At 36.2% G+C, this 72,089-nt stretch overlaps 3 long non-coding RNA genes across 4 annotated transcripts; all 3 read right to left on the bottom strand.

The window, feature by feature from the left end:
• Positions 1 to 26,023: 26,023 nt before the first annotated feature.
• On the bottom strand, positions 26,024 to 36,225 carry LOC133515853 (uncharacterized). The gene is made up of 2 exons (XR_009799096.1): positions 32,107 to 36,225; positions 26,024 to 30,448 (listed from the first exon to the last, which is right to left on the bottom strand). It is a non-coding gene; the product is annotated as an uncharacterized LOC133515853 (long non-coding RNA).
• A 15,265-nt stretch (positions 36,226 to 51,490) lies between these two features.
• LOC133515837 (uncharacterized) lies at positions 51,491 to 57,547 on the bottom strand. 2 transcript variants are annotated; one of them, XR_009799085.1, is made up of 3 exons: positions 55,817 to 57,547; positions 55,492 to 55,731; positions 51,491 to 54,798 (listed from the first exon to the last, which is right to left on the bottom strand). It is a non-coding gene; the product is annotated as an uncharacterized LOC133515837 (long non-coding RNA). The 2 variants fall into 2 exon arrangements; XR_009799084.1 differs by lacking the exon at positions 51,491 to 54,798 and having other exon boundaries at positions 55,225 to 55,731.
• A 2,570-nt stretch (positions 57,548 to 60,117) lies between these two features.
• LOC133515836 (uncharacterized) lies at positions 60,118 to 67,564 on the bottom strand. The gene is made up of 2 exons (XR_009799083.1): positions 64,599 to 67,564; positions 60,118 to 64,006 (listed from the first exon to the last, which is right to left on the bottom strand). It is a non-coding gene; the product is annotated as an uncharacterized LOC133515836 (long non-coding RNA).
• Positions 67,565 to 72,089: the final 4,525 nt, after the last annotated feature.

Here is a 72,089-nt window from a genome sequence, read left to right as displayed (position 1 = left end):
CCACTGCATTTGGAAAACGTGTAGTTCTGGTACATCATCACAGTACCGATGTTCGTATCAAGGAATTGGATACCTGTAAAAATAATTTGAGGTCCTTATATTATAGGTAGGCATTAATTGCTTTATTTTCTATGTCTATTTAATGTCATATTTTATATTACATTATTAAATGTGTTCTAACCACTATAAAATAAGGAAGTAATACGCAGTGTTGGCCGAACGTTAATGAGAATTGACCAATAATCATTCCAAGTTGAACCGTAAATTGTAACCGTCCGTTACGCTTTACGGTTCAATTTATAATGGTTGATAGTCAATTCTAATTATCGTTCGGCAAACACTGGTAATATGGATGTATTTTCAGCTTTTTTCATCATGCTATATTGATGTGCTAATTAGAAATAATGATATTTGGTAGGTGATACTTGGTATTATACATTCAGACTTATTACAACATATGGAAGTAACATACATACATAAGGTACATTTGATAAATTCGAAAACAAATAAAATAAGAAACGTTACGTTGCAATGTTAGATTTATTTCTCAATAAAATACAAATGAATCGTTTAATGGATAGAACACACAATAAATGAATCCTTACTTACCTACATATTTACAATATGATTCACTTTTAAACACACAAACAGTATTTTACGACGAAATTAAGTGCCTATGATGCTTATACATTCTGTACATTAAAATAACGTAAAATAAAGTAAATAAACACGAGGCACTCAATTTTAAGTTTAAATATCATCCAGGTCTATAACTCACTCAATACGTTTGCAACACAGCACCGCAAACCATGGCGCACCTGATGGCATGCCCCGAGTGCCCGTACTCCTGCTCGGAATCTGACCTAAGGGACGCGACGGTCAGGACTGTCAGCACTGCTGCTTTCTGGGCATCCCCTGTTTAAGGGAACCTCGACACGAAAGAAGGTGTAAGTATAAGCTTGTTCAAAACAAACCATAACATTACAATAACTCTATACTGGCTTTATTCGATGTCCCTCACGCATGTGAAACAAAAAGGAAGAAATGGAATGCTTCGCACGCTTCTGGTACGCTTCGTTAGCTTAGTTGGTTAAGAGCGATCGGTCCGATGTTCTGACAATTTTCCCTTTAATCTACAATTTTGTAATATCGGTCGCACACGTATCTGCTTGATAAATAATAGTTTTTGTAATAGTATTTTACTATAGAGGCCGGGAAACGGACGGGTTGCAGGCGAAGTGATAAGTGTTTTTGTTGAATAAAGAATTTTGAATTATTGAATTTAATTTGATATGCGGCCGGCAACCCCGTTTCTCGCCGAGATTTGTATAATGCTTTCTCAAACTTGCGATGAAAAAGAAATTGTAGTCAACTTACGAATCTACTACTATTTGATGGTTGAATGCCAAGTCGTTTTGTCACAATTTGACGTTCAATAAAAACAAAAGAAGGTTGCTTTACAGGCCTAGGTGTGTAAGGCAGTATGAAATTCCTTTGCATATCATCTTCACTCATCGCACCGGATACGTAGTATTTCCGGACCTAATTTGAAGTAAGTCATGTCAACATTTCTGTTGCATGTTTGAGAAAAACGTAGTTACTTTAGTTTAGCTAATTTTAATGTATTTTCCTCCAATATTTTTATAAACTGGCGGTTCATGATTATGCTCCGTATGGGCTTGCGTGATCTGTCCAAATTTGTCCAAGGTAACTCGGGCCTTGCATTTGCTACCCAGGGTCCTTGAACAATAGTAGTACCTGCCGTTTTTGGGCCCCCTTTCTGAAAATGTGTATCCTTGGTATAGCATCAGTTTGGTTTTTCCTGTGTCAATAAATTCATACTCGTAGTCATATTGAACATCTGAAAATCAGAAACAACAAATGTTTGATCACTTTCTGTGTTAAAATTCCGATAATCAGAACTTGTTGCAAAAGATTTCATACCGAATGGGATTTTAAATACAATAAATAATAAGCACGTTTTCTGTAACTACACTTTACATCTATATTAAGAAACGAACAGAAAATATCCATATTGAAAGAACTATGATAGATTTATTTAGTTAATTTATGCCCCTTTCTTAAACGCTTAACACATATTATTTAATTGAGAAACTGTAGGCAGTGACACAGCAATACGTACAAGTGAGATGTAGGTATCTCTACCGTGTCTAAACGTATAGCTGCGTCCCTGTTGCCAGTTTCTGAATTAAGCAAGATCAGTGAAGCGCATTACAAATACTTTCTTAAGTAACATTGACAGATTAAGAAAAACGATTAGGGTAAGTAAGGCGCGTTTATAAAAACGCCATCGCGATTAGGGTCTGGCCAACCTGTAGGGCTAAGATGGTCGGCTCTTTATCACTTGTCACCATGCCTGTCACGTTCTCACGTTGTAAGCGCAAAAGTGACGGGCATAGTGACAAGTGATAAAAATGGAACCGTCATGCCACCGCTGAGTTCGTGATAAAATTTGACACAATTTGATTTCGTTAGCCATTCATGCAATTTTTACATGTATCCCGCCAACATCCGTATACACAGGCGGACCGTGGTTGTGGTCTGCCAAGTCGCGCGCGATACATCCAGATCTGTCCAAAATTAGTCGGGCCTTGCACTTGGTACTGAAAGACTTCGAACAATAGTAGTACCTGCCGTCTTTTGGCCCCTTTTCCGAAAACGTATAGTTTCGGTAGAGCAGTAGTTTTGATTTCTTCGTCTGTATAAATGTGTAGTCAACTGTAAACCCAATATAACAGAGGTTTTAGTAAAAAATATGTTACGATTACGAAGCCTCGCCAAATTCCAATGACAAGGTCGAGTGGAGAAAACGTTTTAATAAATATATGTAAATAATCATTTTTTTTTCTTGTTATTTCGTTATAAATAATTAAACATCAATCACTTGAATAAAAAGCAACATTGACAATTTTAAGTGTAACCGTATCTTTAATGTTAATTTATATACATACAAATTCTTCTTACAGGATACCAATAACTTTTTTTTTTTTTTATCTTATAAACGGGTTCCTTGTCATTATACTTCGTGTGGCATAGCTACACAAAGCATAGGTAATTGAAGTGTGAAATGAAGAGTATTTTATCTATCTTTACACCGTGGGCCAATTAAACCCGACAGATTTTAACCACGCATTCCTAGGTCGTAAGGAGCAAAAAAAATTTATGTGTTTTGGCCGGTCGCCAAACTAAACATTTTTTTGCCGAAAAAAGCGTTTTCTACACACGACACGCTATTTATTTTTACACCTTGGTGAAAAAAAAAAACATTAAACCAATAAGTAAAGTTATTTATTATTTACAGATAAAAAAGAATAAAACTTTAATGTCTGTGACTAGGTATGTCTAAACGAAAATCACATAGTGGTAGCGTCGCAGCCAAAAAAGCGTTTTCCACTAAGTTATTACAGGAACAAATTTTCACAAAAGTTGGCACTATCTCTTAAACAAGACCTATTTCAGAAAACTTTGTATAACATATTAGTATCTAAAAGGGGTGAAGAGTACACCTTTAAAATCTGTCAGGTTTAATTGGCCCACGGTGTATATGTAACAAAATTAGCAAATTTTTATGTACTGATCACCAATCTTCTTATAAACGGGTTGCTTGTGGTTATGCTCCGTGTATGCCCACACGATACAGCCACGTTCGTCCAAGTTAATACGCGCCGGACACCGCCCACTTATCATCTTAGAGCAATAGTAGTGTCTCCCGGTCTTCGGGCCTTTGCTTGAGAATGTATAGCCTTCGTATAGGAGTAGTCTTGCCTTCCCCACGGTTATGAATTCGTAAAATTGTCCTAAAATTTACGAAATAATATTCCTTGTATAAAATCAACACGATGTAAACTTAATTTGCTTTAAAACGATTAAGAACAATCTTACTCGTACATTCTGACATCAATACGATATCTATTAAAATTCGTGTATTATGGCATTCGTGCGTGCGTCTCTCTCGCGCTAATACATGTACGGATAAGTACGAGCGAAACGCATGCGCGAATAATTACCGAATTACATCATTTAGATATCAGAATGTAAGTTGGGCCTCGATGACTCGTGAAAACAAAAAAGCCGTATATTTCAAGCCTTTGTGTCCTTTTCCAAGAGGCAAAATATTATCTAAATTTGTACGTCTTTAGCGTCGGTTATGCGGTAGATAGCAGGTGTCGCAGAAAGCAAACCGGGACTGGAACCTCAGGTGGCATGAGCTTTCTCTGCCAAAAATATAGGAGGTCGTGCCGCTCACGCATCGGCCTCCACGTCAAACCCGTTGTCTAAACAGCAATGCTTAAATCGTCTGCAATAACCGCAAAGGTCTGTGATGATGAGTGTCGGCTTCCATACACAGAACAAATATAATAGCAATCTACATCACTAGAGTACCTAAGGATGATGAACCTATACAATTAAATGAACATAAAAACCACAGATAGGTATATTATATATAATTTACGATCGTCAAAATACTTACGAGAATAATCATCTTGTTAGTTGAACAGTGTAGCCACATAATGTTAAGTGGTTCAAATTATTTGCTTTCGTACTATTTTTTATTATTTTAGTAGTACTTTCTAACAAATCTACAATCTAATTAAAATCGCCTGTAATCTTTAATAGTACATTTATTAAAAGGTAAAAGCATTATTATATTAATGAATCAATGAATATAACCACGACAAGTTACGTATAGTTTCTTATTAGGTACTTACTAATCAAAAACGAATAATATCGTCCATACAGATTACAGATTTTAAATATTTTCAAGCCATTTTTAAACACCTTACCAATTTCTTATACAATATAAAACAGACTTCTCATGTTAATTGAGTGTCCCGAGCCCCTAGTGTAAATTTATTCGATTTCGTGACGTGACGTACGAATTTGCGTTAAGTCTCATTTAGTATGAGATTTAGAAACAGCGCGCCAAGCGGAACGTTTTGGAAACCCTCCTACAAAATGAGACTTTACGCAACCGCGTTCGTCACGTCATGCCATAGAATAAATGTACACTAGGGGTACAGATGATAAAGATAGTTTATTTTTCAAGCCAAACAAAGCTACACCGGCTCTTGCCCGAGAAGATTTAAATCCCTCCTCAATCCCAATAATTATGGTCCCAATATGGGACCGGCAAGAAACTCGGCGGGATACATCTTTTTAAAACATTATATCTTATGATTAACACGCATTAATTAGAAAAAACAATTTACGTTGAACTACCATTCCACACACTACATACACTATTTACCAGATTCGCAATTTGTAATTATGTCAATATTTCATTTGATTTTCACATACCACGGTCCGCATTTCTTGTAAATAGGTTTTTCGTGATTATGCTCAACACAAGCCTTCGTGATATGGCCCACAGCATCAAGAATAATGTGAGCTGGGCACAGATTGCGCCTTTTTCTGGAGCAAAAGTAACTTTTGCTATTTTTAGATCCCTGGGAATAAGAGTAGCCTTGGCACATTAATAGTGTGGACTTTTCCGTTTTTATGTATTGGTAGTGCAAACCTGTGAACAAATTATGTTTAAATTAGCACATACAAACATTGGAGGAAAATACATTAAAATTAGCTAAATTAAAGTGTCTACATTTTACAAGTAACTTGTATTCCTTTCTGTGTACCTAACCTACGACCACATCCAATATACGCAACACTCAGACAAAAGGCAAAGTAAAAGTGAAGTAATTTCGTTTAGTTTGTATGTGTCGGGTGTTTAGATGTGATCGTAGATGCTTTGGAGGAGCGCGTCGCTTATACATGGTTAATACCAATATAACGATTTTTCTCCAATACGCTCGCAAATGTTCACTTGATTGCAGCAAAATAGAGGAGGACGTTCTTCATTATAATCAATCTCAAATAAATAAAAAAATGTATTTTACAATTGTGTTTTTTTTAGCGGACGGAATCAACTAAAAAAAAACTCAACGCAAACAACACGACCACACACGACCCCGTACAGCGATCATTTCAAGATATATAATACAGTGAAATACATTGATAAATAATATTAAATATCGCTTTATTATTCGAACGCAGTGTATGATCGTCTGACTATCTACAGCTTAATAAACTCAAAGATAAAGAGAGAAAATTCATATTTTTAAGGATCTCAGGTGCGGTACGTAAGAACAGCTTGAAGGGTTCTACGGGTTCTACCTCTACCATACTGGCTTGGCTTGGATTTAGGCCACACCTAAATCGAAAACTTAAACTTGATAATGAGAACAGATTATGTAAATATATTATATTTATGCGATTTTCACATGCCACGGTCCGCATTTCTTATAAATAGGTTTTTCGTGATTATGTTGAACACAAGCCTTTTTGATATTGCCTTCAGTATCAAGAATAATTCGAGCTGGGCAAAGATTACGTTTTTTCCTGGAGCAATAGAAACTTTTGCTGCTTTTACATCCCTGGGAATAAGAGTAGCCTTGGCACATCAACAGTGTAGAATTTGCCGTTCTTATGTATTCGTAGTACAAACCTATAAACAAATTGTTATAATTTATATTTATCTATACATACTTGAAATGTCCTTAGACACCGGCGCGGAATCGGCGAAAGCCGATAGAAAATAGCTTAGCATACAATAACACTGTTTAGCATACAATAAGCAAGCAAGTATGATGAAAAATAGTAAGTATACCTTCGACGGTACTGCCTGTTTAGCTACTGTCTTTTCATTACTTAGAAAACACATAAAAATAAGTATTTTTATTTAGAACTTTACTTACAATTGTTTAAAATCTCAGCATGTCCTCAAATTTTAAATTGAACCAAAAGCACGAAAACCGATAATTTACATTGAAAACTTAGCCATGGGAGATACACATTTTTTTTTTTACGAAAAAAACAATCCAATTCTTTTTCGTGATTTCGGGGTTGGTCCCATAGTAAAAGTTGCTCAGTATGACCTATATATTCAGCCCGTAAATTATTGCAGGTGAATAAAACCTGTGGAGAAGGAACTAAATTACCAAACGGTAAAAAATTGTTTCAAGAAATTTTTATATACTGATCGTGGAACTTTTTGTACACTGGTTTATCATGGTTGTGATCCATTATACATTAGCAGTTGTGTCTTTCCCACGTCAATGTATTCGTAGGTCTATAAGGCAAAAAAAACTTACATTTCAGGTAGCTGAATAGTGTTGTCTTCCCCGGCTCACGTGCCATACATGAGGCGGGGATAAATGGGAATTTTTCATATGCAGCGCCCATTCCAATCTGGGCCCCGCGGGGACAAATGGGAATATACCCTTTCAAGCACATGGCTTTTTACCGTAGCATACAGCATTTAAATATGCGTCCACACTACATTTTAGCACACAAAAAGAATAGAAAAATATAAAATGCGAAAGGATTTTACTTAGGCAATTCTTATAAAATGACCACCGATTTTTTTATACACAGGCTTATCATGATTATGATCGGTAAACGCTTTTATAATATTGCCATCTAGACCTAAGGTCACGCGCGCCAAGCACTTGCTACTAAGCTTCCTCGAGCAGTGAAAATTTCTGCTGTGCTTGGGCCCTTGATGAGAAAATGTGTATCCTTTATGCATGAGCAGCTTTGTCTTTCCGACATCAATGAATTCGTAGTGACGGACTAAAAAAAATATTTACAAGTTATCACACACAATTTTAATTGCATATTCAGGTGAAGTATGAATAGGATGAAAACTAATTTATATAGGCATTGTAGTTACTCACGTGCTAGGTAAATTAAATGAAATACTTAAAAAAATGTATTTAATTTTATGAGGATCGTTTTATTACGCTGGCCTGATTGCTGCAAGTAGATATAGTCACGTTTTTAGGGTTCCGTAGCCAAATGGCAAAAAACGGAACCCTTATAGATTCGTCATGTCCGTCTGTCTGTCCGATGATGTCACCGCCACTTTTTTACAAAGCAATTCGAACATACACTGACATAAAACTATATCAGGCCATATGTATACTTCATTTATTTCAGAAAACAAAATGCACAGAAAAAAATATAAAAAGGATTTTAGGAAATTCTTATATAACTATCACCGATTTTTTTATAAACCGGTTTTTCGTGGTTATGATCAGTATCGTCTCTTATTATATATCCACTTTCATCCAAGATCAGCCGAGCTTGACATCTAATGCTCAGCTTTCTGGAGCAAAAGTAACTTCTACTGCGTATTGAGCCTTGGCGTGAAAATGTGTATCCTTTATACATGAGTAGTTTCGTCTTCCCCACATTAATAAATTCGTAGCCCAGGCCTATGAAAATATGTATTAATGTTTTAACACAATATTAACGGAAATTCCAGGTGAAATATGAATAGTGTAAATACTAAATAATACATGCATTGTACTCACTAAGTAAATAAAAAAAAAACTAAAAAAATGCGTGTTTAATTCGAAATATTTGCACTGGGTTTATTACTTCATTTAATATTTTTAGCTAAGATTTCTAGTATCACCTCAACCGGAGTCTTTCAGCAGAGCTATGAAGTTACTAAAAATCGTTCTTAGGTATATATTTGAGAAAAAAATGCATCGCAAAAAATACAAAATAATTTCAGGAAATTCTTATAAAGCTATCACCGACTTTTTTATAAACAGGTTTCTCGTGGTTATGATCAGTAAATTCTTTTATTATATATCCATTTACATCCAAGGTCAAACGAGCCTTGCACCTACTGCTAATTTTCCTGGAACAATAATAACTTCTACTGTGTTTTGGGCCCTGGCGTGAAAATGTGTATTCCTTATACATGAGTAGTACTGATTTTCCCGTGTTAATGTACTCGTAGTGAAAGCCTAAAACAAATCAACTGTAAATACACACGTTATTTTGCATAATTAAGCTAGTTTAATTAGTTCTATGTTAGTCTATGTTAGTCAGTTTTGCCAGAAATCGTAGTCGTACGAAATGGATCTTTTTTGTTCAAATCCGTATAATACCGATAAGAACAATGAATTATATTTAATAAAATCCTTTTCAAAGCAAATAAATATTTTATTGCTACTACTTACGCCTACCAAATACAGAAACAAAAATGTCGGAAACAATACAACCATTAATAAATACCTAAAAACTAAGAAATAATATAGCAATTAGGAAATCGCGTTAGTGTAATGTATATAAAAACACATGTTCTCTTAAATAGGTTTATATTTCTTACGTCATATAAAACGTTGATAAGAACGAGGAAATGAAAGGTAAATGATAGGTTATCGCATGGGCATTGTCAATAAGATTATCTTGCCTATTATTTAAATATCTAAGTGTAATAAAAAACAACACAGTATTCCTAAGTTGCATGCAATCGTCTCGTGTGTAAATAATTTATTAAAATATTCATGCAATCCTTATGTAACTATCGCGGAATTTCTTGTAGACAGGTTTTTCATGATTATGTTCAGTACAGGCTTTGGCGACGTTGCCATGTACGTCAAGTATTACGCTAGCTTGACACTTGGTAGTAGCTCTCCTAGAACAGTAGAATATTCTACTGTGTTTGGGCCCGCGATGAGAAAATGTGTATCCTCGAAACAGGAGCAGAGTAGATTTCCCCGTAGTTATATATTCGTAGCGCATGTCTGTACAAATCATTTCGTATTACCATTAAATATTATAATAGTCATACGTAGTTAATGTATTCAATCATATTATGAACATGTAAAGAATAATTCAACAAATTATAATAAGTTAGAAAATTGTATAAATTAACGAAATGATTCAATCAAACAAACTAATCATAGGTGTGTAATATTGAATGAGAATAGTGCTTAATCATGATTATGATAATAGTCAAAAGATGCTATACAATAAAAAGTTAACATGATAGTTTGATTATAATCATGAAAAGTGAAGGTCCCAAACATCGAGATATATCTAAGGAAGGAAGGAAGGAATGGGGCCAGTACAGCGGTGTCACGCACATTCGAGCCAATCGTGCAGTCGTCTTACAACGCGATAGGTTGATGAGTTCGCATCACGTTCGCGAACGGTCGCAACTAGTTGCGTTAGACTGCACGTCTCGAATTCGTGAGTGACACCACTGAACCAGCATTCTTAGTGCCCGAAAGGTCGTTAGATATATGTCAATGGTCCTAAAGTAGTGCCTTGTGCAATTCAAGCTTGTCGGAGTAAACGCTTTGAAAGCTAAAGACTTAAACGCGCTACAAGCCTCAATTAGCTATTAATCGTTTGTCTGTGATCTGTCGACTTATGTATTTGTAAGAAAGGGATAAAACATCAACCAATTAATTGAGGCCAGTAAAGTTTTACGAATAAGGGGATTAAAATAGGCCTAGTTATTGTTTCGTCTAGGAACGATTGTATTCAGTATATCACTGACGCGGCTGACAGGATTCTGTGGTCTGGCTGGCTCTGCTGTGGGTTCCGGTCTCACGAATTTATCCGGGTTCAAGTTCCGGTAACGTCTGTAGTAGCGAATAAAGTCGTCGTCGTCCAAATCTGAAAATAAGTAGTGGTTACAGTAAATGTAGTAATATGGTTTAAGATAGTTTTGTCTATATCGTTGAGACCGATTAGGTAGAATTTTTTGTTATTTTTACCCACCAAAAGTAGCATTCACATATTTAAAAGTCAAACCCTAAAAGGAACTCAAAAGATTTAATTTTGAAAATGAACTTTATTAAGATCAACTGAACATTGGAAAAAACATTTACCTATTCAAAATTACTTTTAAGGTGTTCGTGCAAAATACGATTTCTTTATAATCTTATAAGAAATGATAATCTTTGAAACAATTCCTTTTATCATTATAACATAAGAACACGTCACATTTTTCACATTTTGTAAAAGAACGGAATTTGCAATGATTTTGACACAACTGTCGATTCTTCATCCATCTCGGGAAGTGGCCTGTCGTATCTCTACGCACAGAGAGCAAAGGAGGTTCTTGATGTTTGACAGGACGTTTTCTGCTTATTTTGTGAGTTTTTATATGAGTCTTCGTGGAACGATCTGGGTTATTTGACAAAGATTTGCCAGTTCGGTGAAGGTGCTCGAAAACTGCTAATAAATGAATCGTATGAATTTCTTATCAATCAACATGTATTTTATATACCTGCAATGTTTCAAATTTCTTCCTGCCAAACAGGGCATCATTGCCCATGATAATATATTCTAGTGATATATTTGAACAGACAAATGCAGAAGAAAAGTTCACAGCTTTAATCATTCATTCACGAAATTGAAATTATTTAACACATATTAACTATTACTAATAACCTTTTACAAAAAAATTGAATTCACAGTATATATATTATACAGTAAAGATATCAGGTACATGTATAATATAGTACTTAATACACAATCCCAACAAAAACATGTAATGGTTAAGATAGTTTAGCCGATTTTAGACTATCCGTATTAACGCTAAGGTTGTCATTCCATTGCATCAATATACCATACTACGGGTGGTTGTAACTGATAATCAATTTACGCCACCTTGTTAAGTGTTACCGTGGCTCAGCGGTAGGAGCTTGGACTAGTAATCGGAACGACCGAGGTTCAAACCCCGGTGTGGATTAACTTTTTCCTTATTTCTTTGGTTTTTAAAAATATCAGGTTTATTTGTTTAGAATTGACGGTTGCATTCATAACGAAGAGATTTGAATTAGAAACCAAAGACGAAGCACGTATCCTCCACTCGTGTAGTGATTAAGATTGCCGAAATTGCATATCGAAATTTATGGAAAATAAATCTATCTGGACATCCCACTTGTGAGAGTGATATTTTTTGAAGATATAGTGCCATAAACTGTTCACCAAGGGCGTACCGTAATGCCCTTTTTTGGTGGACGCGCATCAGTGCGCGGCGCATAAAGACTGACCTAGCCGATCTGACAGTGGGTAGGCAGAGAACCCCGGTCGGACACCAGACCAAATCTCTCCTGGCGCCCTTCTAGTTTTAGTATAGTTTTAGTTAGGATTAGTATTTAATAAATCTCATTTGGATAATTGCATGCTCTTTATTTTACTCCCTCGACAACACATAACAAATAGCGCCCAACGATAAAATTTATGTCTAGTTGTCGAGCGGTAGACGGAGGGCAAAGGTCGTTGCAGTGAACTTTTTGTGTTGCATTTTGTTGCTTCGGCCGTTGTTGTTTTGCGAATACAATATTAGTTGCAATGTTGGTTGTTTTAGCATAGTTTTTAGAAATTTGATTTGTATCTTAGTTTTTTTTGTTATTACTTGCAGTGGTCTAGAGTTTAAAGATTAGTTAAGGAGTTTTAATTACTTAATTGTTTTTCCTTACGGGTGATTGTGCTAGATAGGTTACGTATTTTTATTTGCGGGTGGGTTTAATTTAGACAGTTTAAGAGTTATTGTTTGTTTAAGCGAGAAAGTTCGTTTTTATTGTGTTTAAATTTAAAGTTTTTAAAATTAGATCAGTTTCTGTTTATTTAGTGTGTATTTAGGATAAAGTTGAGGCCTATTTAATTTTGTTTCTAATTGTATTTATAACGGGTTCTCTTTTTGAAAATATGGATCCTAACTATTTGTTGAAGGATGAGTTGGAATTTGAACTGGCACGTCGAGGTGTACAATTAAGGTCAACGGTGCCAGTGCTTAAGAAATTATTGCAGCAGTTTGATTTTGAGATTGTTCATAGACCAGGAAAGTGTCACACAGTGCCTGATGCGTTATCTCGAGGGGCAGCACAGGCTGATTGTGTAATAAATGCAATCGAAGTTACCGATAAACATAAGGATGTGTGGTATAAGGAAAAAGTGGCAAAGGTTACAGCAGGGGGTTATAATCCGGATTGGAAAGTTTCGGATGGGCTTCTGTTCAGGAAGGTACCGATGAAGCAGTTTCCGAATAGGGAAGACGATTGGAAGTTGTTTGTGCCAGAATCCCTGCGCGAAAAGGTTCTCCAGGAATGCCATGACACTCCCACGTCTGGCCATTTGGGAATAAGAAAAACATTTTTTAGAATTAAACAGAAGTTTTACTGGCATAACATGTTAGAAGACATTAAACAATATGTAAATGAGTGTGAATGTTGTGCCAGTCGTAAAGTTTCACAGAAATTACCTTTAGGACATATGGGGCAACATAGGGAAATTACAGGCCCTTGGCAAGAAATAGCTATGGATTATATGGGCCCTTTTCCCAAAAGCAAAAAATGCAACACTATGTTACTAGTTATCACTTGCGTTTTTAGTAAGTTTACCTTATTATTTCCTCTTCGATCTGGGAAGGCTGATAAGTTGTGTGAGATTGTAGAGAAACAATTTTTGCTTTACGGTGCTCCGAAGACTATAGTGTGTGATAACGGAAAGCAATTTGTGTCTCAACTTTTTAAGGAATTGGCCATAAAATATAATGTGAAGATTTTGTACACTCCTAATTATCATCCACAGAGTAACCCGACAGAAAGAGTCAACCGCGTAATTGGAACTATGATCTCATCATATATGAATTCTAAAAAGCACAATGAATGGGACATGCATTTAGATGAGTTAGGTCATGCGATAAGAACCGCGGTGCACGAAACAACGGAGTATACCCCGTCTTATTTGTTCTTAGGTTGGGAGACCTCCGTCTCAAATTTAACAGTGCCTACACTAACGCCATCTGTGTCTGAATTAGGGGTAGTTGACGCAATAGATAGGACGTGTTATTTAGAGAGCCTTAAACAAAGACATAACATTTTTAAAGAGGTGCAAGAAAGATTAAGAAGGACTCAGTATAAGAGTAGTAATCATTACAATGCTAAAAGGCGATTAGGAACATTTCAGTTAGGGGATATAGTCTGGAGACGTACTAAATGTTTGTCGAATGCGAATGATAAGTTCATGGCTAAACTGGCGCCTAAATTCGAGAAAGCAATTATTGTTGCAAAATTGTCAGACATTGTTTACAGATTAAATAATAAATACGGTAAGAATATAGGGGTCTGGCACATTAAAGACCTTAAGCCCTATTTTGTAAAAAATAAATAAATGGAATTTATTTATTTTATTGAGGGACGGGGCATGTAATGGTTAAGATAGTTTAGCCGATTTTAGACTATCCGTATTAACGCTAAGGTTGTCATTCCATTGCATCAATATACCATACTACGGGTGGTTGTAACTGATAATCAATTTACGCCACCTTGTTAAGTGTTACCGTGGCTCAGCGGTAGGAGCTTGGACTAGTAATCGGAACGACCGAGGTTCAAACCCCGGTGTGGATTAACTTTTTCCTTATTTCTTTGGTTTTTAAAAATATCAGGTTTATTTGTTTAGAATTGACGGTTGCATTCATAACGAAGAGATTTGAATTAGAAACCAAAGACGAAGCACGTATCCTCCACTCGTGTAGTGATTAAGATTGCCGAAATTGCATATCGAAATTTATGGAAAATAAATCTATCTGGACATCCCACTTGTGAGAGTGATATTTTTTGAAGATATAGTGCCATAAACTGTTCACCAAGGGCGTACCGTAATGCCCTTTTTTGGTGGACGCGCATCAGTGCGCGGCGCATAAAGACTGACCTAGCCGATCTGACAGTGGGTAGGCAGAGAACCCCGGTCGGACACCAGACCAAATCTCTCCTGGCGCCCTTCTAGTTTTAGTATAGTTTTAGTTAGGATTAGTATTTAATAAATCTCATTTGGATAATTGCATGCTCTTTATTTTACTCCCTCGACAACACATAACAAACATTACATAAAAAATGCAAGTCTGGCAACGCACACCTACTGCAAAAAATATATTGCCTCCTAAAACACATATGAACGCTATATTGTCAAATACATACCATAGAGGAAAGATGCTTGGACTTTATCAAAAACATCATAGAAGGAGAGTTGAAGCAAAGAGGAAGGGAGACCAAGGAGAGCGTACATGGATCACGTAAAGGAAAACCTCAACGTCGTGTCGTATCAGGTTGTTAAGGAAAGGAAGAAAAGGAATTATCCATTGAAATCGCTCCTCCGACAAGAACCGCTCCACTCTTAAATATACGATGATGATGTCAAATTTATCATCGGGGTAAACTTATTTTTGACCACAAATATAATATCTACTTACAGATAGATATATAAGAACAATCAATTAAGGCTTAAACTCTTAACACATTCCCATCAGCAGCTCTGAACAACTTCGGAGGTGCGTGATTATGGTCGTTCATTATAGTATCAAACTTAAAATCGTCTTTCGTCCAACCGTATTACTCTGCAGCCAGCTTGCCATTTGGACCAATACCATCTAGTCTTGTTGTGCATCTGTGTGCACATGTAGCCCTGCCTTGTATATATCAAATATATTATCTAAGATAACTGACAACTTATAATTCAAATTTTTTTGCACGAATATAATATCTACAGCTAGATAGGCATAAAAGAACAATAAATCAAGACTTAAACTCTAAACACACTCCCATCAGCAGCTCTGAACAACTTCGGAGGCGCGTGATTATGGTCGTTCATTATCGTACCAAATTTAAAATCATCTTTCGTTGTCAACAGTATCACTTTGCAGCCGGCTCGCCATTTGGAGCAGTACCATCGAGTCTTGCTGTGCATTTGCGTGAATATGTATCCCTTATAGATGGCTGAGAACTTGCCACGTTTCGTGGGGATGATCTCTACTACGTGGTCTAGAAAGAAAATTTGTTGTTAGGTAAACACTATACATTATATGCCACGGTTTCGGCAAGTTTCAAGAAAACTTCTGGAAAGTTTCCGAAATTGTTGCAAGCAATAAATGATTCGCAATTTGGAAAACCTTTTGGCAGCCCATCAGTAAGTATTTTGTAAAGTCTGTTATATTTAACATACTTATCTCCATATCGTACCTTGTATAGCTTTATATTATTCTATTAATCATGTCAAAGGTAAAACTCTGCCTGGTCTATTTAAAATCGCAATAACAACAATTTGTTAAACTTTGTATTCAGTGCTTTTCACATTCATGCATGTGCATTCTGGTTCATGGTGGTTCTGGTTGGTGGTTCACGTAAGTTTGAAATAAATAAAAATGGAAAAAATACCGAGACTGCAAAACAATTGCGACTCCAAGATACCAGGTACGAGCCCGCCGCAATCCAAACATTGTAGTAACGTTAAACCTCCTTGAAACATTTTTGTCTAAAATTCTCACAAACGCCAACGTGTGTTCCCGATGATGTTTCTTGGTATGGAGTGGAACATGTCGAGCAATTTGCAACTTAAAATGCGTGAGTGACCCGTTTTAAGTATATTAAAAGCATCCGCTTGAACATTAATCTTCTGCTTGATATATTTTTGTAACAAATACTTGCCTCACATTCGAACAATTCTTCCATCTGTAGTTCTAAACAATTTCGGAGGTGTATGATTGTGATAGTTAATCGTCATATTGAATTTGCCATCTACCGTCATTACAAGTATGGCTTTGCACCCCGCAGCACATTTGGAACAATACCATCTTGTCTTGCTGGTCATCTGCTTAAACATAAAGCCCTTGTATATGGCGGAAAACTTGCCTCGTCCCGTTGGAATGAACTCTATAATGTCTTCTGAAATAAAATGCTTTCTATAATAAACGTATTTATATGTGGCTGAAGATTGATTATTGCTTGCTTCGTAGAAAAACAACCTGCTGTAAAGCAAAAATTGGCACGACCATTTTCGACTGTCAAATAATTCATGGGCGTCACTACGAGTACAATGCTATAAAAATAACTAGACCAGTTGTGTTGAAAATGGTGTATATAATACCATCTGAAGATAATTACTTAGGTATATTGTTTTGCATTCTAGTTTCCTTAAAAATAGCCATTCAAATATACTTGCCAAAAAGGTTTATCGTATACCGGTATATGTACTTATTTAAAAAAACACGTCTGTTAGGTATAGTAAATTCTATATTCAGAATACATTCTTCCTTATACTTTTGTTTCATATGAAGTATTTTTATAACAATAACAAAACACAAAAGAATAGATTGTTAACTAAAGGATGAAAGGCACTTATTTCTGCCAAGGTTAATAATAGTCCGAGGCTGAAATGATGCCTTTCACCCAAGTTAAGTATAAACTTTTATAGTAGTTTTTGAGGGTTTCAGGGTTTCAATGAAAAATATAGAATATTATTATTTATGGAATGGGGAGTTAAATATAAGAGTGAAAATTGTACAGTCAACTACAAAGAGATGTATCCACGTTAGTCTTACAAAATGAAGTAAATTTTCATTTGCCACAATGAATTACCCTTGGTTCGTGACATAACTAGTAGCAATCAAACCTTACATTATCATCGACTCGTTTAATATCCAACAATGATGTATCCCACTACGTTTCCTCTTAATTTACACTTACAAGCCTCTTTTATTATCTATCTATATGTGTTGACAAATTAAGGTAAACTCCTAATATTACAAAGAAATGTAACCAATATCTTTAAATTCAGAACAGAATCCAAACAAAACATTTTCAAATTTGAAAACAAAAAAGTCTTCTTTACGTCGTTTGATACTTCAATTCGCCAGTGCTTATCATATCTGATAGGTACTTCATCTATTATTATTATCAGAAAATAATAGTAAATACGTAATTGGTGCAATTGCAAGGGCATTTCTTGTCGATAAGTATGACATACCGTATCGATGACCACACAAAACATCGCATTGTGGCGATGTTAGAGACTGGAGCATCCGTGACGGACGTTTCTGAAGAGATAGGAGTTACGGTGAGTTTTACTTATTGAACCTAGATACACAAAAGTTTTATTTACTTTACTCGATATCAAGCAGGTAAAGCCTGACAAGATTCTATTTAGCCCTGAGAAAATTACAAACAGCATAGCTTACTTATTAGATTGGCAATAATTTAGTGTCTTCTTGCTTCATATTTGTAGAATATCAAAATGTAGTCTCGAATTAATCCAAGTTCCAATTTTTGTTTTTCAGAGGAAAACTGTAAGTTTATGGTGGAATCGTTGGCGTGGAGAAGGGACCGTTCAAAGCCATAAATCTACAGGACGTCACCGCGTGACCACGGCAAATGAAGACAGGCGATTAGTCGAGGATGTTCTTGTAAATCGTTTTGTGAGCGTACCTACTTATGCGGCTGACTTAAATGTGAGCCAAAATACAATACGTCGAAGATTGAAAAGTGCAGGACTACAACATAGAATACCAGCCAAAAAACCAATTTTGAATGATCGCCATAAAACACTCAGATTTAATTTCGCAAATAGATACAAAAACTACGATTTTGAAAAGGTAATTTTCGTAGACGAAAAAGTATTTTCTACCAATGAACAAGGGCGTGTATCACTTTGGAGGTTAGAAAATACCCGTTATGAGGAACCTAATATACTACCGACGCAACAAAGTGGCCGATTGACGTTAGGGTTTTGGGGTTGGATGTCATCGTCTGGACCGGGAGAACTAATTGAAATACCTACTCGCATGAATGCAATAAATTATAAAGAAATTTTAAAAGACGTGTTGATGCCTACCGCTAAAACTGTATTCGGAGACGAATTAATAACATTGATACAGGATAATTCGTCAGTGCACAATTCACGTATTGTCCAAACTTGGATTGAAGACCAGGACGACCTCCATCTAATTAAGCTTCCACCCAAAAGCCCAGACATGAACCCGATTGAAAACTTGTGGGGATTGATGGTGCAGAATTGGAACCCAACAGATATAAGAAATAAAGAAAATTTAAAAGAACACGTGTTCCAGTTATGGGATTACTATCGAGGGAACGATTTCTGCGAAAACTGTTCGTTCAATGCCCGATCGACTACAGTCGGTGATTGATGCTGGCGGTAGTTATACTAGATTTTGAGTTTTTAAATCGGAATTAAGAAGACATTATTTTAAGTATTTTTTTGTTAATTTAATGAATTGATTTTTTGTTGATTTGATTGTTAAAGAAACAATGTTGATATACATAAATAAATATCTTCCTCTTCTTGCAAGCTTTTCGTTGCATTTTTCTGTCATTTAAGAATAAACTTATAAAACGATATTAAGTAAAGTAATCATTACCTATTATAAAATAAGTTAAAAAATACGTTTAGACGAAGAACTAGCTACGGAAAAAGGTATGCAGTTTATAGAGCAATTTATCTGTTTAATTAGTGTAAGTATGTTCAGCGGTGGGTGTGAGAGCTAGCTACGAAAATAAGTTTGCAATTTATATAGTTAGTTTGTTGAATTGAAATTTTTGCAATTTAAATTGCAAACCTATTTTCCTAGCTAGCTTCCACACCCACCGCTGAACAGCTGCCAAAACGCCCGGATTTATTGATAATGATAGTAAGGTGTATTAACACACGGATTTCGTGCATGCCTTTTTCCGTAGCCAGCTCTTAGTCTAGTATCTCCCTTGGACTATGTGCCTAGGTAATCTGTTATAAAGAATATTTGAACCATATGCGATTACAAGGATCGCTTTGACGTCTGACTGACACTGACAACTCACGAAAGCAGTGCAGACTTCTCATTGCATACATCTATCTCAGGTTATTGAAGAAATAATACTTCTTAGTTGGCGTGTGGCAAACTATTCAAAATGGATACATTTCTATAGAATATTGAAATATTACTTATATTTGTAATAACATATTGATAGATAATAAATGAAAGATGCAGGACTACATTCATAGGAACTTTGGTTGAATACATAATAATATCACTTAAAATGAATCGATGATAGTATAAGATTTGGTGGATACTGAAAATGTCACGAAGCAAGGGTAAATAATTTTTGTATACTAAAAGTTCCTTCATTTTGTAAGACTAACATGGATACATCTCTTTGTAGTTGACTGTACAATAGATTCATTTAAAACTAGGGAATGCAAAAATCGGAGATTTTTCAAAACCGGTTTTTTCTTCGGTTTTACCACAAAAAAACCGAAACCGGTTAAAACCGGTTTCGGTTTTTAGAATCAACAATTCTTAAATTCATCGCCATGGAATAAAGAAAAGATTGCTTCACGTGTAAAAACGAATGCTAGTATAGTATGAGGGTTGCTACTTATATATCCGGAAACAAAAAACAAACGTACACGGCTGAAAATGGTTTTATTGTTTTTCAAAGTATTCCCCTTGATGATCTATGCACTTTTGAACCAATTTCTTATTCGTGTGAACCAATTTTTGAAGCACTTCTACCACTCCGCCTGAGGTACCTCCATAACGTGTTGTTTGAATGCGTCGACAGCATCTTCAGCGGTCGAAAATCGTTGACCGCGTAATTTATTTTTTATATTGGGAAATAAATAAAAATCATTGGGTGCCAAGTCAGGGCTGTACGGCGGATGACCCATTAATTCCACATTTTGACCTTCCAAAAATAGAGTTGTTTCGCGTGACGTATGACAGCTGGCATTGTCATGATGAAGAATGATTCTTCGTCGCTGGTTAGTTTTACGAATTTGTTCAAATACTTCCGGTAAGCAAATGGTCGTGTACCAATCTGAATTAACCGTTTTACGGTTTTCTAGTGGCACTGTAGCTACATGGCCATTAATACCGAAGAAGCAGGCCACCATTTGTTTCAATGTACTTTTTGCACGAGTAACTTTCGTAGGGTTCGGCTCATTTTGAAACACCCATACCGTTGATTGTTACTTCGTTTCGGGATCGCATGCAGATCCAGGATTCGTCACCTGTATAGATGTTATAAACGGCCTTTGAGTCACCACGGTTATATTTTTTAAACATTTTATTGCACCATTCAACGCGAGCATCTTTTTGCTCCTTAGTTAAGTTGTGCGGTATCCAACGCGAACAAATTTTTTTTACAGCTAAATGATCATGTAATATGCTATTAATGCTAGTCATAGAAATACCCAGAGTCGACTCTATCTCGCGGTACGTAACATGTCGGTCGTCCATTATAAGTTTTCGCACAGCCTCAATATTTTGTGGTACAACGACCGATTTCGGGCGACCTGCCTTAACTTCGTCCGTAAGCATACTACGTCCACGATTGAACTCACTAAACCAATGATACACAGTAGTTTTAGATGGAGCTTCATCCCCAAAAGTTGAAGTTAGTTGATCTATGCACTGTTGTTGCGTTAAACCACGCCGAAAATCATAATAAATCATAGCACGAATATTTTCACGAGTGAGTTCCATTCTTGCAGCGAGATGACATTTAAAACCCGTCAAAAACAAAACACTAGCGTTAATAAGAAAGAAAAAATATACCGGCCAGTACTTAAACAAGTTCAAATTTTACCATGGAGGTCAAATATACTATTTAAGAAGATTGTAATCCCGGTTTCCGGATATATAAATAGCAGCCCTCGTATATACACGATTTTATCACGAAATTAAAGACAGAATATCTGACTATTTTATTGTATTGTATGGGGATTGTCAAATGACTTAATGTTATTTGTAACTAGGAATAGGAACAAACCAATTATATAAAATTATTTTTTTGGTTTGTTGATCAAACTAACACAACACCACATTATTTGATTTGATGTCGATTCAACCGGTTTAGGACCGATTTACACCCTTATAATGAATAAAACATGCAACTTAGTTAAATAAAAAAAAACCGAATAAAACCGAAACCGGTTTTTTCAAATTCTAAAAACCCGGTTTTGGGTCTCCGTAAAAAAACCGGTTTTAACCTGTTTTTTCGGTTTCGGTTAAAACCGGTTTGCATTCCCTATTTAAAACCTAACTTTAAATACTTATCGTAAATAAAATAAAATAAACTATTTTTAAAGTAAAATGCTCTGCGCACTTCATACTTAGAAGAACAAAGACAGCTTGAGAGCAAGAGAAATGAAAAATAAATTCCGCCTTTTTCAAGCTTTTCCTCGCAGCGCTCGTAGTATAATTCGTTTAAATTTTTGTCTATACTACAAATTTTTCCACTTCTAATCGCGTCAAAAAATATACACATTTCTGTCTAATCAAAATCGTGTCTGTTAATTTTACCTACACTAGGAATACGTTGACATATTCCTCGCGTAGGTAAAATTATGTAGTACGTAATTAAGAACGAGTAAAGTATAGTACGTAATTAAGTACAGTACCCCTAGTGTAAATATTTTCGACAGCGAAACGTGACGTACGCGTTTGCGTTAAGTGTCATTTTGTATGAGATTTTTGACTTTCCAAAACGTCCCGCTTGGCGCGCTGTTCAAAAACCCATACAAAATGAGACTTAACGCAAACGCGTACGTGACGTTTCGAAATCGAAATTATTTACACTAGGGGTACTGTAATACTAATCCTAAACTCTTATAATACTTCCATCTGGTGTCCTAAACAATTTGGGAGGCGGATGATTATGCTCGTTCAAAATCTTTTCAAATCTACCATCAACAGTCATAACAAGTATGGCTTTACACCCAACGGCATACTTAGAGCAATAACGTCTGGTCTTGCTGTTTGTTTGTTTGTACGTGTATCCTTTGCATAATGCGGATTGTTTTCCACGTCCCGTTGGGATGAATTCTATAATATTCGCTGAAAATAAAAATAAAAGTAAACTTTGGGTTAAAGAATCTAGTATCGCCGTCCATGCTTACATATTTAAACGACTTGGTTTTCCACTTGTACTATTAACAGAGAAGAGAGAAGAACAAACGAATACTAAAATAGATTTTTTTTATATTTCTGAGAATATCTGAATAAAATGCGTTCAGTCCACAAACTCGTACACATTAATAACAAACTTTGTATAGCTATAACAAACACAGATCCGCAAAGGTTTGCTTTAACACATTCACTTTCTATATATTTTTACATTCACATACGCAGTAATTCTGCTGTCGCCGTCCTATAAAGATGCAGCGGTCGATGGTCGTGTTCATACAGTAGCTGCACGTTTCGCCTATTATGTGTAGTGACCAGCTAGACTTTGTAGTCCTGTAGGAGCAGTTCCAATGGGTCTTGGAACGAGTTGGGCCGAAGGTGTAGTTGTTGCCTACCTACCCTAACGACACCTACTCTGAGACACATACTTAAAGATCTGTACTCAAATACGAAGCAATTCTCCTTTCGCCGTCCTATAAAGATGCGGCGGCGGATGGTTATGTTCATTCAACAACTGCACGTATCGTCTATCATGTGTAGTGACCAGTTGGACCTTGCAGCCGCCGCGGAATTTCCTGGAGCAGTTCCAACGGGTCTTGGAACGAGTTGGGCCGAAGGTGTAGTTGTTGTAGACCAGAACGACACCTCCCCGGTTGGTTGTTATGCTCTCTATCACTGCGTCTGAAACTGTTACTTTATTTATTAAACGGTTCTGTAAAACACAAAGCCTAAAACAATTAAAGCGTTCGAAACATCTTCAAATCACAATTTTGTCGCCTAAGAGGTGAATTATGGCTAAACATTTTTAATAATTTTAACGCGTGCATTTTTTTGCTGTCGCAGATGTTAGTTTAAATTAGTCACAAAGAAGCTCATTTTCACTCCAATTTTGATTTTAGTTACTTATAAACGAAATATTTACTGTTAACAGTTTGTGACACTCAGTGGAGTAGGACAAAAGACTTATAATTAGAAATAAAGAAGAAAGAAAATACATTTATTTAACGCCAAAACTCATACGAAAGAACAAACATTTAAAAAAACACAAAATATAATAACATAAGAAAACAAAACAATTTTTACTTTATTAATACTGAAAATATAATGGAAATGAAAAAATAAAACTAACAAAAACAACTATTAATTACTTAATCACGCCAAAAAACTTTATTAAAATGACAAAAACCTGGATGATTTTAGTTTAAAATGGCAGATGAACGTAATCAAAATAACATTGTAACCGTTAAGCTAAACACGAATAATTTTCCCACTAGCCGTTCTATACAGATTTGGTGACGGATGATTATGATTTCCTTTCTGCACTTCAATAAGCCTCCTATCATTATTGGTAACGATCTTGGCGTTGCAGCCCGAGGTTCTTTTGACGCATGCCCACCGTATAGTCAGGGCGGTGGTGTGTCGTTCAATGAACAAAAACCCGTTGTAGATGAGCATTGGCTTGCCTCTAGGGAATGCAAAAACCGGAGGTTTTTCAAAACCGGTTTTTTCTTCGGTTTTACCACAAAAAAAACCGAAACCGGTTAAAACCGGTTTCGGTTTTTAGAATCAAAAATTCTTAAATTCATCGCCATGGAATAAAGAAAAGATTGCTTCACGTGTAAAAACGAATGCTAGTATAGTACGAGGGTTGCTACTTATATATCCGGAAACAAAAAAACAAACGTACACGGCTGAAAATGGTTTTATTGTTTTTCAAAGTATTCCCCTTGATGATCTATGCACTTTTGCATTCGTGTGAACCAATTTTTGAAGCACTTCTGACACTCCGCCTGAGGTACCTCCATAACGTGTTGTTTGAATGCGTCGACAGCATCTTCAGCGGTCGAAAATCGTTGACCGCGTAATTTATTTTTTATATTGGGAAATAAATAAAAATCATTGGGGGCCAAGTCAGGGCTGTGCGGCGGTTAATTCCACATTTTGACCTTCCAAAAATAGAGTTGTTTCGCGTGACGTATGACAGCTGGCAATGTCATGATGAAGAATGATTCTTCGTCGCTGGTTAGTTTTACGAATTTGTTCAAATACTTCCGGTAAGCAAATGGTCGTGTACCAATCTGAATTAACCGTTTTACGGTTTTCTAGTGGCACTGTAGCTACATGGCCATTAATACCGAAGAAGCAGGCCACCATTTGTTTCAATGTACTTTTTGCACGAGTAACTTTCGTAGGGTTCGACTAATTTTGAAACACCCATACCGTTGATTGTTGCTTCGTTTCGGGATCACATGCAGATCCAGGATTCGTCACCTGTATAGATGTTATAAACGGCCTTTGAGTCACCACGGTTATATTTTTTTAACATTTTATTGCACCATTCAATGCGAGTATCTTTTTGCTCCTTAGTTAAATTGTGCGGTATCCAACGCGAACAAATTTTTTTTACAGCTAAATGATCATGTAATATGCTATTAATGCTAGTCATAGAAATACCCAGAGTCGACTCTATCTCGCGGTACGTAACATGTCGGTCGTCCATTATAAGTTTTCGCACAGCCTCAATATTTTGTGGTACAACGACCGATTTCGGGCGACCTGCCTTAACTTCGTCCGTAAGCATACTACGTCCACGATTGAACTCACTAAACCAGTGATACACAGTAGTTTTAGATGGAGATTCATCCCCAAAAGTTGAAGTTAGTTGATCTATGCACTGTTGTTGCGTTAAACCACGCCGAAAATCATAATAAATCATAGCACGAATATTTTCACGAGTGAGTTCCATTCTTGCAGCGAGATGACATTTAAAACCCGTCAAAAACAAAACACTAGCGTTAATAAGAAAGAAAAAATATACCGGCCAGTACTTAAACAAGTTCAAATTTTACCATGGAAGTCAAATATACTATTTAAGAAGATTGTAATCCCGGTTTCCGGATATATATATAGCAGCCCTCGTATATACACGATTTTATCACGAAATTAAAGACAGAATATCTGACTATTTTATTGTATTGTATGGGAATTGTCAAATGACTTAATGTTATTTGTAACTAGGAATAGGAACAAACCAATTATATTAAATTATTTTTTTGGTTTGTTGATCAAACTAACACAACACCACATTATTTGATTTGATGTCGATTCAACCGGTTTAGGACCGATTTACACCCTTATAATGAATAAAACATGCAACTTAGTTAAATAAATAAAAAAACCGAAAAAAACCGAAACCGGTTTTTTTCAAATTCTAAAAACCCGGTTTTGGGTTTCCGTCAAAAAACCGGTTTTAACCGGTTTTTTCGGTTTCGGTTAAAACCGGTTTGCATTCTCTACTTGCCTCTTTGGCTTGACAGACAGGTTAATACGTCTCCCACTGAAGATAAAATTAAGAAATAAAAATTATACTATGTTATTACTTCAGTCTAAACGCCCTAGATGTTCATACTCAATCATCGGGGGAATGGTTTAGAGAGCAAAATAAAGTTCAACACCTAATTTACTTAAAGAGTATATTATTCCGTTGAGATTACAATAATTATAATTGATTACATTAAATTTATTCATAACAGATAAATGTATGGCATTGATTTTATTATCAACTTATGTACAGTCAGCATCAAAAGTAGCGGATCAAATAACGCTTCATAAGCATCTACCATTCTATAACAGCTTAACAAAAATTGATGTCTTTAATGTAGAAAAACTAAGACTGTAAAAGATGTATTTTTGAACGCGAATTTTAGAAAATTATCTACATTTGGAAAAGTTATACGGAATATCAGATATTTTTGGCGCGTTGTTTCATCCGCTACTTTCGATGCTGACTGTACTATGTACATCAATAATGAAAACAATAAGTATAAAAGTAATAAAAATTAATGAGCCTATAACATATATCCTACGAATATAATAAAAACAATAATTCAAAGACATACCAAAATAGTTATAAAGCTAGTTACACTAACTTAAATTTCACTAATTATAGTGAGTATATTAATCAGAGATATGTTTAACTTAAGGTGCAGTGGGTAAAATTTAATTAGCTATCTTAAACTTTCGGTTGAGTTATTAGAAAGCGCTCTTCATTACTACTGTGAGGAAATCACTTAATTATATGTTTTATAATCGTTTTGAAGGAGACAGCAATTTCACATTCTCCCTCAAAACAACCAACCTTACAGTGGTTTTAAATTCTGTAGCCATAAGCAATATTTCTTAAAAACACAAATTTTACTTCTATTATTCATTTTACAACAAATATCATAATTGTAACGGCATAACAACTAACAACATTTCAACCATCATCGTAACATTCCACTAATGAAAACTTTTTTTAATTAACACCACAGGCGTTATTAATAACGCCTAAAAGCGCTTTGCAAGATGAATTTACCTATTCTTTAGCTTTCTTATTTTTTATGTGATTAAAAGCCATGCGGTCCCTTAAATAAATGTCCTCATGAACTTGGTACGCTGAGATTCAGTCAGTGGAAAGTAAAAGTGTAGTAAAACCTAGTACAACTTGTGATTTATTTGCATTAGATTGTTAGACTTTACTAACAAATAATGATGATAATCAAAGATACAAAATGAAAATCTTAAAATCTACTTACAAAAAATCTTAACCTAAATTAAAAACAAACAAACACAAAAATTATTACCGAAATTCGCCCCGCGTTCCTCCAGATGCAAAGGAGCCCAACCTTTGCATAAAGAATGACCCGTAACGAGGGTCATGACCACTCTCTCTCAAACGTCTGCCCACTTCCCCAATAAACGTCTTGGCCTCAGAACACCAGCAGCCAGCGGTTTCCACGGCAAGAGGAACAAATAGGTAGTTCGTCCCCGCATACTTTTCCCGCTTTCGAGCCGCCGCTAGCTCAGCCGCTGCCCCCGCCGAACGCACAGTACGGCTGACATGCGAAGCAGCAAAAGTGCTGACGCACGTGGCGTCCCACATCTGCCCCTCTCCCACGGGACCAAGGTCAACCCGTCGGGCCTCTTCCCATCAGATCTACTAAGACCCGGTGGCTCCAGCATACAAGGCACATTCGCTGAGACCAACGCCCTTCGTACGACATCATTCAAGGCGTGGTGGCGTGGTAACCAGGAAGGTTACCACGCCACCAACGATACTTCATCATCATTATCGTCAGCCTGTTGCAGTCCACTGCTGGACATAGGCCTCCCCCAGATGCTCCACAAAGCACGTTTTTAACGGGTTTAAAGGTCCCTTTTTTCAGTTTTTCTTAAATAACTCGTAAACGGTGGCCCATAGCAAAAAAATTTCTGTAACGTAAATAATATATATAAAATTGCCTAATCGAAAGATTCAGTGCACTTTTTCGCTAGGATCAACATTTAAAAAATAATAAAGCGCGAAAGTTTATTAAAATCAATTTTATGGTCTATTTTACTATATTTTCGTGAATAACCCGTAAATAGCAAAAACCTTGTTAAACGTAAATAATTTACACATTTTTTTTACAAAAAAGATTCAGTAAACTTTTTGAAAGTATCAATATTTAAAAAGATATTAAAGGGAGAAAGTCAATTAAAATCAATTCTAAGGTTCCTTTTCTTTCGTTTTTCGTAAATAATTTGTAAATTATGATCCATAGCATGATGATGAAGTAACATTCACAACGACAACAACTCAACGCGTGATGGCCGTCCCTCTCCACTATAGAGCCGCAGATGCATACATGAGGTTCACACACAGTACAGCCCAGGCGAAGAGCCACGGCCACCCGCATCGAGTCATTGTCAAGAAGGGTAGCTAAATGCTGGGAAGGAAGCGCCTGAAGCCACGCCCCGGACTCAGGCCTCGACACAGCCTTGAGCTTCGCCCTATCCACACCCGCCGCATTCTCCAACAAGCCATTGAATACCCGCCTTACCCCTATATCGTCCCATGAGCGCTGACGGTCCAGTTCCTCCGGTACTAGCGTACCCGGATTGAGAGCCGACCATGCTGCCAAAGCATCCGCAGCATAAGGTATAGCTACCTCGTCACCATTCGAAGATAAAATTTGAGTGACAAGGCCACAAACCCCAGCCGGCCAAGAAGGCCAGCAGGCTCACATTCCACGCACGCCGAATACCCAGACCACCGGTCCGAATAGGGAGTGAGGCCAGATCCCATTGATTCGAATCAAGGGAAACATTTAATAGTAACATTCACCTAAAAGGAAGCTCCAACCACTTATGTCAAATTGTAAACCTTTACTTTATAAGGTAATAAATATTTTTTCATTTTCATTTTCATTTTTCAATGACTCCCTTAACACACAATCAAAGGATTCAATATGCACGGGGTAAAGCCAAGACGGTACGGTGCGCAAGAAGTAAGTCAATTTGGGATCGACAAAACAAACCCGCAACAACAAAAGAGCTACGTGCGCAGAAATGGCTTTCCTGGCGGTCAGGAGAAGCTGCTTTCGCACCTCAAAGGCCTCTGGAATAGCTTCAGGGAAAATGGGCGATCCAAGAAGAAAAAAGGTTCGAGGAGATAACTCCTTGAGCCCAGGGAGAAACACACAAAAAGACGGCGAAGAATCTAATGCAAATAAATCACATTAGTATATATTAAGTACAACTAGTTATATTAATAATTGTTGGACTGTTAGGTTCAGGTGTACAACTAAGTGCTACTTTCTAGTCAAGATTTAAACTATCTCCTGCCGGATTACCAAAGCTACAATTAAAATGACCACCATAAAATACTTTAGTACCCTTAATAAAAAATCACTCTTACCAAAAAAGTAAGGTCTAAAATTACATCCTTTACGACTAATCACGACTGCACTTCAATTTTTTTTCAAACACCAAATATAATGAATGATCACAAAATCTTGAAGAGTAAATAAAGCAGTTCGGTTCTGTGAGGATCATTTTACTTTATTTGGTAATATGTATACATTTTATAGTAAATGATTACTACAAAATGTATACGTAATTACATATTACCAAATAAAGTAAAATGATCCTCACAGAACCGAACTCCTGTCAGAAATCAAAACAAAAAATATTTCCTTTACATGCAATTAATACGCAAGTAATTATAACGGGTTAGCACTGATTGATTAGCACGTTATCTATTCGCGGATTAGCAAAGTAATATTGTTTGTTTTAATTAGTATGGTTTGCCGCAGAGTAACGCCTGAATCTATTCATTATTTTCTGTCAGAAAAGTGGGTTAGGTTAGAACTGCGACCCTTACAGAAACGAAATGCTACAGAAAAAGGCAACGAAGTATTTATAGGATTAATTTAATAGGATAACGAAATGTTAAATGTTTGCATGACATTATAAATTAAAATGTGGTTAATATTTTGGTGGTTATTGACTATTTTTGGGTTAACAACGATTCTTTTTGAGTTATTTGCTTTAACACGATAGTAAGATGAACATAAAAAGTTTGGTTATAATTTTACATTAAAATTGGGTTTTCATTTTAGTGATCAGTTACTATTTTTGGGTTAACAATGGTTAGTTTGATTAAAATGGAGCTTTGATTTTGGTTATCATTTACTATTTTTGGTGGTAAAAAAGGTTGTTTTGATGTTAAATTTTACTATATCTGGTGATCAGTTAAATACCAGCCCATTTCTGAGCATGACAATGCTTTTCCCACTGGTGAAGGTATAGTTAGAGGTTTTGGATTCCGTCCAAGAGCTCCTGGCCGAATATAATACCCGTCTTCAGTACGTTTCAACATATTCCTTTCATGATTGTGATCACCTGAACACCTCACAACTTCTATATTATTAGGACCAGGAGCAATGTGCACTTTTGCCCTGCATCCTTTAAACTTTTTTGAGCAATACCAGTTGCGTTTACCACCCTTGTTATAAGTGTAGCCATCTTTCAAGAATACCGTTGCCTTTTTTGGGCCCATTTGGATGAATGTGCCTCCTGAAAAAGATAAAAATATATGTAATACAAAAAAGAAAGTAATTGTATTCTATTATTATTCATTAAATACTTCAGGGTTGTTAAATGATAAATCACCTTGTACAATTTTACGCTACTTTATTAAGTAATATCTCGGAAGTAAATGCAAATGGCACGAAAACTTTGTTAGTTTTAAATTTTGTACCTAAACACTGTGCGCACAGATATTTGTATTAAAACTACGTATTTGTTCACATTTACAAGTCACACGAAAACATCCCAACATGTTTGTTTAGGCGACAATTAGTACCACTTTTATTACCTATAGACATAACGGCTTTAGAATAGCTACTTAGTCTTAGCCTACAGGCTGTGGTGACAAATAGGTGTTAAAGAGGTTCAGCTATAGCTTTAAGAACCACAATTGCTACTTTGGGCGCTATAATACATGTTAAGCAGCTAGTGTTATAGCTCAAAGTGAATTGTACAACCATAACATCTATACGAATAATAAGAAGCTGCAATTTGTAAAAGATAAGAGACCTTTTAAATTTTGTTAATAGTTTATACTTATAGTAATTAACAGTGTAAATTATTTCCCTGCTATGACATAAATCCGCCGAGAACGCCAGTATCAATGCACTATAATATTTAAATTTATTTATTTGCAATTAGATTTCCCTTCAAGTTGTTACAAGGTAAGCTGACAAGTAATAATACAAATATGGAAACATTTGCAACCAAAATAGATAGTGGCAAAGGCAAATAATGTACCTTTCTTGAGTGTTACAAATGTTGACCGGAAATGATGATATCTAAAGCTGAAAGTAACATATATATGAACCTACACTACTACTTAAATAGTTAATAGTCTCTTATTCGCCATCCTATTACTTACGTACTTAATAAACGCTATACTAGCATTACTATAGTGCCCTTCTACCTCTTATTTCAACCCTTAACCCTATTGTAGCGCCGTTTTACAACCTAAGGTAATGAAAATGTGCGCCCAATCTGTTGTTACTACGGGGTTATAGCCGGTTATAGCTCCTATTTTTAGGGCATTAATAGAACTTCCAGAGTTACCCAACGCTTATATAGGCCCAGAAAGCTTTTGTGTTAACTCAGAATGGACGAAGGGTAATATACTCAGTCACAAATTTCTATCGCCGATATGCACCCAACAAAAGAACTACCCGGGCTTGATGAGACACGAAAAATCTGGGTTACACTAAATAGAATCAGCAACCATAATCTCCATAAATGGGGCTATAAGCCCTCACCAAGATTTAAAAAAAAATCCGACCTCTACAATAATATACTAATATTAATTAATAAAATAGCTAAAGGCGTTTTTTCATTAACGCCTAAAAGCGCCTTATATATAAACAACCTTATTTTTAAAAGGATTAAAAGCCCTACCATAAATTACCTAATGAACTCACTGATATGTTGATACTAAAACAACTTAAACATTGACTGTTAGTTCAGGTTTAGAACTAAGCGCTACTTTCTAGTCAAGATTAAAACCATCTATTGCCATGTTTCCGAGCATGAAAATGCTTTTTCCACAGTTGAAGGTATAGTTAGAGGTTTTGGATTCCGTCCAAGAGCTCCTGGCCGAAAATAATACCCGTCTTCAGTAAGTTTCAAAATATTCCTTTCATGATTGTGATCACCTGTACACCTCGCAACTTCTGTATTATCAGGACCAGGAGCAATGTGCACTTTTGCCCTGCATCCTTTAAACTTTTTTGAGCAATACCAAGTGTGTTTACCACACTTGTTATAAGTGTAGCCATCTTTCAAAAATACCGTTGCCTTTTTTGGACCGATTTGGATGAATGTGCCTCCTGAAAGAGAAAAAATATAGTTTTAAAACGAATACGGGACTTAATCGAAAATAATATACTTATGCAATAAAGAGTTTGATGACCGGTCTGGCCTAATGGGTAGTGACCCTGCCTATGAAGCCGATGGTTCCGGGTTCAAATCCTGTTAAGGGCATTTATTTATTCGTGTGATGAACATGGATATTTGATCCTGAGTCATGGGTGTTTTCTATGTATTTAAGTATTTATAAATATTTATATATTATATATATCGTTGTCTAAGTACTCTCAACACAAGCCTTATTGAGATTTGTGTAATAATGTCCTATAATATTTATTAAAAAAAAGAGTATTGTATTCTATTATTATTAATTAAATATTCTATTATTATTAATGAAAAACCACATTGTACAATATTACGCTACTTTATTAAGTAATATCTCGGAGGTAAATGCGGAAATGGCACAACCTTTGTTGGTTAAAAATGTTGAAGAAACCTACAAATTTTGCCTAAACACAGTGTAATCTTCTTCTTCTTCTTCCTAGCGTTGTTCCGGCATATTGCCACGGCTCATGGGAGCCTGGGGTCCGCTTGACAACTAATCCCAAGATTTGGCGTAGGCACTACTTTTTACGAAAGCGACTGCCATCTGACCTGCCAACCCAGGGGGTAAAACTAGGCCTTGTTGGGATTAGTCCGGTTTACTCACGATGTTTTCCTTCACCGAAAAGCGACTGGTAAATATCAAATGATATTCCGTACATAAGTTCCGAAAAACTCATTGGTATGAGCCGGGGTTTGAACCCGCGACCTTCGGATTGCAAGTCGCACGCTCTTACCGCTAGGCCACCAGTGCTTCCTAAACAAAGTGTAATCTTAGACTAAAATTTAAAATACTTATACAACATTATTAATACAAGAGATGTTCTAAAGTACATAGCTATTTGTATTTAAACTACGTCTTTGTTTACATTTACAAGTCACACGAAAACATATACCCCTGAGACAAAAACAATAATAAAAATATTAGTCGACGAACAATATATGTAGGAAACATAAGTATATCTTCCCTATCACGGGACAATGGTGTTCCAGACCTTTGGGAGGTGTGCGCGGAGCTGAAGCATAACACGTAGGGGCTGTTTTAACACTTGAATGAAATGTAAAGGGTACACCAAGCGGATGCTGCCATTGCTGCCCTTGCCCGTGTTATGAGACGCACGAGGAGGCAGTACCCGCAAGGGTGTAAGGACTATTGAGAGTGGAAGGAGTCTAAAATGAACTAGGCTATTGGGTAAAAGCGATGGAATAAATACTGGGCGATGGGATAATAAACCGGACGTCTGCCTATAAAAATACATACTCGTACATACAACGCGTCTGGTCAACTATATTGTAACACCTGCAAAAGAGTCTTTAAGACCAAGTTCGGCCTGGCTAGCCACATTAGGGCCCATAATCGGCGTAATCCGTAATTGCTGAGGTCGCCGTCATCGAAATCGATGAGGAGGACTATATATATATATTATTACCAAACAGGCGTTGACTAGTATATTTTAGTTTCGTTATTGAATTGTGATCGTTTCTTCAAATTATATTGCATTTTAAAAGGAAATCAACAAGAGCTGCAACATATGCAGTTTGGCTTCAAGTACCTACGAAATTAAAGAAAAACTTTTTCAACCACAGTCGGTATTGGTTTTCGTACATAATACCCTTCCTTTGTACGTTTCAAGATACTTCGTGCGTGATTGTGTTGGCTATTGATATAGCTGCACTTCGCCGCAGTTTCATCAAAACCGGGAATAATTCTCACTTTCGCCTTACATCGCTGATTCTTCTTAGAACAATACCAGTTGAATTCACTAGCACACTTGGTGTAAGTGTAACCATCATGCATAAACGCTCTTGCTCTTTTCTTGCCTATTTCGATAAATGTACCTCCTGAAAGGAGAAGAGAAGCGTTTGTTCTTAAAAACAACCAACCAACAATCGTCTATATTCATAGATTATTTGATGAATTAAAACAGCATACAAAGTTAAAAAAGATTACACATCCTGTTTATTGAACATCACAAACAATTGATTCATCACGCTAAAGCGAAAATCAGTATCAGAATACTCATGATTTGTAATTGTTCTATAAATAAAAAAAGAACTTATTTTTAACACAAAACGATATGCACCGAAAAACAACACAATTTAAGTATCGTTAGTCAAATTGATATTAAAACTAAAATACAATGGTCAAGATTTTATCTCTGTCAAATTCGCGTAACAGCATGTATTTTAACATTAATACCACAATAGTTTCAATTTTTACAAAGATTTTTGCTGAGTCGTATACAATCTTCAACTGGTATAGATATTGTATTGCGTATATAATATCCACCCTTAGTACGTATCAATAGACTTCGCTCGTGGTTGTGTTTCCTATTGACATAGCTGCTCTTCACTGCTTTATCATCAGACCCCGGAATGATTCTCACTTTCGCTTTACATCCTTTATTCTTCTTAGAGCAACACCAGTTGAATTTACTAGAACTCTTAGTATATGTGAAACCATTTTTTAAGAATGCTCTCGCTCTTTTCGAGCCTATTTCGATAAATATGCCATCTAAAACAGAGATTTTTTCTTTAAAAACTGACAATACATCATAATTTAACCAACAAGCTCTGCGCGTATGTAAGGCCAGTGAATTCAAATTCGCAGTGTGCAAATTAGTACATTGTGCAACGTAACGAGGGGGTAAGTATAATTTTGGAAGCGAGGGTGGTAATTCCCGACAGCCGCAGCGCAGGCTGGAGGGAATGAGAGACCCGAGTTTGAAATATTCTTACCCCCGGAGTTACACACAATGTTTTTCATAACACTTGCATAGAAAAAAATAATTCTTAAATATGGTGACATATCAAACATTCGTCCGCCATATTGTCATTTCTTGACAGGTTAGGCATCGAAGGCACAGATCAATAGATTTGTATCTATTTGACATTCAGCCACAAGAAAGAAAATTATGTAAAAATATTTTAAACGCCTATTAAATTAATAAAATTAAATATTTTTAAACATAAACAAAAACATTAAATTATAAAAGTCAGTATTTCAAAAGTAAAACTCATTTATGCTAATTGGTTTGTATGAATTAGTGATATAATTAAAAAAAAAAAATCTATAACTCCCTAGGGAGTTATAGCTTTTTTTCCCAATCTATAACTCCCGCGGGAACAATATAGGCCTTTGTCCTTCAGTACACTTACATGAAATAACATCTTTTTGGAGCAAGTATGATGAAAAAATAATTCCGCTACTACCTCTCATAAAATATGAATAGAAAGTACAAAGTACTATTTAAAATAACACTATAAAGAAAAAAAAACACAACTGGTACTTAATGAAATTCAATGAAATGTTGTTACATGTATATATTATAAATCTAAATCGGGTACACACAGTAGATTGTCAGCAATCGGTAAAGACACTATATTGTCAGCCACGGGTGGAGATATCGGCTTGTCAACCACCGGTACAGGTACTTGTCTGTTAACCGCCGGCATCGGACTTCTCCCGTACGGATCGCGTATATAATATCCATACTTAGTCAATTTCATGACACTTGGCTCATGATTGTGCTCCTTGTGAATAAAACTATAATTCACAATTTTAGTATGTTCAAAGTTAACAATTTTCACTCTCGCTTTGCATTTGTTGTTCCTCCTGCTGCAATACCAGTTACCACTAGAAGTTTGGGTGTAGGTGAAACCGTCTTTCAAGAATGCTTTTGTTTTTCTTGAGCCCATTTCGATAAATTTTCCACCTAAAACATATATTAAAGAAAAACTGTAAATGATTGCCAATAACTATCCAGCAAGCCCCCATGTTTTAAATTGTGTAATTAATTGTAGATATCTATCTTCAATTAGATTAGAGATTTAAATTTATTACAAATACCAGATAAGATTTGTTTATCACTCATCAAATTCAATTGAGATATGTATCAATTAGTCAATCAATAACTTATAATATATATGTATGTTACAATCCTTCTTTAGGACAGTAGTATTTAAAAAAATATAAATATTTTACTTTGCGCTTTATTCAAAAATTAATTTAATAAGTCCTATTAAATAAATAAAAATACGATTGGCACGGAACATTGTACATTTCATGGCAATCCAATTTACAACCATTGTAATGTTTTGTATTTCTGCGAGTTTTGTATCACTGGTGAAACACAATTCTTTTTTTAAATTTACTTTTAGATTATACTTTACTAAGACAACTGTATTCCCAGAAAAGGCGTATCAGCAGACCATCGTTAATGTTATGTAAGCCACTTCATCCGCTCAAAACAGAATCTTTATCCACAAATTTTAATATAGTAGCCGTCCCCAACCTGTCTGTAAACAGGTTTCTCATGATCATGATTATTGTCACTGAATGTGACTTCGGTCTCATCAGCGTTGACGAAAACACGTGCCTTGCAGCCCTTGGCCTTCTTGGAGCAGTAGAAATGCCTTGGAGAAGTTTGTGCGAATGTATAGCCGTTCACCATCAGCAGTCTCTTATTCTTGCCGATGTAGATAAAATGAAAATCGCCTGTGAATAAGAAAATCATGAAGAAGCAATAAAAGAAATTGAAGATCAACATTGAAACAGGAACAAATGAAACTAACACAAAGAGACGAGAAAGAGGCTTGATATTTGAAAATATAAAAAAATGCATAAGATTATAAAATAGTTATGGCAAGAAAATTTTGTAATATAATTCAACTTATGAAATACGAACACAATCTGAACATATTTATTAGAGATAACAACAATAAATAAAACGATAAAATAATTTGAACGATAAATATTACAAATGTAGGCATATAGCTAACGTATTTTACTTTTATAGGTATCAAAAGGAAATTCAATCCAGACCTCAACGCAACTTAACATAGATTTCATCACGACACACATAATGGGGCTTATCGTGATTATGTACATTGTAACATAGGACTACCTGATAGCTGGAATTGAGAGTCACTTTAGCTTTGCAGCACTTGTAGTTCCGTTGAGAACAGTACCAGTGGTAGGGGGTGGATTTCGTGAAGGTATAGCCGTCTACCATGAGCAGTGTCTTATTTCCTTTGATCTTTATGAACTTGATTACTGCAAACACATGCGCATTGATTAAAAAAATACTTAATAAGGTACAAGTGTATTCAATATTTTTGTATCAAATTATTCTCGAGTAATTGAAAGGACTTTGATAATTTTCATAGTAAATCGTATATTAAAATCACAATTTTGGCCGAGCATTAAATGCTTGAATAAAAAAAAATACAAGAAATTAGTATTGTTTTTAAAAACATGAGTAAAATCACAAATTATAATTATGGCTGCATATCCTATACTTGATTAACACTCAAAGGAGATCAAAATTAGTCGGACTTCCAAATTAAATCACAGTCAAATAACCCAAAACTATTCGTAAATTAGTACAAACGTTTAAATGGCACACATTGTATACTTCATTCTTGTCTTCAAAACATTATTTCGTATAGGTAACTGATTTAAGGGGACATCTAAACCCAAGAATCTTTAATCACTAACTTTATGATAACACCCTCCATGACCCAACGTATAAGTAGGCTTCTTATGATCATGCTGATTAAAGTACATTTTAAACTCCGTCTTCTGCTTATTGAAGAAGATCCTCGCTTTACAACCATCAGCTTTCTTGGAGCAGTACCAATGATATTCTGACGACGATGAAAAAGTGTATCCTTCGGCCATTAACAGCATTATCGTACGGGAAATACGGTTCTTCCTGGCTCTCTTAAGGCCAACTGAGATGTACTGTATCATTACTATAACAAAGAAACTATTATTACGAAAAGGTAAGGTAGGTAAATAAATCCAGTATACAAAATGGGAGAACGAAAATATAAATAGGAATAAATAAATAAATATTATAGAACATTATTACACAAATTGACTAAGTCCCACAGTAAGCTCAATAAGGCTTGTGTTGAGGGTACTTAGACAACGATATATATAATATATAAATATTTAAAAATACTTAAATACATAGAAAACACCCATGACTCAGGAACAAATCTCATCACACGAATAAATGCCCTTACCAGGATTTAAACCCGGGACCATCGGCTTCGTAGGCAGGGTCACTACCCACTAGGCCAAACTGGTCGTCAAAAGGAATGGAATAAATTAAGAAAAATAGATAAAAACTAATCGAAGGTTTGGCGTCTTAGGCGACATAAATACACATAAGTGTGAGGCAAACTCCTCATACATTTATTTATCACGAATCTTAAACTAATAACATCTAACAAAAAAACGATTTTACCGTTCACAAAATATGTATAAATAGAAACTACGATTTCTACATAATATTGACTCAAAACGATAATCGAGCATTTCATGTAGATATTTTATATGAAATAAATAGGTACCTTATATAAATATACCTACTTACTCGTACTTATTAAGACTGGTTTTCATCATACATTAATTTCTTGTGTTGTAAAATATAATAATTAAACATATTACGTATTTAAAACATTACGCAAAAAAAAGTGTAAATATTTCCAAGCTCTACCAGTTCAAGTTAATCAGACATGTTATTATTTAATACGTTAACCTACAGGATTTAATACATCTTAGATATATAACTATATATACTTTAAAAAACCTCACTTTTCGTGCACCATTCAGATCACTATCATACATATAATTACTTTTTACGAAATGTAACGTAATTAAGTTAACTGGTTTTAGATTCAAAAGCTTTCTAGATTAATATAATCTAGATTTAACCTTCAAATTAATACTTTTTTCAATCTCGTCACGTTTCATTTCAACGATTTACTTGCGCAAATTCTTCTACGATTTTCAAAATTAAAAGCAGTTTACATAATTAAATTACCTTTTCTTCCTTCAGTTTCAGTTTTCAAGTTTCATAAATGCCTCTTTAAAACTATGACATCGATACGTTTACGTTAATTTAACTATAAGCTCATATTAACTATAATCTAGTTCATATTAACTAAGATGCATTGTTGTAGAATAATTAACATAAGATGGGTTTTGGGAAAACATACCTATACATGGTGATAGTTTGTTTTTTTTTAAATACACAATTAAACATCGATCAAACAACATCAATAAAGGTATCAAATCACTGATTTACATATTTCAAGTATAGTATTTGTTATTATAAAATACATATTTGGGTGAATCAACTTTTTTTGTTTTGTTATCCTGTCCCGTTGTCCAAGGGACAACAGTGGCACAGTTTGTTTGAAGAGACGTTGTATGCCGTTCTATTAACATGCTTAGTAGGGGGCCCATTATGGACATTGGTTATAACTACCACAAAAACGCAAGTTTAATACATTTAAGTACCATAAAATCTGTATTTCAATGAACTTTTGTCCCCTGGACAACTAATCGTAACCATGGCAACGAGTGACGCTAAAAAGTTGATTCTCCCATTTAAGTCATTTTGTTATTTGTAATAGGACCTATTTATATTTTATTTCAACTCAACATATGAAACTATAGGTCATTTTTTGTGTATAAGTTTTGTATTACTGTTTGTTTAAAAATAAATAGAAAAAGAAAAAAAAGGGAAGAGTGATAGAGAGATAACAGCCTTTCGTTTCGTTTTCTGCAAACGATTGTCATTTTGGCTATGCCCCCAGTCCGTCAAGTGAAGTTGGTGCAACTTGCCCTTGAGATACATGTATTACGGACCTGCAGCAGTCATATTTATTCTAAGATGTTGGCTTGCTATAGTTGCTATGCATTCTCTCTTTTATTCATAAGTATTAACATTTTATTTTGAAAAATGTATACCACCCCATTTGATTTGTTCTTCACGCTATTCGTCATGTCAACTAAAAATATACCTATTATCATAAACCTTAATTTCCACAGCTTCGGATACCCTAAAGAATATCCAATTAGCCTCTCTTCACAGTACCTCAGATACCTCAATTAAGTTTTGTTTTATTTCCTCGCCCTCAAATTCCTCCTATGCTCCACGCTATGCACCTCAGCCGGGTGCGAGTGCTTCTCAATCACAAATATCACCTTCCCGTGACTGTCCATTTTCAGCCTCGCGTCACATTTCGGCCTCCTTGTTGAGCACTTCCACGTCTCCGAATTCCTGATATTAGAGTATGTGTAGCCTCCTATGAGGAGCAGGTTCTTCCCTTTTTGAGACAGCACGTAGTCGTAGTTCAGGGCTGGAAGAAACAGCTGTGTTATTAGTGCCTTTCATATTAAATCAGAGAACAGAGTAGTTTAGTTAAAGGCGTTCATTGATAAACCTATTAACTTTAATTGAGAGCCCAAGGCAGTGGTGGCGCAATGTCATGGCCAAAGATGTAAAAGCCTGTGGGTTATAGGAAGACCATGTCGAGGATAGACCGAAATGAAAGGAGTAAAGTAGGAAAGCGGACCCCGTACGGGACAAACGCTAAGAGGATGATGATGATTAATTGAGAAGCTTGTTGCGGATATCATCATTGGTTTGTTTAGGTCCTAAGCTTTAGGGGTAGGACGAAATATGTTGCTGACTTGAATCTGTAGCCAACCTGATGAAGCCTGCGTTGCGGATATCTTTAAGATAAACTGGACTATTTTTAAGGTATTGTTTTGGTCATTTGATAAATTAATAAACTAAGTAGTAAAATAAACATATACTTCTGATACATTTAATGTTATTACTTTTTCGAAGAAGCGCTGGTGGCCTAGCGGTAAGAGCGTGCGACTTGCAATCCGGAGGTCGCGGGTTCAATCCCCGGCCCATACCAATGAGTTTTTCGGAACTTATGTACGAAATATCATTTGATATTTTACAGTACATATGGGGCTACTTTATAGCACTAGTGCGAGAAGTAGCATATTACGTTACTGTGTCGAACATTTAAAGGGCCATATGTACTGTAAAACGTTGTACGATACATGTGCGAATAGGTAATTCGCAACTCGTGTCGATTTAAAACACTCCCTTCGGTCGTGTTTTAATTTATCGCCACTCGTTTCGAATTTCCTATTTTTCGCACTTGTATCGTAATGTACTATACCAGTCGCTTTTCGGTGAAGGCAAATATTGTGAGGAAACCGGACTAATCCCAACAAGGCCTAGTTTACCCTCTGGGTTGGAAGGTCAGATGGCAGTCGCTTTCGTAAAAACTAGTGCCAACGCCAAATCTTGGGATTAGTTGTCAAGCGGACCCCAGGCTCCAATGAGCCGTGGCAAATTGCCGGGACAATGCGAGGAAGAAGAAGACTGTTTTGAAGCGGGGATTGAAGCAGGTAGGTATAGAAATATATACGATTTTATGTCAAAGACGTTTTTATTGGAACAGTCAGTCAAAAATATAGATATTAATATTTATTACAACATATTACTTAACCACAAAAATATATTAAATAAGTATGTTACAAATTACAATCTAGTTGTTAAATAAATAACATGAGCGCATTAATAAAGGAATGCTTCAAACTAAATTCAATATTTATTTATTATATAACTTAGAATATGCGTGAAAATAAATTACCAGTGTGACTAAATACAACTACACATATCTATAAAAGAGTTAAAAATAAAATCATTTTATTTTGTTTAAGCGTTAACTATAAATAAGCTTATCTGAAGTAAAATAATACGAACGAACTACAACAATAATATCTAATAGTCCATCGAGTTCACCCAATAACCCAGTTCATTTTAGATGCGATCAAATCTCAAATAGCCGTCACACCCTGGCGGCACCTCTGCGTGCGTCCCATGACACGGGCAAGGGCAGCATCCGCTCGGGGTACCCCTTACATTTCATTAAAGTGTCAAACGGGAGTCTACGTGTTGGCTTTGGCTCCGCGCACGCCTCCTGCAGGTCCGGGCCACCATTGTTCCGTGTTGGGAAAGATATACAAATAATAGGCACTAGCTTTTGTGAAAAAAAAATCCTATCAATTCCTGCTACTTCTACTTCACATAAATGTAGCGCGGACACAAGGTGTATTGTAAGGTGTATCCACTGTATCAACACCGCAGTCAACTTTTGTAGAGTAACTGTGGAACTGCAACAATAATGTAAGTTACCTAATCTTACCGTGTTGCACAATGTTACTCCACAAACAGCGGAGTGGATACATCTATAGGACCGGACGTAGCGGTATTTTTTTTTTTTAATTTAAGGATGGGATGCACTAAATTGTCTATCATCGCTAGAAGGGCGCTTTAACCTAGCAAATCAGGAAGGAATAAAAAATATTGAAATGCGAAACTTGAGACGAAAGATTGGACGATCGCGCGGGTTTTAACGTTTTTCCTCAGTAACTCAGAAAGTACGAGTATATACTTCTGATTAAAATTACGCGAGTCAAATACTTCGGCTATATCACTAGCTAGGTATTTTACACTTAAATTATACTGCTATAATAATATATATGCAGGGTAACAGTATCCAATTGAAAATAAATGAAAATTAGACATGTTTTCGTGATTTTTTCCTATCGAGACAACTTAACCTTTTAAGGTTTTTCTTAGAGTTTGCTCTCGGAAATATACGGCCCGATTCGAAGAATGAGATACGATAAAGATAAGATAACGAGTACTGGTTTAGATAAGTGCTCATTTAGATATCGTTTGTATGTCGTATAATTGACAGAAGCAGCTCGATTCGGGCAACCAATGTCATTAAGAAACGTCAATTTTGACATGTCGTTTAGTTATCGATCTTTTAAAGATCTTAAACGTGTCTGTCCTAATCATTCTTCCAATCAGGCCGATAGTCTAGTTTACGTGTAATTGTTTTCAATGCATTTTCTTCATTCAAATGTGTAGAAATTCAAAATTAAAACTGCAATTTTGCGGGTCCTCTAATAAAGTTTGCACTTTTTTGTGTGAGGATTTTTCACTATTCACTGCCGATTGGCGTGAGTCTGTCCGTCAATTATGCCCATGCCCTTGTGGTTTTTAACCTATCGACAAGATGAAAGAGGAGGTCCTGCGCAAAATCGCTTTTTCATACAAACGTTGTCCTAATTTTCCTCTCTGGATATTAACATTACTGGGAATATTTAGACACAATTGGCTGTATATCAACCACAGCTTATATCCCCTATATATTTTTTTCGATATTTTAATTATTATAAGTGTTAGGCTCATTTAAAAATTTGTATGAAATTAGTTTTACGCTCCTAATTTTTACAATAATCAAAAAATGGAGAAAAGTCAAACGTAGGGGTATAGCTATCGTTAATATACATCAAATTATGCAATAAATATTTTCCATAATGTCAATATCCAAATGAGGAAAATGAGGACTACGTTTGTTTGGAGAAGTGGTAATCCCCTTTCCTCTTAATCTACTCGTATCATTTGCCCGGTAGCAGTCCTCACATATTTCCTAGGCGGGTGGCAATGTTCGTTAGAAATGCTCACAATAGTCCCATAGTCCATCCGAAGCTTCGCGTGACATTTGGAGTTCTTGGTCGAGCAGACCCACTGGTTGTGGCTGATTTTGGAGAAAGTGTAGCCACCGACGAGAAGCAGACTTTTGCCCCTTTGTGATGTTACGATGTCGTATGGAACACCTGAAAATAAACATTTCAAATGCATAATTTTAAAACGAATACGTGACTTAATCGCGTACACTTACCTTTTTCATATATGGCCTGACGTTTCGAACGTGACCATACGTTCATGAAGATGTTGATACAACGCCAGTCTGCCTGTAACCATGAACGTAACGTCACGTTCGAAATGTGGAGGCCAAATATGAAAAAAAGTAAGTCGTAATCGTGTTACTTTAAAAAGTGGTCCAACTCTAAACGGTGATCTAAGTAAGACGATGAAGCAAAAGAGCAAATATAATAAGACAAGATTCACGTTTAATTTAACATTATTTACTGACTCCAAATTTATAACAATAGGAAATTGATTAACGTTTATGGAAGTCTAGTAAATAAAAATGTGTGGTCAATCACTATCTTCTTCGGGAGTTTTAGAAGATGCCAATTTTCTTCGAAGTCTACTGCGTCTTTGCCTTTCTCTGTTTTGCTTTCTAATGGCAAATCTCTGTGCTGGCGACATTTCACTAATAGACAAGACTTTCCCCTGTCTCTTTCTTTCTTGCTTTCTGGCTCGCTCTTTCTCCTTTAATTTTTCATATTTTACAGGATCCTTCTTAATTCGAGCTCTTAGCAAACGTGCTTGCACCCTTTTCTTTTCTAACTTTTCCTCGTGAGTCAGCCTAACTTTCCTGACTGATCTCTTTAGAAAATCTAAAACTGAAGATCACATATTTATATTACATATATATAAGTTCATGTATATTGAGTAAGGTCGAATATTTTTTTATAATACAAAAATCAATAAAACATACGCGTTTGTTAAAAAAAATCATACAATTTATTTCATTAAATTAGGTGGGAATGTCACAGCTCACAAATGTATACCTACTTAGAAAGCCACTATATCGTTTTCGTATTTTAAAGCATAATTACTAGTACTCAACAATGGGCATTTACAAATTAACCTCTTCGATTTTGATTCGGGATGCTGCACAAGCTGACTACATTTTCTCGTACTACCAGGTGATCAGTGTGAGAAGAAAACCGGGCAAGTGCGTGTCAGACTCGCGCACGAAGGGTTCCATACCATTATTTATAAAAACGGCAAAAATTATGTTTGTGGTATGGGAGCCCCCTTTAAATATTTATTTTATTCTGTTTTTAGTATTTGTTGTTACAGCGGCAACAGAAATAATAGGGTCCCGTTCTCAGTAATAGGGTCCCGTTTGACCCTTTGGGTACGGAACCCTAAAAAATGATTTAGTGGGTAGTATGTATGTATGTATGTAAACACTTTATTGTACATAAGGGACAGGTAAAGATACAATAAAAGGAAAAAATAATAATGTGTAATGGAAGTGCATGTGCTCTGTAGAATACGTAACGATCAGTTTCCTATTGTGCATATCTTTGAATACATGTACATTTTAGAGGTAGAGTACTATATGTCCAGTCTCGTATTTCACTGGTATCTGCACCTATTGCCGTCCATGCATTTAGGCGAAGGGCGCATGAGCTCTTATCTTAGATCAGTCTCCTGTTTTTACTTTACTAAATCTTTACATATTGTCCTCCTGGAGTAACCATGTATTTTGGAGGTGGATGAGTGTGCTCCGTAGAGTACTGTACGATCATGCCCTCTGTATCCAACTTAACTCGTGCCTTGCAGCCAGTGTCTTTTTTAGAACAGTAGTAGTTGTTACTTTGTTTCATTTGTGAGTAGGTGAAACCGTTTAACATTAAAAGGTATTTGCCTCTATTGGTTGGGATTAGCTCGTAGACGCCTGGGGAATCTAAAATTAAAAGTTAATGACTTTTTTCAAAGTGTATTGAATATCTAAATGTAGCAGAGAAGATAACAAGGCAGAGGAATAAAGGAATAAATTAAACGATGCCTTGATAGACACATGGTTCAGTTTTATTGTAGATCAACACTTTAATCAGGTATTAAGTACTCGGTATATTCTTATTATTGTCTTATTTGCAAATTATTTATTTACAGGTACTATACAATCTGACACTGACTCTTTTTAATACCGCTATCTATCGATAGATATTATCACTTCATTACGTTAAGTATACTTTATATGTAGAAGAGTTATATAAACATATATTATGTACACCACGTACACCAACACAAGCCAAATTTCTTTATTAATGGAAGTAAGTAAGTAACCACCTTATTGTACGAAAAATAAAGAAATATTGAACATAATTGACATCAGATAGAACATAATTGTGAATTATATATATTTGTCACCAAATTCAGTTTAGACTACCAATAATTACAATCTCATGATATTCATGACCTACATCAAGGTTAATACGGTTGTCGCCGAAAGAGATTCCCAATTCTTCGAAATCTTTTTTTTATTTATATATTACCGTCTATTTTTGTTTTTCTTTGAAGTTAACATCTTCAGTTGGTTAGCACATTTCAAATATTATAGGCAAGTTTTATAGTAACTTTCCCTACGAAGCGATCTTTAAATACGATCCGGTCTGCGTCACAATATATTTCGGGGGATCATGGTTATGTTCCCTGAACTTGACTAGTTTTCCAGCAGCGCTGAGTTTACAAGTACACTTGCAGCTGGACGACTTGTATCGTGAACAGATGTACAAGCTGTTGTCAGAAGACTCGCGGTTCAGAGAGAAAGTGTAGCCATCTACCATGAGGAGCGGTTTGCCGCGCGCAGTCGGGATGAACGAATATGTTAGACCTGGAAATACGGGTGACATAATTGAACTGACACACCATAGGTACATATATATATATAGGGATTTTAAGGACAATCTTGCACAGGTCGACCTAGCCCCAAACTAAGCAAAGCTTATGCTATGGGGGTGCCTAGTAAGGCGACGATTATTATGTGGCGTTCCATGCCTAAAGTGTCCTTATGCTCGATTTGCAAGGACCCTTCACGAATGGAAAGCCACATATGTACATGCTTATATAGATACACATCACACAAGCCATTTTGAATTGTAGTCAGTAATAAAAATGTTTAACGTGACCCGGATTCCAGCAGAATATCAGTGCTTTGCTCAGAAGAGGGAAGCATAACGCTGAACTGCTTAACTGTAATGCACACAGGGATAATTGTATTGTGTTTTTTTTATTAATGTTAAGTTATTTTCTTTTTTTAAGCCAATACGTATATTATATTATGTTATTTTAGCACTAGTAAAACTTCTTAACTACCTATTAAAAATATTAAACTAAATATCCTTCTTTTAGTGCTATAAGTGCTATAAGTCTATAACATTATCTTTAGCTGAAATTATGTTTGTAATAAGAGACTAAGGCTATCGACACACGGCGCGTCAGCGTAAGAGACGCGGAAGGCTCTCGGTACATTTCAATTCAATTCAATTATTTATTCATAAAATTTACATATTATACGTAAATATATATTTACAGATTATACACGGTGCGTAAGCGTATGAGATGCGTAAGCGTATCGTAATACGCGCGTAGAACGAGAGAACTACGAGCACGTATACAACTTCAGCGACTCCAGCGACTACATGATTTAAACTCATTAAATTTCACTTAGAAAAGCGATTACGCTTACGCGATACGTGACTCTACGCGTCTCGTACTCGAACGTTTTGAAGATACGCTTACGCTTACGCGCCGTGTGCTGAGTGCCTAAGCGTCATTTCGACAGGCGTAGCGTAATACACGCGTAAAACAAAAAACTTCTGACATAATCAAACCATAAAAAATCTTCATCTGAAGAGAAAGTAAGATCTACGATCTATGATACATCCGTCGAAGACATCTGACGCTAGGTGACGCCATGATTTTAACTAGGATTTCACTTATTTATTTATTATTTATTTATTGTTACATACAAAATTTGTACAGCATTACAGTGAAAGCGAAGGCACTATACAAATTAATTGATAAAAGACAATGTATATACAAGATATAGCAGGAACATAATAATTCTTATAACACGTATACACTTACGCAATGCTAAGTGCCCAGAACTCTACGCTTCTCGTACTCGTAACGTTTTTACGATACGCTTACGCGACGCTGAGGGCCTAACTGTTGTTACTCTGTGAACTTGTTTACAATTTATGTGTAATTGTGTAGTTAATGTACATCATAAGATCATCAGCATCATTCAAGATATAGTTTAAACACTTATTATGTTAATTGATCAATATAACTTTAATACTTTTACAAAAATATTTTATGGAATCAATGCTTACAAATAATTTATAAATAATGCTAAATTAAGCGTGGATCTTGTTTATCATAGGTATATACTTTTTTTGCAATAGCCATATCACCTTCAACGTCATTTGCTCCACCCGACATTGATGCAATGGTTTAGAGTCGGACCACGCTAACTGTTCACAGACTTTGCATCAAGGCAGTGTATATTTGTCAACATACTATGAAACATGACATGACACATTACTATGAAAATATGACTTTTATAATCTACCTTATGTCACGTCAGTCTGTGAAAAATCACTCCCGACGAACTCGAGCATATATCGCTCAGCAAACAATAAATATATTCACAAAGCACCATACTCGTCACTCAATTCATCACGTACTTTCCTCTGTTTATAGTTACCGCTGCGACATCTCTTGCCGCTCTCTTAGCTGCTCATGCTCTTCTGCCGTCATATCTTTATCATTCATATGTATTCATATGTATCATTGTCATTTATCCATCGCCATTCAGCTTCTTTTGATGGATCCTTTTTGAGTTTTTGTCGCCAGCGACGTTGTCTCTCGGTGGGCGTCATTGGAATTTTACGTCGAATGTCAGTAGGATAAATAGTAGGGTACCTCTATTTTAATGTCGTTATTGGCTGTAAAAATATTAGCTACTGAAGTATTAACTTTAATAATTGATAGGTACTTTGATATGATGATGTAGGAATCCTTATGAAATTGTCATACATATCCCATTCCCAACACGTGCCTGACGAATATGGAGAGTGACATCGTCTAATATCATACACTATATAAAATAGTTTCCTTTATGATATGTATGAAGTTTCCTGTACATTTATTGTTAACCTAAGCTTTTTTATGATATAAGTGGCAAACAGGTAGACGAATCGCCTGATGGTAAGTAATTACCATCACTCATGGACATCAAGGTAGTTGCCGGCCGTTAAAATGAGAGCTCGCTCTATTCTTGGTTTGGATAATGGTACACCGTACAAATGGTAAAAATACAAGCACAAAAATGCAAATATTCTTTAATCTTTATTTTAATAAGGCAAATAATCCTACATGGACTCGAGACTTTCCGATCGTTTTATACAAATTATCATCTTCGTCAGCTTTAATCCATTTTTAAATATACTCCACTGGAAGTCTGAACATATTTCGGCGGCGGATGGTTATGCTCTCCCCTCAGCCTCTTGATCCTGCCTATCAGGTCCAGCTTAACGCTGGCCTTGCAACCTTTGATCAGTTTAGAACAGTAGTACAGCTGATGCCCTCGACTGTTCTTGGAGAATGTATAGCCGTTCAGCATTAGGAGGGGGTGTCCGCGGCCGGTTGATATCATCTTGTAAGTAATGTCTAGAAAATGGTGAATATTAATTTATTATAGGTACTTAAAGCTTTCCAGGTCCAGCTTGACGCTGTCCTTGCAACCCCGGCCCCGACTGTTTTTAGATATATTTATTGACAATCTACGCTACATACTTTTATGACAAAAATTTCACACATACAAATGCACAATATTTACATATTTAATCTTATGACAAACATATTTTAAAAATAGAAACAAAGTAAGTGATTAAGTCTACACAAAGACCAGTCAACCACTTTATGGATTCGTAATATTCGTATCTAAATTTAATAAAAATTTATTAGTAGCCGTTTCTCATGACAAAAAAAAATCTTGTTCTGTTATCTTTCTATCTTTTATAAATTGAAATAACTGTTTGACATAGTAGTTTATGTAAAATTTATTTTATTTGACATTGTTCTGAACTATGAATTTCCCATCACGGAACAATGGTGTTCCGGAACTTTGGAACGCGTCTGCGGAGCCGAAGCCAACACGTAGAAGCCCTTTCGACACTTAAATCAAATGTAAGGGGTACACCGAGCGGATGTTACCCTTACCCGTGTCAGCACCCGCCAGGGTGTAAGGACTATTGGGTGAAAACAATGGCCTAACTAAATAGGTACTGGGCTATGGTATAAAAACCGGACGCCTGCCTAATAAAACGGTATTCAATTTTACGCCCGCCCAAGATGAGTCCCCACAAGATTGGGAGCAACATCTAAGATGGCTCAAGGGCAACACCAGTGTGAGCGGCTCAGAGGTGTTGAGAGGTGTACGCCGCTTTCTACACAGTGGCTGCTAGCAGTCACTGTGCCAACTCGCGTCTTATGCATGTTTCACTTCCACCCCTGGAGCATACAGCTCTAACGACTCCACTCTAGCCGGCCGGCCAAGGCAAGCCAGAGGCAACTAATCCTGTCCGACCCACTCTCATTCGGGTGACGACTCTCCAGGAGCACTGAACTATTATTATTACCGCTCTTATTCTTCTTAGTATGACGATCATTATGAGATACCTGAGATAATTCATTTAGTTTTTAATCTGACTGTAATTTTGAAATACCTTTATAACTTTTCAATTGTTAGTTTTCATAATTTGTATTGTTTTTTGATTAAAATTGTTTACATTTTATAATTAAGTACTTATTGATTGCATGCCAAATTATGGCGATCATAATATAAATTCATGTAGATAAACGTAAGAATAATTTATACTGTAATTTATCATTATGAAATAAATAAACTTAACTATCTGGTTTTAAAATAAATTCCATTCGAAGTCTGAACCAAGTTCGGCGGCGGATGGTTATGGTCATCCCTGAGCCTCTCGACCCTGCCTTCCCAGTCAATCTTAACGCTACCTTGCAGCGTTTGCTCATCAGCTTCGAGCAATAGTACAGTTGGCGGCCCCGATTGTTCTTGGAGAAGGTGTAGCGGTTCAGCATTAGAAGGGGGTGGCCGCGGCCGGTTGATATAATTTTATATGTAATGTCTAGAAAATGGGAAAATATACTTTTTATGGGTTATAGGTTGTATAAACATATTTATCTTTTCTGCTTTGCCTTAAGGTTGACTGGAAGAGAATGCCTTATGGTATTAAGTTCGCCTTTTGTACAGTCCCCTGCAATAACTTATTTTTGTTCATTTTATACAAAAATAATCTTGATCTATCATCCCGTCTTCAAATTAACCCTTGGCCTTTCTTATTTATTGATAAACATTCATTTATGGCAAAAAAGCAATCAAGCGCATGTTCTTTTACCTCCATTTAATAAGGTAAACAAAAAACTACGTGGACTCCGCGTTCCGAGAGGTTTATAACAGTGACCGTTTCTCATAAAACACATAATCATCTTCTTCAAAAAGTCTTCAAATAAAGTCCACTCGAAGTCTGAACCGATTTCGGCGGCGGATTTTTATGCTCTCCCCTCAGGCTCTCGACCCTACCTTTCAGATGCAAGTTAACACTGGCCCTGGAGCCTTTGATTAGCTTCGAGTATTAGTACAGCCGGTGGCCTCAACTGTTCTTGGATTCATTGACAAGAAATACAAGCAATCAAATACACATGAAAATAAATGACATAATTTATTTTAGAAGGTAAATGATCCAAAAAAAGAATTTACAAGGACTCAGTTCGAACATTGTAGCCGTTTCTCATACAACCAATAATCTTCAGCAGTTTCATCCCGTCTTCAAATAAACTCCACTCGAAGTCATAACATATCTCGGCGGTGGATGGTTATGCTCTCCCCTCAGCCTCTCGACCCTGCCTTCCAGGTCCAGCTTGACACTGGCCTTGCAGCCCTTGGTCAGCTTAGAGCAGTAGTACAGCTGGTGGCCTCGGCTGGAGAAGGTGTAGCCGTTTAGCATCAGGAGAGGGTGGCCGCGGCCTACTGATATCATCTTGTAAGTAATGTCTAAAAAATGGAATAAAAACTTTTTATTATGGGTACTTTAAATTAATGGTTTTCTTCTATAATATCATGTCGGGTAAGACAAACATAGTTTATTTTACTCGAGGCGAGAGAAATGGTATGAGGATTCCCTACAAGTGTTTTTTTCTTTTTCCAATGTTTAATTTGATATCAAATATCAAAAAATGAGTGCGATAGATTCGGGAGGGTAATATAGATGTATATTATTATCGTTTTTCCTATTGAAGACTGCGTCGACCATCCACTGGCGCCCTCATTAGGGGAAACTAAACGGCAAATGGTGGCCACATTTTTCCGTTAAGATGATAAAGCCAAAAATAAGTAAAATAAAAGTATGTGATAAAGACCATAAGTTGGGGAAACCAGTAGGATAACAATATGAATATACTGATTTTTACATAAAAAAAATTCCCCTAATGAGGGCGCCACTGGACGGTAGACGCAGTCTATAGCATATAGGTAATTATTATACAATGAGCTTATGGATGTAAAAAAGGAAAATGACTATATTTCTGTTTTTTATTACAGACACGGGATTTTTGGTCACGAGAGTTCAAAAATATTTTGTACATATTAGATACACAAAGCTACAAGGAGTTATAATTACACGACACAACTGCAATATTCTCAAGGTGAATAATTTTATCAACCTTATAAGAATATTGGATTAAAATGCTTTAATATATAACGACAAACGCGTCGTGAAGCATACAAATATACCGAAGACAGGTACACAGAGGGCTAATTTGACCATGTCAGGGGCTAAATTGCAAAAGCTGGATTACAAGGAAAACAATAGTTTCTATCACATCGATTTTGATATATTATTACATTTGATTACATTGTTTATGAATAAATATTTGTTCTAAAGAATTAAACTATTCTCTCATATATAATTTTAACTTAAGTTATTCATTAACTGCTAGTACAGTTTATTATTAGCTGCAAAAAATTTTGAAACTAAATTAAAGCATTTCAGAATTAGAATAGCCACTATGTAGCACATTTTGGATACTTTATTATTTTACTTAATACACCAATAAATACCAACTAATTCTAATAAGCGTTTTTAATACAGCATGTATTTTTGATACGATCGCATAATCATAGGGCAGTTAGGCCCTTATGAACACACCTTCATTAGTTTTATAATAAAGTACGACTTTTATTTTTACTTGTAAAATAATTCAGCAAGCAATGTATCACTACTTTTCTTAACCTCAAAACGTCGCATTTAGTGACGCGACGTTACAACTGTCATCAGAATGTACGAAATACATTGCCGCTCAAAACATTTTTAATAATTAACTATGCACCAAAGCATAATAATAAATAAATAAATAAATAAATAAATATTATAGGACATTATTACACAAATTGACTAAGTCCCACAGTAAGCTCAATAAGGCTTGTGTTGAGGGTACTTAGACAACGATATATATAATATATAAATATTTATAAATACTTAAATACATAGAAAACACCCATGACTCAGGAACAAATATCCATGCTCATCACACGAATAAATGCCCTTACCAGGATTTGAACCCGGGACCATCGGCTTCATAGGCAGGGTCACTACCCACAAGGCCAGACCGGTCGTCAAATAATATATTGAAAATTTATTGTTTAATCATTTCATAGTATTGAAACCTACGTCTCGTTTAAGTTTTCGGTTATATCAAAAATTCACACTGTATACAAGCGTCTAATACTCATATGTTATTTTATGCATATGATAACAATAATGTTATTGTTTTAGATATGCTACAAAATATTATGAAGTACAGTCACAAGCAGGAGCTCATATAGCTCAATTCTGACTATACTTATATAAGTAATAACAGATTTCTGTTAACGACTCGATATACGATCGCTTACACTGCCATCGTGTCAAGGTTGCATCATCAATTATATCAAAACTGACTATAAATTATAAATTACAAAATCGGAACACCGCTCCAGGATTTAAATCTTTTTTATTTATTTATTAAAAAACTGATCGGCGATTGGCTCTAATCACACCTGATGGAAAGTGAAGACAGGGCCTAAGATGGAGCTCACCGATTCAGTAGTAGCCTATTCACTCTTGCTTTAAAGAGACCGAGGTCATATTTATCAGGGAATACAGAGGGCGGGAGCGCATTCCATTCTTTAGCCTAAATCTACAATAAATCTATGAAAACAAGTAATTTTTATAGAGATTCTATATTCTGCACTCGTTTTCGTTGCACTTGACTAGTTTTTTTAACTACAGACATTTTATAATGTATACCTAATTTCATGTTTCTTCGAATAATATATTCTACTTACGGGAAGTTATCCTTCAAATGACAAGACAAAAATTATCTAACAGCCAAAATTCCTAAATCCAAAACCGAAAGATCTCGGCACATCAAACAGCATCTTCCTTCTATATTCCCGAACTTGTCGAGCATGACTCCTTGAGGTGCAGCAAGTGACTCCATCATAATGAGGGCAGTAATAAAGGAAGCCTTGCTTGTTATTGGAGTAGGTGTCGCCGTTGAACATGAGAAGCGTGCCACGGCAGTTAGCGAACTTTTACTTAATGGAATAATAATTTAGCTCAATCACATTCTTACGCGAAAGTAGCTATCTCTTTCATACGACGACAAAAATAGTCTAGCATCTAAATTCCTAAAGAATCGGCACATCGAACAGCAACTCCCTCTTTTTCTGGCACCCAACCTTCAGATACAAGCCGGAAGCCGTCTGAACATAGACCGGAGGTGGATGGTGATGTTCCTCTCTCACCCAAACTATGTTCCCGAACTTGTCGAGCTTGACTCCTGAGGTGCAGCGAGTGACTCCGTCGTAATGGCGGCAGTAGTAGAGGAAGCCTCGGTTGTTCTTAGAGTAGGTATAGCCGTTGAGCATGAGAAGTGTGCCTCGGCAGGTAGCGATCATCTTGTAGCTTGCTGAAATAAATGGACAATTGTTGTATAGGCAGGTATAAGATTAATGTACATACGTCATGCAATGATTTGGCACACGAACAGTCCCAGTTGCGGTTTCTTATTGTTCATTCATATCGAGCATTAGGAAAACTTACGGAACATAAATTATCTTCAACTCCGAACGCTGATCTCTAAAACTGATACTAAGAATTGATATTCTAACTCTTAGTGGTAGAAGGTAGAATAATTCAAGCCAAAGTTAAGTTTTTTCTAATGGTGATACTCGGATGACAACTGCAGCTGCGTTACTGTTGCAGCATAAAATGAGTGGCCGCATTACTGCCTCAATAAAAACGTTTAATCCGTCACTCATTATATCAAGAAAACTTACAGTGACATTGCCCGCGTAAAAGGAAGTATTATTTTAAATATTAATAAAACTAGCAATAAGTTTCAGAAAATTATAATGTACTGATCTTACATCTAAATTACTAATATGAAATACCACACAGAATATTTGAACTTAGTTTAATTTACTAGTCATAAAAATATATTTACAGTACATATGGTGCTACTTTACCGCACTAGTGCAAAAATTTGCATATTACATATTACATATGTCGAACATTTAAAGGGCCATATGTACTGTAAAACGTTGTACGATACATATGCGAATATGTAATATGTAATGTACTATTATAGATACTTACTTACACTATGCTCTTAAATACTTTCCATCTGCCGTCTGAACATAATTTGGTGGTGGATGATTATGATTCCCTTGGTACGATTTTATATTTCCCATATCGTCCAATTTGACTACCACCTCGCACTTTTTAGTTTTATATTTAGAACAGCGATAATAATGCTGTTTCCTTTTTGAAAACGTAAATCCATCGATCATGAGAAGTGAAGTTCCTTTAGAAGAGGGAATCATTTCATACGAAGGAAATTCTGTAAATAAATAAAATAGAGATAAAGATAAATGCTATTTCAAAAATCATTTCTAGATATAAATACTATATTTTTAAATACTTACCATCTGCCGTCGGGACATACTTTGGTGGAATTGGTGGTGGGTGATTATGATTCCCTTGGTATGATTTTATGCTTCCCTTCTCGTCGAATTTGACTACCACCTCGCACTTTTTAGTGTTATATTTAGAACAGCGATAGTAATACTGATTCCTTTTTGAAAACGTATATCCATTGATCATGAGAAGTGGAGTTCCTTTAGAAGAGGGAATAATTTCATACGAAGGAAAATCTGTAAATAAATAAAACGAAAGAAATCAAAATAAAAACATCGGCTAAAATACAATCATTTGTTAAAGATCTTATTGGTGTAGGTAGGTAAAGGAAGAAAGGAAGATAAATGCAAAAGTCACATTATGAAAATTAAATTTTGCTTCACAATAAATATATTTACAATTTTCGTACACAGTATTCCACACAAAATTTATGTTGACCTGTCTATAAATGAAGCCAAGGTATGCCCAGGTTGATTTATATTTTATATATTTACTATATGAAACTTCAACTAACTACTGATTAACTACAAATTAATTTATCATCCACATAGTTCGATGCAACATCAAATTGAACATCGCTAACACTAAATCGTCCCAAGCATATCTCGCCTTACATATTTAAGACATTGAACAAATACATAACTTAACACTAAATTGTATTTTCATTTGTGACAGGTGTGCAATATATACTATAAATAATATAGGTTACCCTCGTGTCCCTCATAATTAGAATCTAGAGACTAGTATAAGATTCACATTAAATGGTATCGGAAGTTACGTTTCGTAAAGTTCTACTTTACTCGTAGACTTCCAAACGTATCATGAAATGAGATCCAGAACGGAATGTTCTTATTGTGCAATAAAACAACCACTCAATCAATCACACAAGACTAGACTAGATACTCGTAACAGTCGTAACAGCCATTGGGAAACTAGTTTGAATACTTTGAATTTAAAATTATTCGATGGAAAATCGAATTGAACATACCAGTAAATCGTCCCAAGCATATCTCGCCTTACATATTTAAGACATTGTACAAATACATAACACTAAATTGTATTTTCATCCGTGTCAGGTATGCAATAAATAATATAGCTTACATCATACTTACTATAATAGGATATAGAGACTAGGATAGGATGAACATTCAAAGTTCTACTCTATTCGTAGGACTTTCAAACGTATCATGAAATGAGATCTAAAACGGAAACTTCTTATTGTGCAATAAAACAACCACTCAATCAATCACACAAGATTAGACTAGATACTTGTTACTGTCGTAACCGCCATTGGAAAACCAGTTTGAATTTAGAATTTAACTAGCGAAACTACAGTAAATTCCAGACACCGGCTGCGTGTGCGTAGACGTGCACTTACGCGTCCGCTAAATTATTGGAACCGTACACGCACACGTCACGCTAGCGGTGTGCCGTGTTTTGTAAGCATCTATATATTACAACGTGCTCGTGCACGTCTGCGATACGCATACTGTATGCACAAGCCTTTAACCGGGTAAACAATTGAATGCGTTTCCCAATGGCTGTTGCTTCGTGGGGCACATAACATGATCATAGAGGAACAGTCCGCCCTCCAAGGCCCCAAGTTAAAAAAAAAAGTTATTGGGAGTCTTCACTGTTTCTTCCTGCATGTGAGCGCCTCTCAAAAACCTTTATCTTCTAACAGCTAAGGGTTCTACGAGCGCACTGCCCCTAGGACCAAGCTCTAGGCTATAACTTTAAGAATTAATCTTCAAATATTTCCCTTGCGACGTCACGTATATCGGAGGCTCATGGTTATGCTCTCCATGGTACGACTTAATGTTACCCAAGTTATCAAATCTTACGGACGCCCTGCATCTACTAGATGTATATTTAGAACAACGGTAGCTATTATATTTGTGTTTCGAAAATGTGTAGTCTTCCACCATTACAAGGGATGTTCCTGATTGTGTTGTTATCATTTTGTAGGGAGGAAAATCTGCGTTTGTCTGAGGAAACTCTGAGTCTATCTCCTGGGCGAAGTCTGTTATTATCGGAAGAGTAAAATCTGAAAAGAAAGGAACGTTTTAGTAATTATTGCAATAAAAAAGTGGCTGTGACATAATCGGACAGACAGACGGACATGACGAATCTATAAGGGTTCCGTTTTTTGCCATTTGGCTACGGAACCCTAAAAACAACTCTTACTCATATTACGTTTATAAGAGCATTTTATAAACTGATATAATAGAAACAGTACGAGACTCTACAAAAAGGAGTATACAGAGCCTACCGCGAAAACCGAAAATCGAAATTTCACTATCTGCCTTTTTATCGCCTTTGCATATTTTAAGTAAACGGAAGTATATTGCATGAATACGAATATAACTGTAGGTACGGTTGAGCCAATATCAGGTAATCAGGTTGTCTTCTATACGTGTAAAATCCCTTGCTTAAAATAATGGATGTGTGCCACCGGAGTGGAAATAAAAACTATTGTACAAAACGCAGTAAATATATATAATTTAAAACTGTATAAAGACGAACTTTGGTATCTCTACGTCTGTTTGACTTTCAAAGGCATTTCAAAAGCACACATGTTTTTCTTCACCGGAAAGCAACTGATAAATATATGTATAATTTCATATTTAATAGTCGTTTTTCAGCGATGGGAAACTGACGAAACCGGACTAATCTCCCTAGTTTCCCCTCCGACTTGGAAAGTCGCATGGCAATCGCTTTCAGAAAAACTGCCTGCGCCAATTCATAGGATTAGTTGCCAAATGGACCCTAGGCTTACATCAGCCGTGGCACAAAACCGGGACAACGCCAGGAAGATTATGGCACATGTTTAGGAGGTCGGTGGTTATGATCTTCACTTAACCAAGTTATTTTCTGGTCAGCATTCAAGTAGACGCTGGCTGGGCATTTAGTGGTATTGTACTTGGAGCAACGATAGACGTTTTTACTCTTCTTTGAGAACGTGAAGGCATTGATCATTATGAGTGGACGTCCGCGTCGCCTGTTTGGAATGATCTTGTATTCTGGGAAAACTGAAATGTGGCATTATTGTACAGGTAGAAAAAAAAAACATCAGTATTGGTTTAAAAATCTAAAATGTGTAAACATCTAAAGTAATCTTATATACCGCAACACATGCAAACAACGAAAATGTTTTTTTTTATGATATAGGGGGAGGTAAAAGAGCCGACGAATCAATCCAAACAATTACCGACGCCTACAGACACCTGCAACCCCAGAAGGGGTTTAAGTGCGTTAAGAGCCTTTGAGATGGGAGCACGCTCTTTTCTAGAAGTTTTGAAGGTCGTATTGGTCAGAAAATACCGCGGGCGGCAAGCCATTCTAGCTGTGCGAAGCTTCTGGAGAATAGCATACATAGTTGAGGACTGCTAAAAAACTTTTATTATGTGTATTACGGTTGAGAATAGGTTTTTTGAATGCACGCAAATGAAAATTGATTAATCTAGACTAGGCTTTATATATTTGTCTTAAGGCGGCTTGCTGTTTGCATTTGTGCATTAGGCTGCTGCGGACACGGTACTCACAGTAGAGGGGAATCGCAAAAGGTTTAACTTATACTCTAAAATCATACTTTCTAATTGTTAGGTAGCAGTTGGGCAACATAGGATAGGAACAAGCTGTTAACAATTGAAGAGAACAAAAACTACATTTGTAGATTGGCAACCAAGGGATGAAAGGCACTGATGTCTGGCGAGTTGAATGTAAGAGCGCCAATAGTCCGAGACTGAAATGGTGCCTTTGGAGTTAAATACTCTACTTTTATTTCAAATACGAGGAAAGTAAAATACATGTGTATTAAAAAAACAGACTAAATACAAACTTTCAGATTCTAATTATATTCATATTCATATATACAATAGGTACTTATGTCAGAAATACATAACATTAAAATCATTGTAAACATCGAGAAAAACTAATAATAATTAAATTAACAATAAAAAAACACTGCGCCCCGTTCTAATACGTTAAGCTAAAGTATATTCATTAATTAAGGTATTCAAATAATAATACTAGCCTTCCAGGAACTCCTTAACTGAATAAAACGCCTTTTGGATCAGGAAACGCTTGAGTCTTTTTATAAAAATTAAATCTGAGCCAACATCCTTTATATCAGAAGGTAACCTGTTATAGATGCGTGGGCCTATAATTTGGGAGAAGTTACCTGTTTTTGCAAGCCTGTGCCTAGGTATTACTAGTACCTGCGGTCGTCTTGACGGCTCACGCGTAGTAGTAGCCGCGCCGGACAAGTGTTTCCTGCTCAGCCGGATTAGTTTTCCTACCTCAAATATAAAGAGCGAGGGAACCGTTAGGATACGTAATTGAATGAAGAGATCTCTTGCCGGTTCGTCGGTCGGTACTCGACACATGGACCGGACGACTTTTTTTTTATTATAAAAGGGCGATCACGGTCTGCAACTAAACCCCAAAGATCGATTCCATAGGAAAGATGGGAATGAAAATAAGCGTAGTAGGCGGCTAGTAGATTATTCTGGGACAAGGAGCATTTGAGTCTAGTTACGGCATAATAGCCAGAGTTCAACCTAGCACAGAGGGAATCAATATGCTCCTGCCACTGCAGTCTACCATCTAGAGTGAAGCCTACGAATCTCGCGCAGCTCACGGCCTCAATATTAGTGATTTGTATTACTACAGGGATTAGATTTGTAGTCTTACTTGTGACCAATGAGAAGTCAAGGATATTCGTTTTTTCGAGGTTGAGTTGCATGCCGTTCGCAGTAAACCAGTGCAAGAGCTTCATTATTACTGTTTCGACATTGATACGGAGCTCATCCTCACAGTCCCCACTCACTGCGGCACAGATATCGTCTGCATACATAATGAGCTGCGTGTGAGAAGATAAAAATGGCAAGTCATTCATCAGTATCAGAAATATCGTGTTACCAAAGTTGGACCCCTGAGGAACTGACCGGTCACCAATATCGCCTGGTTCCGAAGCATCACCAGCCACTTCTGTTCTTTGGGAGCGGTTGCTAAGGAAGGAAACAATGAAATCTAGGGCCACCCCACGTACGCCGTAGTGTGCGAGTTTTGATGCCATCAATTTGTGATCAACAAGGTCAAAAGCGCGAGATAGGTTGAACAGTATAGCGGCAACTCGTTTTTTGGATTCTTACTTGTCTAGTACGTTCTTTACCACCTCGCGTGCTGCCTCCACCGTCGATCGACCAGCCTGATAAGCATACTGTTGAGAGCATAACGATTCATTCGAACTAAAGAAGCTCATCAGCCTATCACAAATTCCCATCTCGAATATTTTAGAAATTGCGGGCATCAACGATATCGGACGATAGTTCTTTAATTCCTTTTTGCTACCCTTACCTTTATACACAGGTGTTACTTTTATACTCTTTAAAGTGTCAGGATAAGAACCCTTCGACATTGAGGTATTAAGATGGTTGCGTAGCAAGTTTAGGAACACGTAAGGTAGTTTACGCAATGCAGACGTTGGGAAGCCATAGACGTCCCTGGTAGTCTTCGATTTAATATTTTTAATAATTTTAACTAGCTCCGGTGCCGTAAATGGAGTCATGAACATAGTGTTCGGTACGGCTGGTCTAGAGGCGCGCAACAGTTTCAGAGCCTCGGGTATGTTGGGCCTGGTTGGAGTGTCGCGCACCACCGCCAGGTAGTACTGGTTAAGCGCGTCCGCGAGTTCGCGACTGGAGCCCTGTGGCCCACACACAGCATGCCGTAGCACACGAAAGTCGTCCCCTAACAACTTACCCTTATTTATTTCCAATTTAATTGAGTTCCATAAGACGTTACTTTTATTCTCACTGGATTCTATATTTTTATTTATACACGATCGTCGAGTTTTAGTAAGTAAGCTATTGTGTTTGCATTTATGAGCGTTAATTAATTGAGTTAGGTTAGAATTCAAGGGATAGAATCGCGTGAGCATTCCGAGCAACAAAATAAACTGTTTACTTTTTAAGGTTTCGTCATTACTCTAAACTGAATCCTTAGACCGCACCAAGACAGATTTAAAGGGGCTGTGAAAATTAAAGTTCCTTAAAAACAAGTCATGAATATCATCAAAATTAAAAAAAAATAGCGTCAGAAAATTTAGACCACTCATACAGTTCCAAAAACTCAACAAATTTTACCATATGATATTCATCAATCATTCGTTTTTTTATCCGGCGCGTGGTACAAATATTTTTAGGTGTTGAAATTACAAAACAAACCGCACAATGATCACTTATATTAAATTCTAATGGGTATGCTTTGGTGCGATCTAAGGGCAAGTCCGTATACGCATGGTCCAAACTGGTTCTGGAATCACCTTGTATTCGAGTGGGGAAGTTTACCCCAGAAGAAATATCGTACCTAATGAATAGCTCGTGGAGTAACCTGATCTCTTTCGACCGTTTCAAGGAATCCACATTTATATCTCCCATTATTACAATGTTCGCGTTATCCTGAGTAATATCATTCAGTAGTAGTTCTAACTGGTCAACGAATATATTTAAGTCACCCTCCGTATTGGAACGGTATACACACAAAACAATAACATTTAAGTTTACAAGTTGCACTGCGGCTATCTCAATGTGCATTTCGATTGAGTATTTTATGCCTAAATCACTCCTATCCAACACGGAAACACTATTATGCGCGTATATACAAACACCACCATAAAAAAATGTATTTTTTATTTTATAAATAAAATTTTATTTATTTTATTTACCACAGCAGCAGTAGTCAGAGATTAAATAATAATTCATTAAGCTTGTAACAGCCATCGTCAGATGTTAACCAGTGCTCTGTTAATAACAGTAGATCATATTTAGTAGCCCCTTGTAGTATGCTTTTGATAGAAGTAGTCTTACTGCGTAAACATCTAACGTTTTGGAGTACGAGTAGTATATACAATTTATCACATTCACTATTCATGCGCTGCACCTGACTGTTGCCCGTTGACTGATGCGCTGTCGACTGGGGTCGGGCTGCAGTGGTCGCGGTGCGCGGGCGAGCCGCTCCGGGCGGGGCGGCGGGGGCGCACGCGAAACTAGTTGGCAAACTTCACTCCGTGTGGCCACACCGCCGGCGAAGTGAAACGCTCGAGTAGACTTTCTGGCATTCCGATGATGAATGAGGCATGCTTGTTAGTGTTTATTTTCCTCTTTTCGACGAAGTACTCCGCAGAGTCATCGACTTTTTTAAGGAAGTTGACAATATTTTCTTCTGTTGTCTCAGGCCTAAAAGCCCACGCTTGAATATACTTCATCGATTCTACAGTTTGGATGTCATCATCAGACTGTCCGGTCCCAACAATAACTTTATTTAGTCTTCTTTTTTTCTGTTAGAATGTTTCCTCCATGAGTCACCGTCTTCATCGTGGACACTGGAGTGCTGGTTTTCTTGAATTAGCGCAGTGGGCGTAGCAGGGGTGGAAGTGTCCGTATCAATATCTGCGGTCGCAGTTTTCGTGGCCCCAATACTCGCGATAGATTGTCGTTGGCGATCGGGAGTATTCGGTAGACGATTCATACCTCGCACAGTCGTTCCGCCGGCCCTACCAGAGTTCTTCCTCCTCGTTGCACCTGCAACCTGCAATGTCACTAATGGCCGCCGCCGCTATCTGTCTCGCCTCTCGAACTGGGTGCTGAGGTGGCAGTTTGGCAGTAGTGACAGGTGGTGCTAGTAGCGATTTGCGGGTGGATTTTGAACAGCTGTCAGCTTTGTCTACGTTATCTTCATGTCCGTTATGTGGAATCGGTTTTGAGAGTGTTAGTATTAGGTCATTTTGCTCACCTATCTTTGCTTCTAAAGTGCTGACTTTATTTACCAGAGTGGATAGTGTCTTCTGGAGTTCGCGTACTAAGTTTTCAAGCACTTTGTTCGCCATTATACTTAGAATTATAATTAAATACGCTGCATACGATCTGTCACCTCCTGCGGGGCCGGGGGTATATACATATGCAATCTTTGCAACCCTGATGAAGTATGAACATAAAGAGGCGGTTGATGGTTATGGTCTTCGTTTAAAGCTGCAATTTTCATATTGGCGTCTAATTTGACATGACCCGGACACTTAATGGTAACGTATTTAGAGCAGCGGTAGTAATTTTTACTGTGCTTGGAAAATGTATACTGATTAACCATCAGTAAGGGTTGTCCTCGATTATTTGGAACCATAGTGTATTCAGGAAAACCTGAAAAAACGAAAGCACAATATATGTTTCTGTTCTCAATACGGAAAGCGACAATTTTCGGCACGCTGCGCTAAAAAACAAAGTTGCCGCTTTCCGGCTCTACCAAATAGAAAACTAGTGTACACATCTCGGCCTAAATAAAAAAGCCTCAGATCACATGAGAGCAACCCGTTTTTAATATATTTAATTACGAGAAGTATATTCCACACACATTTACAATTTTTTAATACCTAAAACTTTACTTATGAAATAAATTAAAATGATACAAAACTATAAATAAAACGTAAAATGTCCCCCAGACTTGTTTTCTGAGTGCCCATAATGCTGGCTACTTTTCCCCACTGTTTGGCAATACCGATTTTTTTGCCAAGGAATTTGCAATGTGCAATTTATCAATGGCTGTTATGCATTGTCTTGTGGGGGAGGGATCTCGACTTTCATATCTACCCCAGACGCGCCGACGTACTCGTAACGAGAAGGTTTGTGGTTGTGATCTCCGCTAATCGCGATTATTTTCTGTTCGGCATTCATATGAACACGGGCTGGGCATTTGATGGTATTGTACCTCGAGCAACGATAGGAGTTCTTGTACCTTTTCGAGAATGTAAAACCATTAACCATTATCAGAGGCCGTCCTCTGCTGTTTGGTATCATCTTGTGTTCAAGGAATTCTGAAATAATGCACATACCTAATTATCTATCTTATATTTGGAGGTAGAAAATATATACTCGTAATACTCGCAACATCAATATCAATGTTAGTAGTTTCAATATTCAGTAGGATCAGATAAAATAAATAAAAACCTGTAACAAAAACAACTATTTTTTATTTCTATATACAGCAATACGGTTACGCAATAAATAGATAACAATAAACGAACATCGTAATCAGACTTTCCTAGTCCTAACCTAAATTAACCAAAACTTGCATTGAAGGTACAAGAAGAAAATCTTTGTATTACCAAAACAACATAAAGCTTATATTATGTTTTCACATATTCACGTCCATTATACTGCATCATAAAAACCTGTTCTGGGGGTAAATGGTTATGATCCCCCATGAGTTGCCATATTTTACCATCTTTTCCGAGCTTAATAGTTGCTTGACAACGTTTCCTGCAATATTTGGAACAACGATAGGTATTTTTGCTGTATTTTGAGAAAGTGAAACCATTCACCACCATCAAAGGGCGGCCTGTGCCCCGCTCGATCATCGTGTATGTCAAACCTGGACAGAAAAAAAAAGATTGGGAGCAGGGTTATTAGAGTCCGTCTAAGCAAATTTTGCACTGATTTGAATAGAAGAAAGTGAAGAAAGGAATTTGACATTAATAATGTCATTGCTTTCGTCTATGTCCTGCAGAGTTATCGTGGTCCGACTCTATTTGTGATTTTTCGTAAGTCCGGTTCAATAAAACTCAGCGTTAAATAACTATTACAGGTAAGTACTTACTTTCACAAGAGTAGAACAGTTGGGCGATCGCTAAAGTAAATTATGAAATCAAAACAATTCTTACCATGTAAACTTAATTGTATTCGTAGAATATATCCACAAAAACAACGATATGATTTTCATTATGATAGTTATTTAGAATTAAAGTTAAGGATCTATAACAAAATGTATCTAAATATAATAGACACTGATAAAGATACAAGAACAGACAAAACAGTATATTATGTTACTGGTACCTTTATAGGTACATACCTACCTAAAAAGTAAAGATACACTAACTTGCAAGCGACCTTGAGCAAAATTTATATTTACTAATCTGTGGATTTTTATGAGCAGTTAGTAGAGGTCTTGGCGAAATAATAGTAGAGTCGAGGAGCAGAGGTTTTACTTCGATAACTCGTACAGTATATTCATGTCAAATCATTGCGACCAACCGTTATAGTACTCAGCAATCAGATTGCCACAAAAATCTTCCAAAGACACACTAGAACACAACTACGAGTGTATCTACTAGCTTGATTCGTTATGAAATGAATTGAAATTTTCAGTTTACAATGTGTCATAGAAATAATTGAAAATCTAATTTATGTCGGTTTGCTTAATTCAAATCGCTTAGCTAAGCTAAGACTTAATTACGAATATAAACAGACGGGTGTAGCTAACGCGTGACACGTTGTGCTAACCGTACCTATAACATAGGATTTAGGGACCCGGTTTTTGCCCTGTAGAGAAAAAGAAATACTTTCCGTCAGAGGCAATATAATATTTCAAAGCAGCATGATTATGGTCACCTCTGAGTAGCACCATTTGTCCATTTTCTTCTAGTTTGATACATGCCTTGCAACGGAATTTGGGATCAGAATATTTCGAGCAGTAGTACAAGTTACTGCTATATTTAGAAAATGTAAATTTGTCGTTGACCATGAGTAAAGACTTCCCTCGAGATGTCGTTATCAGCTTGCATGAAAGATCTGAAATTAAAGTTAGTCATTTTTTTAACTTCATAAAATAAACGCATACTGGCCACCTACCAATCCAATCCTACAATAATCTATTGCAGTTTCCAGGATCATTTTCCGCTTACGCAGTATAGCCGTACAGGTAGAATCACAAATTAACAGTAATTTACTGTTTTGCTACCATTGGTCTTCGTTGTAACACTGTTTTTCCTGTATTTAAGAAAAATGCTTGGTGGATGGTAACGACGAGTTTAGTGTGGCATGAATAGTGATTAATGTGCGCGTCATTAGACCATTCAACATTAAAATATGCTCAATCCTCATACCAAGTGAGAAATAAGAAAATAAACATGAAAGGATGAGGAAAAAATCAATTAAGAAAACGCAAAATACAAAAAAACAAAGCGTGTGTACTACCATTAACAATATAGAAGAAAATATTAACAACAAAGGAAAATGAATTGTTCAAAGGACTAAAGCTTCACATACATTCCATCCCTAGTAACCGAATAGTTCGGAGCTGGATGGTTATGGTCTTCCCGGAGCAAAACAATTTGTCCTCTATCATTCAATTTAACACAAGCAGAACATTTTTGCGTGGAATATTTAGAGCAGTAATACATATATTTGTGGTATCTAGAAAACGTATATCCTTTGAACATCATTAGGAATTTTCCACGGTGTGTCTCTATCATCTTATAAGGACGTTCTGAAATCAAAAATACGCAGAGAATTGTAGTTTGTCATGTACTAAAATAGCTTTGGTTATCATTTTCTCCCTTCAAGGGTACGTCTTGGCGTTTGTTTTAGTTGCTAGTCCTAAGTTAGTATTAAGCCTTAATGTAACATACAGTAGCAACTAAGAACGAAATATTTTCCTTGTCAAGATAATACAAACAACGAAGGAAAACAAAAACCAATATCGAATTCTGCTGCGTCAGTCTCTCCAGACTTAAATACATAGTGGAATAACTGTGACGTTACAGATAGCAAACTTAGTAATCAGTATTTTATACAATCGTGATATAATGCCTAAAGGTAAAGGTAAAGGTTGACTGGTAGAGAATGCCTCATGGCATTAAGTCCGCCTTTTGTACTATAAGGTTTTCTTTTGTGCAATAAAGATTAAATAAATAAATAAATAAATAATAGACAGCTTTTCAGTCGAGTACCGTTCGAGATTGAAAAGCTTGATTATATCACTATTGTATACAATACTTTTAATACTTGTTTTACTATAAAACCTAAATAATTAATGTAAATTGTTATATATCTCAGTAGACAAAAATGTAGTATAAAAGACATAAACGCATGACTCCCGGCCGCCCCTCGCGCCCATTTAGTCTTTTCTATAGGAGCGCGGCGGCACGTGATTGGCCAATTTTTTTTTATAATTACTTCTTCAGCGTATCGAAATGAATCTTATAGTTGGGAGCCCATACATGAAAAGTGCGCAATTATAGTTTGGTATACGAAATCTTAATTCAACCATCACAGTCGACGAGTTGAAAAAATACATTATAGTCCCATATAGAAATCATTTATTGATTAAATTTAACATTTTGATACAGACAAATGCCACTTTGGATATGATCTGTCAATGTCACATGTCTTTTCGACAATGACAGATCATATCCATAACAAATTAAGGTCAAATTAATAAACTATTATTACAATCAGAATACGGCTCCTTATTTCCTCTAAAGTATGCTATTGTCACAAATGCAAAGCTTAATGATATTGTTCTGACAGTATTCACAATTTCACATAAATACCGTCAGTCACCATATACTTGGGCGGCGGGTGGTTATGGTCTCCCTTATGCGACGTGATTATTCCTTCAACCATCTTCACAGTAGCTTTACACTTGAGGGATGGATATTTGGAACAGTGGTACGTGAGATTGCTGTATTTCGAAAACGTATAGTTGTTGACCATTAGTAGCGGTCTTCCTCGGGGATTCGGTATCATTTGATAAGTTAATCCTGTAACAAAGGAAATGTGTAAAAAAATGTGCGTGTTTAACATGTATTTGTTCCACTTTATTATAATCGCCTATCATAGTATGATGAATAAAATGTTGTAAGTTAGACCAAGTTAAGTGTTCAGATTCTCAGACCTAAGAATATAAAATAAAAGTGCTCGTCTAATTGTAAGTGTGTATTTATATATTTCGTGTTATAAACAAAACTATACTTCAGAATCGTAATCATTTATTGTATAATATGAATAAATAAATAAATAAACAAAAATTCGTCGATGCTATAAAATGTGTGCTCGATAGGCCAATTTTTTTATTCACTTTTTAAAACAAATGAAATGAAATGTGTAAAAAAATGTGCGTGTTTAACTTTAACATGTATTTGTTCCACTTTATTAGAAGCCAAAGTGATTGACACTGGCAACTTATTAAACACAATAGAGCAGATAACGTGTTATGTTCTCCGATCTCGCGAGTCGTCGCTTTATAGCCAACACCTGTACGGGTGTCGAAGCAGGCAAGCCGAATCGGCGCTTTTCTGAAACTGGGACATATTGTTATATATGTTCGTAATAGAACCATGGTATATCCGTTTCACTAAATAACACATATAGCTATTATAAATTATTTTGCGGCGTAGCATTTAGGCTTCTCCTTGAAAGCTTCTCGAGCAGGATGGCATACATTGCCGGTGGATGGTTATGCTCCTCCTTCAACAGAACAATCTTTCGATCATCGTCTAGCTTCAGATTAGCTTTACACGAGGACAGGACCAAGTCAAAAACAATCTTGCAGTCTTTATCTAACTTCACACTAGCTTTATACTAGGACCGGGTTAGTTTTGATCAGTAGTAAGCGTAGTAGGGCTTGGAGTGATCTTTATAATCTCCTCGAGTGGGATAGTATACACTGGTGGTGATGGATGGTTATGCTTATCCTTCAACAGAGCAATATTTAGACCGGGCAACTTTTGATCAGTAATAGCGTTTGGATTGCTACTGGAGAGCTTCTCAAGCGGGATGGAATACATTCGTGGTGGATGGTTATGCTCATCCTTCAAAATAACAATCCTTCCATCTTTATCTAGCTTAACACTGGCCTTACATTTAGACCGGGTTACTTTTGATCAGTAGTAGCGATTGGACTGCTACTGGAGAGCTTCTCAAGCGTCTAGCTTAATACTGGTCTTACATTTAGACCGGGTAACTTTTGATCAGTAGTAGCGCTTGGACTACTACTGGAGAGCTTCTCAAGCGGGATGGAATACATTCGTGGTGGATGGTTATGCTCATCCTTCAAAATAACGATCCTTCCATCTTTATCTAGCTTAACACTGGCCTTACATTTACACCGGGTTACTTTTGATCAGTAGTAGCGCTTGGACTGCTACTGGAGAGCTTCTCAAGCGGGATGGAATACGTTCGTGGTGGATGGTTATGCTCATCCTTCAAAATAACGATCCTTCCATCTTCATCTAACTTTACGCTGGCCTTACACTTAGACCGGGTAAGTTTTGAGCAGTAGTATCGCTTGGACACTTCCTTAAAGGAGTACGTGAATCCGTTCATCATCAGAAGTGGGACTTTGCCGCGAGTGTTGTGCACGAAGCAATAGGCTAGGTCATCTGAAACTTCATATTATGATTAAAAAATAATATGTGAACTTTAAGTTGTAGCGTCGTATTTAAAGTTGTAACGCCTAGTATCTATTATTGATTTCTTTAATACTTCAGCGGTCTTTGCTAGAACATGTTACGGCTTTTATAATGTTAAATATCAAAATGTTGAAAAAGTAATATTTATTATAGCATTCATTCAATTTATTTTAATTAGAATTTTTAACGGAAGTAAAGGAATTGATAGAGATTAAAATGTTAGTTAGTATGCAAAACAACAAAAATGTATGTATTATGTTTAATAATATGATAAATTAGGTACTTATATAAGTAATTTCATTCGGCATTCATTTCAAAACAAATTCAAATGATTACAATAAATAACGAGCTCTCTTCCTACCTACATTTCACGTTCAACATATATGTACACATAGTAGGTATCTCATATAATTATTATGATTTGTCTTTGTTTTCGATACTTTCGTAACAGTCTAATTTCACTAAACCAATATTAAACGTGTTGTGTTATCAAGCACAATAATTAAATTTGTCTTATTTACATATATACTAATTGCCAGTTTTGAAAATGCACTTGAGTGTTTAAGGTGCTAGATTTTTCTCAGGAAATCACAAAACGAAGTATATGTGACTTTCGGATATCAACTGCAGCTAGATTATTATTGCGACATTAGCGCGGCGGCGGGCTGGCGGCGTTAAAACTGCCGCTGTATTTGTTAATTTCCTTGATAAAATTAGTCACGGATTGAACGTCATAGTTGCGGCAGTAATGCGGCGACGAACAACACACTGCAGCTGCAGTTGACACCCGAATGTAACCTTATGAGACCTAAACATTTTGATTAGCTTTAAAATGTTCATTTCATCGAAATATAATTGACAACACTCGGCGCATAATACTCAGACGGCGAATGATTATGAGTTTCCTTAAGAAGCACTATACGGCCATCGGTATCCAACTTGACCGAAGCTCTGCATCTCATTCTCGATTGCTTGGAGCACACGTATTGCTTGGCTTGCTTTCTGAAATAGTATGTGAAGCCGTTGAGCAGCATAACTGGCTTTCCTTTGCGGCTTAAAATCATTTCGTAGCCTGAAACGTTAGAATATATTTTTAAAAATCAGTTGAAGCTAAAATTTTATGAAATAAAAAATTTAATTGAAGCAGAAGCTCACTCGTTCTGTTTTAAATCAATAACTTTTCATACCATACCTACTTCTCCGTTCCATAGTTGATTTCTGTGATATATAAATCCCTTAAAAGAGAATTGACAAAAAGGAATGAATCAAATTTGGCATGTGCGATTAACTAGCAAGAAAAAGGAATCCTTAGTAAATATATATATATATATATATATATATATTGCTAAAAAATTGAGCATGGCTTATGACTAATATAATAATTACATAGTAATTTATTTCGTTAAATTAAATTAAAGCTTATAATTTCAGTCAAAACCAGTTTTCCGTATCGCCTCAGTCAAAAAAGGGTTTTCACTAATCAAAACTAGTTTTTCGTATAACGTATAGCGCGTTTTCACTGAAGTAATACGGAAATCTAGTTTTAACTAGGGTACAGACGCGTTTTCGATAAAAACAATACTAAATAGAATACTACACCAAACCGATATTTATCCCGCGTTAGTGTTGTCCAGCAGTAACTAGAGTCTAATAATTAGACAACCACCGCTCCTCTTAATACATGGAGTGTCTTAAAAGGCAATCGGTTTCTAAATACGAATAAAAACCCCGGCTGTCGTCAAACGATACCGAGGTGGCGGATGATTATGTTCTGCTTTCATAGCTCTTATTCTACCATAAGCATCCAGTCTGACAGATGACTTGCACAGCAACCTTGACTGTTTAGAGCATATAAAGCAGTTCTTCTGTCTCTTGTAGTAATATGTGAAGCCGCGAAGGAGCATAAGTTCTTTGCCGTCCGGCCTTCGTATCATTTGGTATTCTGGGAAAGAGGGTTGATACAATATTAAAACAGACTTAATTTACAATTTGTTGATGAAAGATGCATCTGGTGCTCCCATAATATTTGATATCCT

This window comes from Cydia pomonella, chromosome 3 (assembly GCF_033807575.1).
Source record: "Cydia pomonella isolate Wapato2018A chromosome 3, ilCydPomo1, whole genome shotgun sequence".
Classification (NCBI taxonomy): domain Eukaryota; kingdom Metazoa; phylum Arthropoda; class Insecta; order Lepidoptera; family Tortricidae; genus Cydia; species Cydia pomonella.
The sequence above is the reverse complement of the archived record's forward strand: the minus strand, read 5'-3'. Positions and strand labels throughout refer to the sequence as shown.